Genomic DNA, 72089 nt, shown 5'->3' with positions numbered 1-72089 from the left:
AAGCTCCAAGGGAAAGCTAAAACTCCGGGCAGAACGCTGCGTGTGGTCACAGCATTTCAAAATAAAATCCCCACACTGTTCATACCTGACAGTTTGTTTAATTTGCCAACACTCAGAGCAGTCACCACATCCAACCCAGTCACACTGCAATGTTTTAGCTATAATGATGCATTTGTGTGTGTGTGTTGGAAGAGTTGAAATTGGAGTTCTTGAGTCAAGATTCAAGGATATCATGGAGTACAAGGAGTTTTCAACTTCACTGAGAACCCCTTTCATGTGCCAGTGTCACCTCTGACCCTAGTCAGTTGGTAGAGCATGGTGTTTACAACGCCAGGGTTGTGGGTTCGATTCCCACGGGGGACCAGTACGAGAAAAAAAAAGGAAAAAAAATGTATGGATGAAATGTATTCACTACTGTAAGTCGCTCTGGATAACTAGCGTCTGCAAAATTACTAAAAATGTTTTTTTTTAAATCACAGCCCTCTGCCCCGACCGTGCTGGAATAGAGAGAGTGAGATAGTGGAGCTGCAGGCAAATTACACATTTCAAGGTGTAATTTGAGCAATGAGCTGTCGCCCACTCTTAGCTATGATGTGGGCGTGCCCCAAGGGTCAATACTGGGGCCCCCTCCTGTTCAGCTTGTTACATTAATGATCTGCCTTCCGTCTGCACTGGGTCTGAAGTTCAAAATGTATGCAGATGATACAGTGATATATGTGCATGCAAAGAGCAAACAACAAGCTGCACAAGAACTCACTACTGTAATGGTCCAGGTTACAAAGTGGCTCAGTGACTCGTGTTTGCATCTCAATGTGAAAAAAAAACAGTTTGCATGTTCTTCACAAAGAGGGCAAACAGATGCTACTGAGCCAGATGTCTATGTGTCAGGGAGAAGCTCCAGGTGGTATCTGATTTTAAGTACCTTGGAATCATACTTGATTCCAACCTCTCTTTTAAAAAGCATGTGAAAAAGGTAATTCAAATAACCAAATTCAACCTAGCTAATTTCGATTTATACGAAATTGTTTGACCACAGAGTAAGCAAAACTGTATTTCAAATCGATGATACTCCCCCACTTAACATACCGCTTGACTAGTTGGACCCAAGCTTGCTATACAACATTAAAACCTATTCAGTCTGTCTACAAACAGGCTCTCAAAGTGCTCGATAGAAAGCCCAATAGCCATCATCACTGTTACATCCTCAGAAAGCATGAGCTCCCTGAGTTGGGAAAATCTTGTGCAATACACCGACGCATGTCTTGTATTCAAGATCCTAAATGGCCTGGCTCCCCCTCCACTCAGTATTTTTTGTAAAACAGAAAACCCAAACATATGGCAGCAGATCCACAAGGTCTGCCATGAGAGGCGACTGTATAGTCCCCTTAAGGAAAAGCACCTTTAGTAAATCTGCTTTCTCTGTGAGAGCTTCCCATGTCTGGAATACACTGCCATCAAACACACATAACTGCACCACATATCACACTTTCACAAAATACATGAAGACATGGCTACAGGTCAAACAGACTTGTGAACATAATCCCTAGCTGTGTATTGCCGCTTTCCATGTTGTCTGTTGTCTGTAGCTTGTGAGGTGTGGAAACACTTTGTTGTTTTTATGGATTTTGTCTTGTTGCTTTTTGTTCTATGTTGCTCTGTCTGCATGCTAGCATCTTGCTTGTCCTATGTTACTCTGCGTGTGCTCAGGGACTGCCCAGGGACTGCGGTTGAAAATTAGCTGGCTAAAACCGGCACTTTTACTGAAACATTGATTAATGTGCACTGTCCTTGTAAAAATAAAATAAACTCAAACTCAAGGTGAACTAAGATTGTGTTACCCATTTCTGAGCCTTGTGTCAGACACAGAGTATCCACCTCTGAAGCAGTGTGTGCAAAAGGTGACATCAATTTTTGTCAAGACTTATTCATATGAAGCAACTGTCACAACGTAGCGGTTTGGGTGTATATCGTACCCCCCCCCCCCCCCCTCAACACAGGTTTTATTACATCAGGTCATAAATACCATGTAGGAAACTTTGGGTTTGGCAGGTTTGAGGGAAAACAAACCTCTGGGAAAACAAAGAGCTTCTCTTGCCAAAACTCCTAATCCCCAAAATTGGAGAATTAAACAATATTTCTATTTTTGAGAACGGTCTGTGGGTATTTAAAGAAGAATCCTGTCGCAGTTGTTTTTGCTTTTGTGACATCAGGAAAGGCAGAACAAGATAACAATATCTCTCGGAAGGTACATTCCCCAGTGATTAGTTTTCTACCTGAATGTTGTGTAAAAAATATGATTGATTATTAAACTATTTGTGAGAAGACGTAATGTGGTGTTGGCCTTCTAAACGAGATACTTGTTTAGGTATAAAGTTAACTAGTCAGTGGCCACACCCACGTGAGCCAAGACATCACATTAGGCGTCATGGGAACGCCCTTGTCTCAGAAATGTATAAAACCCACTTCCTACAAAATGTACATTAAGTCAGAAAATGCCAAGACGGAGTCCCCACGTTGAAATGGCTACAACTCTATAAACTAAAGAACAATTATTCAGACTGCAGCCGTTTTAAATACTTTAGTCTGGTAAATGCATTCGATCTAATAACATTTCTGAATGGTACTCTGAAGTATCCATTCTAACAACCTACAACTTTTGATATCTGGTGGACAAACCAGAGGATCTCTGTCCACTGACTATACAGCAGACGGACCGACAATCGCAGAGAGGAACACCAAAAGCAGACACTTGTAAATATGTAAATCGCAATTTATTTTTTAAATGAGCGGTTGTTCATGTTTAAAGGATGACCAATTTCTGAGTGTAGTAATCCTCTATGAGTTTCCCCGCTCTTGAGTGGTCCCCACCCCCTTTCCTTTGTCTACCAAGCAGTTATATCAGTTTTATCCACTAGGGACTTTTCCTTGTGTCATGTTAGTACCCAATGTATAACTAATTGTGTGTGTGTGTGTGTGTGTGTGTGTGTGTGTGTGTATATGTAATTCTGTGATTTGATTAGTTAGTTAGTAAATAAACCAATTTGTATATCACTGATTCATGAAACAGGCCAGGGTTCATGCAGATATCCAGGGGTTCTGCGACGTTCAGTTTGCGACGTTCAGTAATGAGACTGATGAGGTAATAAAATTAATTAATAAGCGACTGTTTGGATAAGATATGAAAATATCTGAAGATTTATAGTCGGGAAATTGACACACTATAAACAATTTTCCGTGGTGCCCCGACTTCCTAATTAATTAAAGAAGTGACATGATTAGTTTAATGCGTAATTAAATTACACAGAGAATTGGTTTGATAATATACAGTCTACACATTTAATGATAGTCAACGACACAACACAACATTTTCAACAATGAACATGGTTTCTCTGTTTTTGTTTCAGACTGACCAATGCACACCTATATACACGCGATGTAGCCTATTTGATGTGTGTATGTATATATTTGTCGTGTGCTGTACATCAAATCAATTACATGTGCTCTATTGCTCCGAATTTGCTCTCAGTTAATAATTCATAATATAGGATGAAAAATTACAACAAATTAAAAATCTGTGCGGCCTCTCTGATTGGCTTTCTTGATGTCTATAGTATTCTCTCTGGTATGCAATCTGGTTTCCGCTCAGCTTATGGATGTGTCACTGCAACTTTAAATCTCCTCAATGATGTCACCATTGCCCTTGATTCTAAGCAATGTTGTGCTGCTATTTTTATTGACTTGGCCAAAGCTTTTGATACGGTAGACCATTCCATTCTTGTGGGCCGGCTAAGGAGTATTGGTGTCTCTGAAGGGTCTTTGGCCTGGTTTGCTCACTACTTTTCTCAACGAGTGCAGTGTATAAAGTCAGAAAATCTGCTGTCTCAGCCACTGCCTGTCACTAAGGGAGTACCCCAAGGCTCGATCCTAGGCCCCACGCTCTTCTCAATTTACATCAGCAACATAAGCTCAGGCAGTAGGAAGCTCACTCTTCCATTTATATGCAGATGATACAGTCTTCTACTCAGCTGGCCCCTCCCCGGATTTTGTGTTAAATGCTCTACAACAAAGCTTTCTTAGTGTCCAACAAGCTTCTCTACCCTTAACCTTGTTCGTAACACCTCCAAAACAAAGGGCATGTGGTTTGGGTAGAAGGACGCCCCCTCCCCACAGGTGTGATTACTACCTCTGAGGGTTTAGAGCTTGAGGTAGTCACCTCACACAAGTACTTGGGAGATATGGCTAGACGGTACACTGTCCTTCTCTCAACACATACAGTTGAAGTCGGAAGTTTACATACACTTAGGTTAGAGTCATTAAAACTCGTTTTTCAACCACTCCACAAATTTCTTGTTAACAAACTATAGTTTTGGCAAGTCGGTTAGGACATCTACTTTGTGCATGACAAGTAATTTTTCAAACAATTGTTTACAGACAGATCATTTCACTTATAATTCACTGTATCACAATTCCAGTGGGTCAGAGGTTTACATACACTAAGTTGACTGTGCCTTTAAACAACTTGGAAAATTCCAGAAAATGATGCCATGGCTTTAGAAGCTTCTGATAGGCTAATTGACATAATTTGAGTCAATTGGAGGTGTACCTGTGGATGTATTTCAAGGCCTACCTTCAAACTCTGTGCCTCTTTGCTTGACATCATGGGAAAATCTAAAGAAATCAGCCAAGACCTCAGAAAAAAAAATTGTGGACCTCCACAAGTCTGGTTCATCCTTGGGAGCAATTTTCAAACGCCTGAAGGTACCACGTTCATCTGTACAAACAATAGTACGCAAGTATAAACACCATGGGACCACGCAGCCGTCATGCCGTTCAGGAAGGAGAGACTCATTCTGTCTCCTAGAGATTAACTTACTTTGGTGCTAAAAGTGCAAATCAATCCCAGAACAGCAAAGGACCTTGTGAACCTTAAAGGCCGCTCAGCAACGAAGAAGCCACTACTACAAAACTGACATAAAAAAGCCAGACTACGGTTTGCAACTGGACATGGGGACAAAGACAGTAGTTTTTGGAGAAATGTCCTCTGGTCTGATGAAACAAAAATAGGAACTGTTTTGGTCATAATGACCATCGTTATGTTTGGAGGAAAAAGGGGAAGGCTTGCAAACCGAAGAACACCATCCCAACTGTGAAGCACGGGGGTGGCAGCATCATGTTGTGGGGGTGCTTTGCTGCAGGAGGGACTGGTGCACTACACAAAATAGATGGCACCATGAGGCAGGAAAATTATGTGGATATATTGAAGCAACATCTCAAGATATCAGTCAATAAGTTTAAGCTTGGTCGCAAATGGGTCTTCCAAATGGACAATGACCCCAAGCATACTTCAAAGCGGTGGCAAAATGGCTTAAGGACAACAAAGTCAAGGTATTGGAGTGGCCATCAAAAGCCCTGACCTCAATCCTATAGAAAATTTGTGGGCAGAACTAAAAAAGCGTGTGCGAGCAAGGAGGCCTACAAACCTGACTCAGTTACACCAGCTCTGTCAGGAGGAATGGGCCATTCACCCAACGTATTGTGGGAAGCTTGTGGAAAGCTACCCAAAACTACCAAATACTAATTGAGTGTATGTACATTTCTAACCCACTGGGAATGTGATGAAAGAAATAAAAGCTGAAATAAAAATCACACTCTACTATTATTCTGACATTTCACATTCTTAAAATAAAGTGGTGATCCTAACTGACCTAAGACAGGGAATTTTTACTAAGATTAAATGTCAGGAATGGTGAAAAACTGAGTTTAAATGTATTTGGCTAAGGTGTAAGTAAACTTCCCGACTTCAACTGTATCAAGGCTGCAGGCTAAAGTTGAAACCAAGTCTAGATTTCTCTATCGTAATCGCTCCTCTTTCACCCCAGCTGCCAAACAAACCCTGATTCAGATGACCATCCTACCCATGCTAGATTACCGAGACATAATTTATAGATTGGCAGGTAAGGATGCTCTCGAGCGGCTAGATGTTTTTTACCATTCAGCCATCAGATTTGCCACCAAGGCTCCTTATAGAATACGTCACTGCACTCTATACTCCTCTGTAAACTGGTCATCTCTGTTTACCCGTCACAAGACCCACTGGTTGATGCTTATTTATAAAAAAAACTCTCTTAGTCCTCACTCCCCCCATCTGAGATATCTACTGCAGCCCTCATCCTCCACATACAACACCCGTTCTGCCAGTCACATTCTGTTAAAGGTCCCCAAAGCGCACACCTCCCTGGGTCGCTCCTCTTTTCAGTTCGCTGCAGCTTGCGACTGGAACGAGCTGCAACAAACACTCAATCTGGACCGTTTTGTCTCCATCTCTTCATTCAAAGACTCAATCATGGACACTCTTACTGACAGTTGTGGCTGCTTTGTGTGATGTATTGTTGTCTCTACCTTCTTGACCTTTGTGCTGTTGTCTGTCCCCAATAATGTTTGTACCATGTTTTATGCTGCCATGTTGTGTTTCTACTATGTTGTGTTGTCATCTTAGGTCTGTCTTTATGTAGTGTTGTGGTGTGTTTTGTCCTATATTTTTATTTTATTTATTTTTAATCCCAGTCCCCGCAGGAGGCCTTTTGCCTTTTGGTAGGCCACCATAGTAAATAAGAATTTGTTCTTAACTGAATTACCTAGTTTAAATAAAGGTTAAATAAAAATAAAATTGTATCAATCTAAAGTCCCCCTCACAAAGAAATACTGAGGAACACTGCCATAGTGCCTTCCACACACACCACAGAGCCCTCCAACAGAGAACTAATGTCACCTAACCATGGAGAAACTAAGGAACGGAAAGACAGATGGAGAGCGCACAGGCAGACCGGAGAGCGCACAGGCAGACCGGAGAGCGCACAGGCAGACGGAAGAACGCACAGGCAGACGGGAGAGCGCACAGGCAGACGGGAGAACGCACAGGCAGACCGGAGAACGCACAGGCAGACCGGAGAACGCACAGGCAGACCGGAGAACGTTGTCTATTGTGACGCTCTTCTGTACATTCCAACGGGTTCACCTTGATTTATACCCTGGTGAAGACAGCTTGTCTGTCGAAACGTTGGATATAACAATTGTTTTTACATCTTGAGCTCCTAGAGTGTGTTTTCTACTCCGCTAGCCAGCACCTCACCTTAATAGGTGTGCATTTCTTTAACTTCTAGATCACTTTGATTTAACAACAGGTATTCCACCTGCCTATGGGCCTTGGGTCCAAAATTCATGATTTCAGACACGGAGTGGACTCACGCAGCCAGAGTATCTATGAGGAATTGTGAATGTAATAAAACTAGTTCAACTATAAATATGACTAGGGGAACTAACTTTGAACATGGCCATAGTGAGTAAACCATTAATTTTATGGTTACAAAGTGTGTGAAATAAACACGCAACTCCTACTACTGAAGGATACTGGACTAGGGAGGTGGCACCATGCCTACCTCTCCTATGGCACCTTATTCACAATATAGTGCACTACTTTAGACCAGGGACCAAAGAGGTGTAAACGTAAGTTACTTCCTGCCTAGGGCGCGTTGCATGATATGAACTTTAAATTGACACGTGTTTACTCTAGTTGAGCAGACACGTGCTTTCTGCCCCCCGCAGTCATGTTTGTATTCTTCAATATATATATTTTTTATGTTTTAAAATCGTGTAAACAAATAGTCACAGCAACAAAACCGCATGTGAAACAAAAGCAGATCACTACCGTCTTCTTGATTGATAGTACACGGTTGTTAGGAAGTGTCTGTGTGATCAAACTTAACTAATTCACTAAGTGAACAGTAGAGTATTTACTGAGTCCTGTTCTCACCCTCATCTGTGTAGTTTACTTTACCAATTAACTCCATTCAAAACGGGCCTTACTGACTAAAGCAAATCCGCGGAGTGGAATGGTACTGAAGCCCGACAGACAGACTGCACGGTTCAGCCCCAGCCTGCAGAAACTCCCCCAACCCCAAAAGCCCCAAAGTTTCACAGCACTGATATGGGAATGTCTAATGAGTTAGTTAACTACATCCAATACGTTAGCACAGTTAGTTGACAACACAAAATTCAAAAGATAGTGGCTAACTAACTACTCCATTGGTAGCTAGTGTGCTATATTCTACCAATTCAAAACTGCAAGTTAGCGTTAGCTGGCTAACATGAGCTGTAGCCCCTATCGTTAGCCCACATGCTAACCAACCCATGAAAAAAGCACCCTCATTTATTATGCATCATAAATTGTTAGCTTTTCTCAACAAATGTCTTCTGTTAAACTTGCACAGTTTGCAAGTGGCCGAATAACAAAACAAACAAACAAAAAAAACCTTAGCTTATCAGTTTGCTAGCTAGCTTTGTTTTATTACATGAAATACAAGTAACTAGCGGTTAGCTACATTGCATTGGCGCACCGGATAGCTAGCCAATTTTACTAGTTCTATATATATTTGGTCGTACTAGTCGTAAAATAACGGTAAGCTAGTGAATAATAGTTTATATGCAAATAAAAAGGTATTTGACGAGCTAGCTAACACTAAAGCAAGTTAGTTGATACACAGCTAGCTAAAACATTGGTAGTTGGCTAGCAGGGATACAACGCATTGAGGCTACTTGCTAACAGCGGCTAGTAGCCGATTGTTCGGTGCAACAACTTTCCTAAAAGCAATCGCATGCATAACCACCTCTATTGGTTGACTTAATCAAAAATACAAAAATGTAGAGTACAATAAGTTTATGCTTCACTTCTGATCACACTTGATTGCGACCGATTAATCGTTTATTGTAAGAAAAACATTTTTTTATGAAGCTAGTTAGAAGAATTACACTCACCTCACTTCCGCAAATCGTTCGCTGCACACCGTGTGTGTGTATGTGTGTGCTGCAGAGAGTTCCACGACTGGCGGCGCTCATCAAAATGCAACACTACATTTTTGTTGCTGTTACAGGGAGAACAGTAGGTAGGTCTACGGGCCAAAGATGTGTGTGGCCCGGTGCCATGTCTCACATCTGAACCAAACATTGGACCTATCGTAGTAAAATGTTTTTTTTGCCACATGCACATTTGATAATCATGAAAAAAAAATAAACGTTTGTAATTTCTTAATAATATTATTCATAACCTAGAAATAAAGGGTCCCTTATAATGAAATTAGTAGTACTGAATCTTATTTGATGAGATGCTCCTATTAGTTACTAAGACAACCAAGTTTTGGTTCACAATTGAATTAAACATACATTTCCATACAAAATGTTGTACTTTGATCATAACACCCCCTCAGGAGACTGAAAAGAGCATTCTGACTGGTTGCTTCCCTCCCACCTGGTATGGCAACTGCTTGGCCTCCGTCCGCAAGGTACTACAGAGGGTAGTGGGTACAGCCAAGCAGACCAAGACATCCTGCCATCCAGGACCTCTATACCAGGTAGCATCAGAGGAAGGCCCCAAAAATTGTCAAAGACTCCGGCCACCCTAGTCATAGACTGTTCTCTCTGCTACCGCACAGCAGCGGTACCGGAGTGCCAAGTCTAGGACCAGAGGCTTCTAAACAGCTTCTACCCCCAAGCCATAAGACTCCTGAACAGCTAATCAAATGGCTACCCAGACTATTTGCACTGTCCTCCCCCTCTTTTACACTGCTGCTACTCCCCGATGTATCTATGCAGTCACTAACACTAACTACATATTACCTCAATTACCCACACTGACTCTGTAACGCAACACCCTGTATATAACCTCCACATTGACTCTGTACCAGTACCCCCTGTATATAGCCTCCACATTGACTCTGTACCGGTACCCACTGTACATAGCCTCCACATTGACTCTGTACCGGTACCCCCTGTATATAGCCTCCACATTCACTCTGTACCGTAACACCCTGTATATAGCCTCCACATTGACTCTGTACCAGTACCCAGTATATAGCCTCCACATTGACTCTGTACCGTAACACCCTGTATATAGCCTCCACATTGACTCTGTACCGGTACCCCCTGTATATAGCCTCCACATGGACTCTGTACCGGTACCCCCTGTATATAGCCTCCACATTGACTCTGTACCGTATTGCCCTGTATATAGCCTCCACATGGACTCTGTACCGTATTACCCTGTATATAGCCTCCACATGGACTCTGTACCGTAACACCCTGTACCTTAATACCCTGTATATAGCCTCGCTATTGTTATTTTACTGCTGCTCTTATTTTTCTTAAGTAAAAAAAAATTCAAAAGTAAGTGTTAACTGCATTGTTGGTTAAGGACTTGTAACTATTTCACTGCAAGATCTACACCTGTTGTAATCGGTATGCGTGTGACAAATCAAATTTGATAGGTAAACAAACAAGTGTAGAGAAATCATGTTTGGGACAGAACGGTTTACACTATTCAACTGTTCCTTTTCATCATCAGGGTTTATTAGAATCATATCAGCCAATCAGAACAGACGTGTTCATAATATGCATTATGCCCTATAGTTCACATACCACAGCATTATCTAAATTGCTTCTTCAGCCTTCAGGGACCACATTCCATAAGCAACACCATACCCTTATACACAAATGAATGCCTTCCACTGAGAAAACTGATGAATTGGTTGTTATGTAATTCTGTACATATTCATTTCAGATAGCCACAGAAGTTTGTGATTCATTGAGTACATATTATACAATGAGTGAGCTATTTTACATGCAATTTAATGTGATATGTGGCCAGCAATTTTTTTCTCCAATCATTAGGGGCGTCAGGGTTTAGGTCAATTCCATTTCGATTCTGTTCCTCATTTTTTTCTCCATAGAGAAGCATTGAGGAAAATCAGAATTGGAATTTCAGTTGACTTCCTAAATGGAAATGGGATTGACCCCAACCCTGGCTTGTTTGAGTGACTGGGGTCCCCTCTAAAGCATGCATTGTGAACTGAGGCCTGCCTGCCACATATTTTATGCAAAAGGCTATTAACATCAAATGCCTGCACCCTCTTTCCCATGGGGCGCTGGCCCAAAGTAGTGCACTATATAGGGAATAGGGTTCCATGGGGCACTGGCCCAAAGTAGTGCACTATATAGGGAATAGGGTCCCATGGGCGCTGGCCCAAAGTAGTGCACTATATAGAATAGGGTCCCATGGGCGCTGGCCCAAAGTAGTGCACTATATATAGGGAATAGGGTCCCATGGGCGCTGGCCCAAAGTAGTGCACTATATAGGGAATAGGGTCCCATGGGCGCTGGCCCAAAGTAGTGCACTATATATATATATAGGAATAGGGTTCCATGGGCGCTGGCCCAAAGTAGTGCACTATATATAGGGAATAGGGTCCCATGGGCGCTGGCCCAAAGTAGTGCACTATATAGAGGAATAGGGTCCCATGGGGCGCTGGCCCAAAGTAGTGCACTATATATAGGGAATAGGGTCCCATGGGGCGCTGGCCCAAAGTAGTGCACTATATATAGAGAATAGGGTCCCATGGGCGCTGGCCCAAAGTAGTACTATATATAGGGAATAGGGTCCCATGGGGAGCTGGCCCAAAGTAGTGCACTATATATAGGAATAGGGTTCCATGGGCGCTGGCCCAAAGTAGTGCACTATATATAGGAATAGGGTCCCATGGGGAGCTGGCCCAAAGTAGTGCACTATATATATATATATATGGAATAGGGTTCCATGGGGCGCTGGCCCAAAGTAGTGCACTATATATAGGGAATAGGGTCCCATGGGGCGCTGGCCCAAAGTAGTGCACTATATATGGAATAGGGTCCCATGGGCGCTGGCCCAAAGTAGTGCACTATATATGGGAATAGGGTCCCATGGGCGCTGGCCCAAAGTAGTGCACTATATATAGGGAATAGGGTCCCATGGGCGCTGGCCCAAAGTAGTGCACTATATATGGGAATAGGGTCCCATGGGGAGCTGGCCCAAAGTAGTGCACTATATAGGAATAGGTTCCATGGGCGCTGGCCCAAAGTAGTGCACTATATAGGGAATAGGGTACAATAGTAAATCAGCCCCTGGTCTGGCCAATGGGGGTAAATAACAAGGAAGTGCTGGGACTCCAGACTCATGTTAGTTCTTCTAACCCTGACGCACTGGGACATTTAAATACACATCATCTTAACCCATCTACAGAGCAAAACATACCAGCCCTTCTTCAGATTATATCGTATAGTTATTTAGTATATCCCTTCTTGATCAATTTTATCTTTTAAGATCCTTCTTCACTTTAAGGAACATGTAAGAGCTAGCACTTTTCTAAGCATTCACTTCTAGGACAGTATTTTCTTTCCTAAAGGGACAGGTAAGAACTTTTTAATATCTACAGTAAAGATGCGTTGTGATTTTTCTAGCTTTTCCACTTGCACCACACAAGACATCTTAAGAGTGACATCGGCTCAATTTTGGTCAAGAGAAAACAAAATAATGAACATAGCATTCAGGAAAAAGAAATCCTTTTAGCTGCACACAAAAAGGATAAATGCTTGGTTCTGGAAACGACCGAACACCGTTTCCACGCATTATTTTACAGTGCTAATAGAAATTAGATATTTATACATCTATGTACAAAAACATGACTGTCATCATATCATTTTCAGACATGTTTATTCCTTCTGCCCAATAGTCAAGAAGAGCCATCATGTTGCGGAGGTCAAAAGTCTTTTGGAAAAAAAAGAAAAGCCAAGTGCAAAATAAAAGGCTTTAATTGTTGTCCTCAGGGCTGGCGTTGGGGTTTCCTGTTGGTGTAGTTAACTAGGTAGTTTTAAAACGGAGCGCGTCTCCACCTCCATTTTCTCCTCGGACTGGGAGGACGCCTCTGGTTCGGGGTGAGAGACGTTGGGCCGGACCGTGACGACCCGGACTCCCTCCGTGCATGGAGTGGAGAAAGTTCCAGGTCTCCTCCGAGATCTGCCCAGAGGTCAGCCCCTAGAGGGGCAGCACAGAAACATGGTTTATACATATTACAAACTCAACCTGCCCAGAGGTCAGCCCCTAGAGGGCAGCACAGAAACATGGTTTATACATATTACAAACTCAACCTGCCCGAGTCAGCCCCTAGAGGGGCAGCACAGAAAACATGGTTTATACATATTACAAACTCAACCTGCCCAGAGGTCAGCCCCTTGAGGGGCAGCACAGAAACTATGGTTTATACATATTACAAACTCAACCTGCCTCTTAATAACCTGCCCCAAGTCAGTTCCTGTAGAGACAGACACGGTTAACCTGAAGTCATTATAATAATCTCCCCCAGAGTCCAATAGCGGTTAAGAGACTCACCCTGAGGGGCATAATAATAATCTAGTCCTGGCAGGGAAACACAGCAGGGTAGGTTAATTGACAGAGAGTTAATTGACAGAGAGTTAATTGACAGAGAGTTAATTGACAGATGAGTTAATTGACAGAGAGTTAATTGACAGAGAGTTAATTGACAGAGTTTAGTTAATTGACAGAGAGTTAATTGACAGAGAGTTAATTGACAGAGAGTTAATTGACAGTCTCTTACCTTGTCTGAGTGTCAGATGACCATTCTTGTTGATCGCGATCTTAGAGTTATCGATTGGTCCTGGTGGATCTTCCAGAGAGGAGGGCATAACAAGTATCACACACAGTACATTCCTTAAATACTACATTTGTGTATTCCATTTAATATAAAGATGAGATGACTATTTGCAATTTTAGCTAAACATTAGTCTTGAAAATTTGAAGAGTCATTGTCATTCTACATGAATTTACTACCATTCACTCGCCACTACAGTGTAGTGAAACAACAACAACAACCAGACAGACCACTACAGTGTAGTGAAACAACAACAACAACCAGACAGACCACTACAGTGTAGTGAAACAACAACCAGACAGACCACTACAGTGTAGTAAACAACAACAAACACAGACCACTACAGTGTAGTGAAACAACAACCGACAGACTCGAGAAACAACAACAACCAGACAGACCACTACAGTGTAGTGAAACAACAACACCAGACAGACCACTACAGTGTGGTGAAACAACAACCAGACAGACCACTGCAGTGTAGTGAAACAACAACAACAACCAGACAGACCACTACAGTGTAGTGAAACAACAACCAGACAGACCACTACAGTGTAGTGAAACAACAACCAGACAGACCACTACAGTGTAGTGAAACAACAACAACCAGACAGACCACTACAGTGTAGTGAAACAACAACCAGACAGACCACTAGCAGTGTAGTGAAACAACAACCAGACAGACCACTACAGTGTAGTGAAACAACAACAACACAGACGACCACTACAGTGTAGTGAAACAACAACAACCAGACAGACCACTACAGTGTAGTGAAACAACAACCAGACAGACCACTACAGTGTAGTGAAACAACAACAACCACAGACAGACCACTACAGTGTAGTGAAACAACAACAACAACAACCAGACAGACCACTACAGTGTAGTGAAACAACAACAACAACAACCAGACAGACCACTACAGTGTAGTGAAACAACAACAACAACCAGACAGACCACTACAGTGTAGTGAAACAACAACAACAACAACCAGACAGACCACTACAGTGTAGTGAAACAACAACCAGACAGACCACTACAGTGTAGTGAAACAACAACAACAACCAGACAGACCACTACAGTGTAGTGAAACAACAACAAAACCGACAGACCACCAGTGTAGTGAAACAACAACCAGACAGACCACTACTGTAGTGAAACAACAACAACAACCAGACAGACCACTACAGTGTAGTGAAACAACAACCAGACAGACCACTACAGTGTAGTGGAACAACAACAACAACAACCAGACAGACCACTACAGTGTAGTGAAACAACAACAACAACACAGACAGACCACTACAGTGTAGTGAAACAACAACACAGACAGACCACTACAGTGTAGTGAAACAACAACAACAACACCAGACAGACCACTACAGAGAAGTGAAACAACAACAACAACCAGACAGACCACTACAGTGTAGTGAAACAACAACCAGACAGACCACTACAGTGTAGTGAAACAACAACCAGACAGACCACTACAGTGTAGTGAAACAACAACAACAACCAGACAGACCACTACAGTGTAGTGAAACAACAACAACAACCAGACAGACCACTACAGTGTAGTGAAACAACAACAACCAGACAGACCACTACAGTGTAGAAACAACAACCAGACAGACCACTACAGTGTAGTGAAACAACAACCAGACAGACCACTACAGTGTAGTGAAACAACAACCAGACAGACCACTACAGTGTAGTGAAACAACAACCAGACAGACCACTACAGTGTAGTGAAACAACAACAACAACCAGACAGACCACTCGTGTGTACATACAACAACAACCAGACAGACCACTACAGTGTAGTGAAACAACAACAACAACAACCAGACAGACCACTACAGAGTAGTGAAACAACACACCAACAGACACAGTGTAGTGAAGCAACAACCAGACAGACCACTACAGTGTAGTGAAACAACAACAACAACCAGACAGACCACTACAGTGTAGTCCAACAACAACAACCAGACAGACCACTACAGTGTAGTGAAACAACCAGACAGACCACTACAGAGTAGTGAAACAACCAGACAGACCACTACAGAGTAGTGAAACAACCAGACAGACCACTACAGAGTAGTGAAACAACAACAACAACCAGACAGACCACTACAGTGTAGTGAAACAACAACAACAACCAGACAGACCACTACAGTGTAGTGAAACAACAACAACAACCAGACAGACCACTACAGTGTAGTGAAACAACAACCAGACAGACCACTACAGAGTAGTGAAACAACAACAACCCAGACAGACCACTACAGTGTAGTGAAACAACAACAACAACCAGACAGACCACTACAGTGGTAGTGAAACAACAACACCCAGACAGACCACTACAGTGTAGTGAAACAACAACCAGACAGACCACTACAGTGTGGTGAAACAACAACCAGACAGACCACTACAGTGTAGTGAAACAACAACCAGACAGACCACTACAGTGTAGTGAAACAACAACCAGACAGACCACTACAGTGTAGTGAAACAACAACCAGACAGACCACTACAGTGTAGTGAAACAACAACAACAACCAGACGGACCACTACAGTGTAGTGAAACAACAACAACCCGACAGACCACTACAGTGTAGTGAAACAACAACAACCAGACAGACCACTACAGTGTAGTGAAACAACAACCCAGACAGACCACTACAGTGTAGTGAAACAACAACAACAACCAGACAGACCACTACAGTGTAGTGAAACAACAACAACCAGACAGACCACTACAGTGTAGTGAAACAACAACAACCAGACAGACCACTACAGTGTAGTGAAACAACAACAACCAGACAGACCACTACAGTGTAGTGAAACAACAACAACCAGACAGACCACTACAGTGTAGTGAAACAACAACCAGACAGACCACTACAGTGTAGTGAAACAACAACAACCAGACAGACCACTACAGTGTAGTGAAACAACAACCAGACAGACCACTACAGAGTAGTGAAACAACAACCAGACATACCACTACAGAGTAGTGAAACAACAACCACCAGACAGACCACTACAGAGTAGTGAAACAACAACCAGACAGACCACTACAGAGTAGTGAAACAACAACCAGACATACCACTACAGAGTAGTGAAACAACAACCACCAGACAGACCACTACAGAGTAGTGAAACAACAACCAGACAGACCACTACAGTGAAGTGAAACATTTACTACTAGTCCTGAGGTCACAGCTAGGGGGCAGGGACTCGCAGTGCTTCAGCCACTCACCATTGTCCTTTCCCTTGACGAAGGCCTCCCACTCTCTGAACCACTGCATGCTGATGCAGTAGATGACCACTGGAGATTCTTCCTCCTGGAATGCCTTGTTCAGCTGGTTGGGGGCGTAGGGAAAGAGAAAGAGGGAATGGTGGGGGGATGGAGGAAGACATTAGATTGAAAGTAAGAAATTCTCTCCCTCTCCCTCTCCTCTCCTCTCCTCTCCTCTCCTCTCCAGTCAGTGGCCGTGTCTCAATACCTATACATGCATCTTAAATAGTAAAACGTCTGAAAAAGACCGTTTTCTAGTATGTAACATTTTGAAAATCGAGTAGACTTTAAAATGCCCAGATGTCATATTCATTTATGCTTTGACAACAGCTCATCAGCTGTCAATTATACATTTCGGCACCGAAATGAACCAATAAGCGGTACAAAACACAAATCGCGCATGACGCATTCTCGAACTGCGAAAATATTACGTTTTATAGTATGTTATATTCATTTTCACATGCTTTGTGGACAACAGGTGTAGACTACCAGTGAAATGTTAACTTAAGGGTCCTTTTCCAACAATGCAAAGTCAAAGACAAGAATAAAAATTTAAAAAAAAACAACATGGCTACCGTAAAAATTTAATTCTGAGTCTCAAATAGCCAACTTTCCCTTTTAATAGCTGGGCAATGGCACACATTTCAGCAAATACACACCTGTTTCAAATAAACATTAGGTCTAAATGAATTGTTTAAGAAGTTACCATGAATTGTTTTACGAGGTTTAATGTGTTACATTAAATAAACTCAGTAATGACAAAAAAATGGCGGGCAACCATCAGTTTTTAAATCACCGGTATGGCTGCGAACAGCTGAGAACTGCTAGCTACCTGGCAAGCACAAAAACAGTCAACAATTGGCTGATCACCCTCTAGTGGCGAAAATAAGAACTGTCAAATGCACAGTCAGAGGAGAATAATTATTCTGTTGAACATAACTATTCCTCTACAATTATTTTATTAAATTAAGTCAACAGAAACATGTGTGTAAATGATAAATGTAGGAAATGAAGAAATTGATTAAAATGCTGAAAGTGAAAGATGCAATTAAACAATTCAATATTTGCAGTGTTGAACCTTCTTTTCAAGACCTCTGCAATCCTTCCCTGGCATGCTGTCAATTAACTTCTGGGCCACATCCGACTGATGGCAGCACATTCTTGCATAATCAATGCTTGGAGTTTGTCAGAATTTGTGGGTTTTGTTTGTCCACCACGCCTCTTGAGGATTGATCACAAGTTCTCAATGGGATTAAGGTCTGGGAGTTTCCTGGCCATGGACCCAAAATATTGATGTTTTGTTCCCCGAGCCACTTAGTTACCACTTTTGCCTTATGCGCAAGGTGCTCCATCATGCTGGAAAAGGCATTGTTCGTCACCAAACTGTTCCTGGATGGTTGGGAGAAGTTGCTCTCGGAGGATGTGTTGGTACCATTCTTTATACATGTCTGTGTTCTTAGGCAAAATTGTGAGTGAAGCCACTCCCTTGGCTGAGCAACTCCACACATGGTCTCAGGATGCTTTACTGTTGGCATGACACAGGACTGATGGTAGCGCTCACCTTGTCTTCTCCGGACATGCTTTTTTCCGGATGCCCCAAACAATCGGAAAGGGGATTCAGAGAAAATGACTTTACCCCTGTCCTCAGCAGTCCAATCCCTGTACCTTTTGCAGAATATCAGTCTGTCCCTGATGTTTTCCTGGAGAGAAAGTGGCTTCTTTGCTGCCCTTCTTGACACCAGGCCATCTCCAAAAGTCTTCGCCTCACCGGGCGTGCAGATGCACTCACACCTGCCTGCTGCCATTCCTGAGCAAGCTCTGTACTGGTGGTGCCCCGATCCCGCAGCTGAATCAACTTTAGGAGACGGTCCTGGCGCTTGTTGGACTTTTCTTGGGGGCCCTGAAGCCTTCTTCACAACAATTGAACCGCTCTCCTTGAAGTTCTTGATGATCCGATAAGTGGTTGATTTAGGTGCAATCTTACTGGCAGCAATATTCTTGCCTGTGAAGCCCTTTTTGTGCAAAGCAATGATGACGGCACGTGTTTCCTTGCAGGTAACCATGGTTTACAGAGGAAGAACAATGATTCCAAGCACCACCCTCTTTTTGAAGCTTCCAGTCTGGTATTCGAACTCAATCAGCATGACAGAGTGATCTCCAGCCTTGTCCTCGTCAACACTCACACCTGTGTTAACGAAAGAATCACTGACATGATGTCAGCTGGTCCTTTTGTGGCTGGGCTGAAATGCAGTGGAAATGTTTTTTTGGATTCAGTTCATTTGCATGGCAAAGAGGGACTTTGCAATTAATTGCAATTCATCTGATCACGCTTCATAACATTCTGGAGTATATGCAAATTGCCATCATACAAACTGAGGCAGCAGACTTTGTGAAAATTTATATTTGAGTCATTCTCAAAATCCTTGGCCATGACTGTATATACAGGGAGTAGAAAATAACATGGCTAAATACAGGGAGTACCATTACCAGGTCGATGTGCAGGGGTACAAGGTAACTGAGGTAGCTATGTACTGTACATATAGGTAAAGGATAGATAATAGACAGTAACAGCAGTACACTGTAGGTAGGGGTAAAGGATAGATAATAGACAGTAACAGCAGTATACTGTAGGTAGGGGTAAAGGATAGATAATAGACAGTAACAGCAGTATACTGTAGGTAGGGGTAAAGTGACTAGACAACAGGATAGACAGTAACAGCAGTATACTGTGTGTGTGTGTGTGTGTGTGTGTGTGTGTGTGTGTGTGTGTGTGTGTGTGTGTGTGTGTGTGTGGGGCGCGCAGAGTCAGTGCAAGAGAGTTAGTGGGGGAAAAAGGTCAATGGTAGTCCAGGAAGCCATTTGATTCGCTGTTCAGCAGCCTTGTTCAGCAGCCTTCTGGGAAGGCTTTCCACTAGATGTTGGAACATTGCTACGGGGACTTGCTTCCGTTCAGCCACAATAGCATTAGTGAGGTCGGACACTGATGTTGGGCGATTAGGGCCTGGCTCGTAGTTGGGCGTTCCAATTCATCCCAAAAGTGTTCAATGGGGTTGAGGTCAGGGCTCTGTGCAGGCCAGTCAAGTTCTTCCACACCGATCTAAAACAAACCATTTCTGTATGGACCTCGCTTTGTGCACGGGGGCATTTTCATGCCGAAACAGGTTAGGCCTTTCCGTAACTGGGGCCACAAAGTTGGAAGCATAGAATGGTCTAGAATGTCATTGTATGCCGTAGCGTTAAGTTATCCCATCACTGGAACTAAGGAGCCTACAGTTGATCGGGGCAGCTCAGCCAGCAACAGGTGTGGCTGAAATAGCAAAATCCACTAATTTGAAGGGGTATCCACATACTTTTGTAAATACAGTGTAGATGAAAATCTCTTGGTAAATAGTACGTTCTACAGCTTATCATGGAGGTATTCTACCACAGGCGAGCAGAACCTACAGACTTCTTTAATATTAGAGATGTCGCACCAGCTATTGTTGACACCCTCCCAAGTAAACAACTTGGAAGATGGCGAAGATCCTGCGATGGTGTTCAAATGTAAGTCGCTGTCTTTAAAAACGATCACGACTATTTTCGCATCGTACATCTTTGAAAACAGATTTGCAGGCAACTGCATGCCGTGCCTTAAGCAGGATTAGAAGTTATAAGTGTTCCGACAAAAATGTTAGCTTACATGGTTAATTGCTGTTGACTTCCTATTTAACGTTAGCTTAAGAATGCTAGCTAGCGTCATTACACATAAGGGTTTAATCGCTACTCCAAACAGTCACAAAATGATGTTTTGCAACGAATACCAGCGTTTTCATTTCCTGTCCAATAGAAACGCTAGTTTTCATTTGATCAAATATGTGGGAGTCTAGCTACAGAAAGTTCACAAATCTACTTTGCTCATGTTTTGGTTAATGTTGTACTTCATCTTATGTCTTTTCAGGATCTTTTTTTATTTGATTTCATTTCACCTTTATTTAACCAGGTAGGCTAGTTGAGAACAAGTCCTTTATTTAACCAGGTGGCTAGTTGAGAACAAGTCCTTTATTTAACCAGGTAGGCTAGTTGAGAACAAGTTCTCATTTGCAACTGCGACCTGGCCAAGATAAACCAAAGCAGTTCGACACAGAGTCGAAAGCCTTTGCCAGGTCGATGAATATGGCTGCACAGTAATGTCTCTTATTGATAGCGGTTATGATATCGTTTAGGACCTTGGGCGTGGCTGAAGTGCTCCCATGACCAGCTCGGAAACCAGACTGTATAGCAGAGAAGGTACGGTGGGATTCGGAAATGGTCGGTAATTTGTTTGTTAACTTGGCTTTCAAAGACCTTAGAAAGGCAGGGTAGAATAGATATAGGTCTGTAACAGTTTGGGTCTAGAGTGTCTCCCCCTTTGAAGAGGGGGGATGACCGCGGCAGCTTTCCAATCCATGGGAAATTCAGACAATACGAAAGAGAGGTTAAACAGGCTAGTAATAGGGGTTGCAATAATTTCGGCAGATAATTTTAGAAAGAGAGGGTCCAGATGATTTGTAGGGGGGGGTCCAGATTTTGCAGCTCTTTCAGAACATCAGCTATCTGGATTTGGGTGAAGGAGAAATGGGGGAGGTTTGGGCAAGTTGCTGTGGGAGGTGCAGGGCTGTTGACCAGGGTAGGGGTAGCCAGGTGGAAAGCATGGCCAGCTGTAGAGACATGCTTATTGGCAGCTGGGAGGAGGTGCTCTTATTCTCCATGGACTTTACAGTGTCCCAGAACGTGCAGTAATATCTAACAAGTAATCTACCAATTCCACAACAACTACCTTGTACACACAAGTGTAAAGGAATGAATACGAATATGTACATACAAATATTTAAATGATTGATGGCTGAACGGCATAGGCAAGATGTAATAGATGGTATGGAGTACAGTATATACATATGAGATGAGCAATGTAGGGTAGGTAAAGATTATATAAAGTGGCATTGTTTAAAGTGACGAGTGATACATTTGTTACATCAATTTGTCCATTATTAAAGTGGCTAGTGATACATTACATCAAGATGGCAAGATGCAGTAGATGGTATAGAGTACAGTATATACACATATGAGATGAGTAATGTAGGTTATGAAAACATTATATAAAGTGGCATTGTTTAAAGTGGCCAGTGATACATTACATCAGGATGGCAAGATGCAGTAGATGGTATAGAGTACAGTATATACATATGAGATGAGTAATGTGGGTTATAGAAAACATTATATAAAGTGGCATTGTTTTAGTAGGGGATGGCGATTTCAGGGTTTTTGGTGGTTTTCCTAAGCCAGGATTCAGACACGGCTAAGACATCCGGGTTGGCAGAATGTGCTAAAGCAGTGAGTAAAACAAACTTAGGGAGTAGGCTTCTAATGTTAACATGCATGAAACCAAGGCTTTACGGTTACAGAAGTCATCAAAAGAGAGCGCCTGGGGAATCGGAGTCTTTGTGTGTGTTCCCCAGTGCCGGAAGGGGGGCCAGAGTGTTCCCCAGTGCCGGAAGGGGGGGGCAGAGTGTTCCCCAGTGCCGGAAGGGGGGGGGCAGAGTGTTCCCCAGTGCCGGAAGGGGGGGGGGGGGCAGAGTGTTCCCCAGTGCCGGAAGGGGGGGGGGCCAGAGTGTTCCCCAGTGCCGGAAGGGGGGGGGCCAGAGTGTTCCCCAGTGCCGGAAGGGGGGGCAGCGTGTTCCCAGTGCCGGAAGGGGGGGCAGAGTGTTCCCCAGTGCCGGAAGGGGGGGGCCAGAGTGTTCCCCAGTGCTGGAAGGGGGGCCTGAGTGAAAAAGTTTTGGAAACCCTGACTTGAGCTCCAACTTCTCCGACCTAAAGATCACCGACGTAACAATTTTTCCCCAATCTGAGCTCGTTTTGTTTCCGAAGAAGTCTTGAACACTTCGTCCATGGCAAATTGCATACTTAACAGTACATAGTAAAATTAGTACACAGTATACAGTTTAAGTAAGTAGTAGGCAACCCAGATCTCCTGTCTATAGTACGGGTGGTTTAGCTGTAATCAGACAGTGGGTCTATAGTACGGGTGGTTTAGCTGTAATCAGTGGGTCTATAGTACGGGTGGTTTAGCTGTAATCAGTGGGTCTATAGTACGGGTGGTTTAGCTGTAGTCAGTGGGTCTATAGTACGGGTGGTTTAGCTGTAGTCAGTGGGTCTATAGTACGGGTGGTTTAGCTGTAGTCAGTGGGTCTATAGTACGGGTGGTTTAGCTGTAGTCAGTGGGTCTAGTGGTTTAGCTGTAGTCAGTGGGTCTATAGTACGGGTGATAGTTGCTGACACCCGGTCTATCTGTCTCCATACATTAATGATGACCCACTGTCTGTCTCTGTCTCAGCCCCTCGTCTCCTGCTTGGGCAGAGGGCTACTGCCAATCAAATAGAATTACGACCTCATTGACTTGAATGGGGATGCCATTCTAGCCATTCTATTTCTAGGGCTACAGCACAGTCACCATCAGTCAGCTTATCTACTGGTTAACTAACTACACCAGAGAATCTCTCTTCACACACAAGCTGCCTTCTGATTCCCCACTAGGGTTGAAAACTTCTGTTAACTTTCCCAAAATTACCAGGTTTTCCAGAAATCCTGGTTGGAATATTCCAGAAATCCTGGTTGGAATATTCCAGAATTCCTGGTTGGAATATTCCAGGAATCAGGAGGGAGGGAATAAGCAGGGAAGTTTAATCGGAATTTGTGCACCGTTCTCCATTGATTTAAAGTTATTGGATTTTTAAACTGCAAACATACAGTTGAAGTCGGAAGTTTACATACACCTTTAGCCAAATACATTTAAACTCAGTTTTTTTTCTGAGATCTTGGCTGATTTCTTTAGATTTTCCCATGACGTCAAGCAAAGAGGCACTGATTTTGAAGGTAGGCCTTGAAATACATCCACAGGTACACCTCCAATTGACTCAAATGATGTCAATTAGCCTATCAGAAGCTTCTAAAGCCATGACATTTTCTGGAATTTTCCAAGCTGTTTAAAGGCACAGTCAACTTAGTATGTAAACTTCTGACCCACTGGAATTGTGATACAGTGAATTATAAGTGAAATAATCTTGTCTGTAAACAATTGTTGTAAAAAATTACTTGTGTCATGCACAAAGTAGATGTCCTAACCGACTTTCCAAAACTATAGTTTGATAACAAGAAATTTGTGGAGTTGTTGAAAAAGTGAGTTTTAATGACTCCAAACTAAATGTATGTAAACTTCCGACTTCAACTGTAGGCTAGAGGTCATTCCCACCGTATTACTCCTTACCCGAACAAACATGTCCAACTCAGTCCTGCGTCTCTTCTCCAGCTTCTCAATCTCCGTCTGGCACGTGTGACACACATACAGGTGGTTGACAGCAGGCCCGCCTCCATACCTGAACAGACCAATCACAGCTTACTAACACACCTGACCAGTGACCACAGACTTCAGCCTCTTGGGCGTAATTATATACTGCATCTCTAATGGGTTTTTACCTGTTGTAGCGGTTAGAGCATTATCTCTTCATTAGAATATCTACCTGCTTTAAGACATTCTCTCTTCATTAGAATATCTACCTGCTTTAAGACATTATCTCTTCATGAGAATATCTACCTGCTATAGAGGTTAGGACATTATCTCTTCATTAGAATATCTACCTGCTGTAGGAGGTTAGAGCATTATCTCTTCATTAGAATATCTACCTGCTTTAAGACATTATCTCATTAGAATATCTACCTGCTGTAGAGGTTAGAGCATTATCTCTTCATTAGAATATCTACCTGCTGTAGAGGTTAGGACATTATCTCTTCATTAGAATATCTACCTGCTTTAAGACATTATCTCTTCATTAGAATATCTACCTGCTGTAGAGGTGGTCCCACACGTTCTGAGGCAGCATCACTACCAGATCATCAATAAACGCTGCTTTGGCAGGCGGCACACCTGATAACACAACATTTAAAAAACACTATAAACACGTCATTATGAGCTTCATTTAGTCAATAACACTTCCATTTCTCTCATCTTCTATTGATGAAATGACTCGGACTAGTACAAGCCATCGATCGATTGATTGATTGACAGATTGAACGATCTCCACACCTCCGTGTGAACAGAGAAAGTTGTCGTTGGAGATAGGCCCAGGCTCAGCGAAGGTCTTGAACTTGTTGAGCCACTGTCTGGAGACGTAGAACTGTAGCAGACTGGGCTCCGTCACGTTCAGTAGACCCGTCACCCTCCTCCTCTCCTTCTGCGCCTCCTCGTTGCTCTTCCTGGAACGGAACACAATCATTAACGCTAAGATTGGCACTAATCAGGGTCTGTATCACAGGATGGCAACTTCCTTTCTTACAGGAAACAATTATATTGAACAAAAATATAAACGTAACATGTAAAGTGTTTGTCTCATGTTTCATGAGCTGAAATAAAAGATCCCAGAAATGTTTCATACGCACAAAAAGCTTATTTCTCTCTAATTTTGTGCACAAATTAGTTTATATCCTCTGTTAGTGAGCATTTCTCTTTTACTAAGACAGGTGTGGCATATCAAACAGCATGATCATTACACAGGTGCACCTTGTGCTGGGGACAATAAAAGGCCACTAAAATGTGCAGTTTTGTCACGCAACACAATGCCACAGATGTGTCAAGTTGAGGGAGCGTGCAATTGGCATGTTGACTGCATAAATCTCCACCAAAGCTGTTGCCAGGGAGTTTAATGTTAATTTCTCTACCATAAGCCACCTCCTACGTCATTTTACATAATTTGGTAGTACGTCCAACTTCAGTGGGCAAATGCTCACCTTTGATGGCCACTGGCACGTTGGGAGAAGTGTGCCCTTCACAGATGAAGCCCGGTTTCAACTGTACCAGGCAGACAGTGTGTGTAGCGTGGTGTGGGCGAACGGTTTACTGACGTTAATGTTGTGAACAGAGTGCCCCACGGTGGGGGTTATGGTATGGGGCAGGAATAAGCTACAGACAAACACAATTGCATTTTATCGATGGCAATTAAAAAAATGCACAGAGAGACACCGTGACTGAGATCCTGAGGCCCCATTGTCGTGTCATTCATCCACCGCCATCAAATCAAGCTTTATTTATACAGCATATTTCAGACATGGACTGCAACGCAATGTGCTTTACAAGAAAAAATAAATAAAACAAATAAAATCTGAAATATTTACTAGACAAACTGATAAAAAAAACGAAAGAATTAATGAATTACTAAAAACACCCTGAGGAAAAGTAAAGCTAAAAATATGTGTTTGAAGATCTATTTTAAATATGTCCACAGTTTCAGTCCCCCTCAGGTTCTCTGGCAGGCTGTTCCAGAGGCTGGGGGCATAATAACTAAAGGCTGCCTCTCCATGCCTCTTGGTCCCCCTCAGGTTCTCTGGCAGGCTATTCCAGAGGCTGGGGTCATAGTAACTAAAGGCTGGGGTCATAGTAACTAAAGGCTGGGGGCATAGTAACTAAAGGCTGGGGGCATAGTAACTAAAGGCTGGGGGGCATAGTAACTAAAGGCTGGGGGCATAGTAACTAAAGGCTGGGGGCATAGTAACTAAAGGCTGGGGGCATAGTAACTAAAGGCTGGGGGCATAGTAACTAAAAGCTGGGGGCATAGTAACTAAAGGATCCTTTTCCATGCCTATTGGTCCCCCTCAGGTTCTCTGGCAGGCTATTCCAGAGGCTGGGGGCATAATAACTAAAGGCTGTCTCTCCATGCCACTTGGTCCTAGGCTTTGGGATAGTTAAAATGCCAGTGCCAGAGGACCTACCCACTAAATGACGTAAATCTACTGGGTACATAACTTAAAAACATGTCTGACATGTATTGAGGTGCACAGTCGTGGATTGATTTAAAAACCAACGGAAGAACCTTAAAATTAATTCTAAAACTGACAGGCAGCCAGTGCAGAGACCTTAAAACCGGTGTAATGTGTTCTCCGTCTGGTCTTGGTCAGTACCCTGCAGCATTCTGTATGTTTTGCAGTTGACCAATGGCTCTCTTGTGTAGACCAGACAGGAGAGCGTTACAGTAGTCAAGCCTGCTTGTAATAAAAGCATGGATGAGTCTCTCTGTATCAGCTCGAGAGAGAGAGAAACGGCCACACCTTGGCAAATGTTCCTCAGGTGGTTGAAAGCTATTTTGGTCACATTCCTAATGTGTGATTTAACATTTAGTTCAGAATCTAAAATATCACCTTTTCTAAGGTACCTGTGACCAACAGATGACTGTATTCCAAGTCATGTATAATTCATAGATTAGGGCTCGATTTCCTTATATTAACTGTAATTTAAGTAAAATCTTTTAAAATGTTGCGGTTATATTTTTGTTCAGTGTAAATTATAATCTGTAACACTGCCTCAAGGGAGGATTTAGTGTAAATTATAATCTGTAACACTGCCTCAAGGGAGGATTTAGTGTAAATTATAATATGTAACACTGCTTCAAGGGAGGATTTAGTGTAAATTATAATCTGTAACACTGCTTCAAAGGAGGATTTAGTGTAAATTATAATCTGTAACACTGCTTCAAGGGAGGGGTCAAATCTTGGCAGGTTAGAATGTTGTTGATGTCTGTAAACAGGAAGTCACCCCACAGGGCATCATTACGTCATAGATTCCCTCTTGGGTTGGTGGTTGTGCTGTGTTGCTTTGTGCACAGAGATCCTATTAAATTACTATGTAATTCTATGGTTTTGCTTATAAATGACAAATGTAATTCTATGGTTTTGCCTATAAATGACAAATGTAATTCTATGGTTTTGCCTATAAATGACAAATGTAATTATGGTTTTGCCTATAAATGACAATGTAATTCTATGTTTTTTATCTTACTTGTAGAACAGTACGTAGGCCTCAGCATTCTGGACGCAGGATTCTGACACCTCGGTGACGCTCTGGTCGTCAAACTCATACCAGAGGTTGTTCAGGTCATTCCTACAGTAGGCTATGTAGTGACCACCTGGGGGAAGGAGAACAGGTCATTCCTACAGTAGGCTATGTAGTGACCACCTGGGGGAAGGAGAACAGGTCATTCCTACAGTAGGCTATGTAGTGACCACCTGGGGGAAGGAGAACAGGTCATTCCTACAGTAGGCTATGTAGTGACCACCTGGGGTTGAAAGTTTAGTTCATTGAAGAGTAGGGAACGTACTACTACACATTAATGTTCCTGGAGTGTCCCAAAAATATCTCCTTTCATTCACTACTTCCCACAGAATCTTAAAGCATTTGGATTGGTGGAGGCATGAGCTTGTCACTAGTGGGTGTTTCCACCATATTTCTTATAACAATCATTTCCTTTCAAATCAGTGAAAGGAAAGTGAACAAGTGCACACTTAGGGAGGAAGGAGAGATAATTGGGAAGTAGCCAGAGAGTTGGTTGGGGAAGGTAAAAAGCAAATCAAATAAAAATGTGCTTTGCAACATTCTTTGTAAACAGGTAAATCACTAACAGTGATATGCTTACTTACAGACCCTTCCCAACAATGCAGAGAGTGATACATTTTTTTAATTACCTTTTTTACACATTACCCTATCTATCCTGCACATCTATCCTACACCATTACCCTATCTATCCTACACCATTACCCTATCTATCCTACACATCTATCCTACACCATTACCCTACACATCTATCCTACCCCATTACCCCATCTATCCTGCACCATTACCCCATCTATCCTGCCCATCTATCCTGCACCATTACCCCATCTATCCTGCCCATCTATCCTGCACCATTACCCTATCTATCCTGCACATCTATCCTACACATCTATCCTACCCCATTACCCCATCTATCCTGCCCCATTGCCCCATCTATCCTGCCCCATTTCCCCATTATCCCATCTATCCTGCCCCATTACCCCATCTATCCTACCCCATCTATCCTACCCCATTACCCCATCTATCCTACCCCATTACCCCATCTATCCTACCCCATCTATCCTACCCCATTACCCCATCTATCCTACCCCATTACCCCATCTATCCTACCCCATTACCCCATCTATCCTACCCCATTACCCCATCTATCCTACCCCATTACCCCATCTATCCTACCCCATTACCCCATCTATCCTACCCCATTACCCTATCCTACCCCATTACCCCATCTATCCTACCCCATTACCCCATCTATCCTACCCCATTACCCCATCTATCCTGCACATTATTATTCTACATCATTACCATATCTATCCTACATTCCTATCTGAAAGCTCTAGCATCCTCCCATCGTAGAGGGGGCTTGGCCAGTGGCCCGGATGGAACACTCACTGCTGGCGGTGCCATGGTGACAGATGACGGACAGCAGGTCGTAGGAGGTGGTGTGGGCGGAGCTATCCTTGGCCAGGAAGGGCTGCAGGTCCAGGCCCTCCAATGGGAAGGAGACGTGAGTCCCGATCTTAGTGGAGAACATCAGTTCGTGTCTAAACCGCTTCAGGTGGATGCACAGGATCTGGAGGAGATGACAAATCATTATATATTCAACTGTGCTGCCTGGTTTAGTAGTAGTTGTGACATAACTTGTTGGCTTTTTTTGACCCCGTGGAGCACTCACCTCTGGTACACTCTGAACTTTACAGAATTTCACTCCGTTCCGTAATCTAGGAGAATTTTTTAAAAAAAAGCACACACAGTCTTTATTCATGTAGAAGTTTCACTTCCGTCACCTAACATAATTTAAAATCTCCTTTTTAAAAAGTCAGAGTTGTGAGGTACTCACTTCTTGCATTTCTCACAGCTGTACATGTTGTCTCCTTTCAGCTCGTCCCGGGCAAAGAAGGCAGCCAGACAGTCCTGTAGCGTCACAACAGGACCCCAGAACCAGCTGCAACACAAGGACATAAATCACAGTTTAACCATGAACAGAATAGACTTAACACAACTCACTGACAGAACTTACTAACAATGTGTTTTAAATCGGCTTTAACCAAGGAATATCGATCGGTATTCTTCTGGTCGAGTCACGTGCTCAGGTAAAACAGTTGACCCCTATGAGCTATGACCCCTATACGTCGACCCCCATACGTCGACCCCTATACTACACACTCTGGGCTCCAGTTTCGGCTGGCGTTAAGGCGGCGCTAATGTCAAACGCTTTTCGGCAAGTTCAACTTGTAAAAGCCAGCGCTCTGCTTTTCTTCATCCCTAGCGTCAGGGCTGGTAATTTACCTGTCTTCTATCAGCTCGCTAGCGCTGAAGACAGGAGGGGTGGACAGATTTTAGGTGTCATCAAAAATGTGTGTCAATTTCAAGGAACTCTACAGGTGGTATTTAAGACTCACAAAACGCTGGTCTTAGCGGTAAACGCAAATCGGTTATGGCACCAATTATTCAGTGGAGGCGCACAGTATTTTATTAAACATTTATTTAACTAGGCAAGTCAGTTAAGAACAAATTCTTATTTACAATGACGGCCAAACCCGGACGACGCTGGGTTAATTGTGCTCCGCCCTACGGGAATCCAAATCACGGCCGGTTGTGATACAGCCTGGAATCGAACCAGGGTCTGTAGTGACGCCTCTAGCACCGAGATGCTGCGCCACTCGGGAGCCTAATCAGTAGTCTATAAACAATGTTTATTTCAAATATCACAAGCAGCAAAACAGTCAGACATTCCCCTTTTTTCTTTACATTGGACATTATTTCTGTCCTTACAGCTTTCTGTGAAAAGTGTGGACTTATTAGGCCTATGTGAGATGCCCACTGAATGAAAGGTGTCAGTGACTGTAGGAAGTCTGTTGAGGAATATCAAGTTATTACAATAGAGACTGCTTATTGTTTTTCCCTTTATCCTTGTACACTTTCATCTGTTGGACCCAACTGTCAAATAGCGGGGAATTCTGATCGCTGTCCTTGGTGCTGAACCCGTTTGTAGCCTGGACTACACAGTGGATGGAGGCTGCTGAGGGGAGAACGGCTCATCAAAATGTCTGGAACGGAGTTCGTGGAACGACATCAAACCAATGCGTTTGATGTATTTGATACCATTCCACTGATTCCGCTCCAGCCATTACCACGAGCCCGTCCACCCTAATTAAAGTGCCACCAACCTCCTGTGCTAGTCTATTAGCTTGATCCATTTGTTTACCTTTCACATGGCAAAGTCACTAACAGGCCATATCAGGCGATGGTAGGCTAATCTTATTTGAATGTTTTGGGCAATGTCCTTGGCAATGTCAATTGTCCTTGGCTTGAACATGCAGTGCATTTTCTAAATGCGAATGTGTATAAACTAATATTTCCCAAAAACATTTTGTTGGCTACATGGTTGTTATAAGCGAGGCCTATTGTAAGGTTAGTGAATACCATTTAATAAACTATATTCAGTGAACAGGACGAACATCCATGCCTCTTGCCAAAGCCCTTAGGCCAACGTGTGGACACAGCCTTATCCTCGTGGAACGAGAGATGGGATTTATGATCCTGAGATGGGATTTATGTTCCTGACCCCATCCTATTTAGAAAAAATATAATTGTTGGTTTAAAATAATTTAATGATTTTTAAATCAAATGAAACATTAAAAAAAATAATATTAAAATGTATTAATACTGGTTCACCATCTATGGTGACAACGTACACGGCTGAATTTTATCTGCTATTTCTGGACAAGTGCAAATTGGATCAGTAATAATGATTAATTATGACATTTGCGAGCAGTAGAACAGTGAGTGGACATTCCCCTCTTTCTTTATGGATCTTTATCCAGCTCCTGGGAACAGGTTGGACGTGTGTAAAACCCTCCGTAGTCAAGAGTTGCCTCGTCTGTATTATACGCCCGCGGGGAGCAATGATGGTGCCTGGAACGGTCTATTTAAAACAAACCATTTTATTTTTAGCAGTTATCCTGCTGAAAGGTGAATTCATCTCCCAGTGTCTGGTGGAATGAAAACTGAATCAGGTTTTCCTCTAGGATTGTGCCTGTGCTCAGCGCCACCCCATTTCTTATTTATCCTGAAAAACTCCCCAGTCATTAATAATTACAAGCATGCGCATACATTTTTTAAATCTTTATTAAACTAGGCAAGTCAGTTAAGGACAAATTCTTATTTTCTTATTTTCAATGACGGCCTAGGAACAGTGGGTTAACTGCCTTGTTCAGGGGCAGAACGACAGATTTTTACCTTGTCAGCTTCGGGGATTTGATCTTGCAACCTTTTTGGTTACTAGTCCAACGCTCTAACCACTAGGCTACCTGCTGGTTACTAGTCCATCGCTCTAACCACTAGGCTACCTGATGGTTACTATTCCAACGCTCTAACCACTAGGCTACCTGCTGGTTACTAGTCCAACGCTCTAACCACTAGGCTACCTGCTGGTTACTAGTCCATCGCTCTAACCACTAGGCTACCTGCTGGTTACTAGTCCATCGCTCTAACCACTAGGCTACCTGCTGGTTACTGGTCCAACGCTCTAACCACTAGGCTACCCTGCTGGTTACTAGTCCAACGCTCTAACCACTAGGCTACCTGCTGGTTACTAGTCCAACGCTCTAACCACTAGGCTACCTGCTGGTTACTAGTCCAACGCTCTAACCACTAGGCTACCTGCTGGTTACTAGTCCAACGCTCTAACCTCTAGGCTACCTGCTGGTTACTGGTCCAGCGCTCTAACCATTAGGCTACCTGCTGACCCTACACTAACCACTAGGCTACCTGCTGGTTATTAGTCCAACGCTCTAACCACTAGGCTACCCTGCAGCCCCTAATGATTCAGCAACCACTACGCTTGAGAGTCATATGCAGTAATGTGTTGTATTGGATATTGGAAACATAACACTTTCTATTCAAGACAAAAACTGAATATCTTTGCCACATTCTTTTGCAGTATTACTTTAGTACCTTGTTGCAAACAGGAAGCATGTTCTAGAATATTTTTATTCTGTACAGGCTTCCTTCTTTTCACACTGTCAATTAGTTCAGTATTGTGGAGTAACTACAATGTTGTTGATCCATCCTCAGTTTTATCCTATCACAGCCATTAAACTCTAACTGCGTCAAAGTTATCATTGGCTTCATGGTGAAATCACTGAGCTGTTTCCTTTCTCTCCGGCAACTGAGTTAGGAAGGACGCCTGTATCTTTGTAGTGACTGGGTGTATCGGATACACCATCCAAAGTGCAATTAATAACTTCACCATGCTCAAATGGATATTCAATGTCAGATTTTTTTATTTATACCCATCGACCAATGGGTGCCCTTCTTTGAGGCATTGGAGAACCTCCCTGGTCTTTGTGGTTGAATCTGTGTTTGAAATTCACTGCTGGACTGAGGGACCTTACAGATAATTGTATGTGTGGGGTACAGAGATGAGGTAGTCGTTCAGAAATCATGTTAAACACTATTATTGCACACAGTGAGTCCATGCAACTTATTATGTGACTTGTTAAACACATTTTTACTCCTGAACTTATTTAGGCGCCACATAAAAGTAGTTGAATACTTATTGACTCAAGAAATGTCAGCTTTTCATTTGGTTTGATTTGTAAAAATGTCTGAAAACATCATTTCACTTTGACATGATGGTGTATTGTGTGTAGGCCAGTGACATTTTAATGACATCCATTTTAAATTCAGTCTGTAACTAAACAACATGTGGAGAAAGTCAAGAGGTGTGAATACTTTCTGAAGGCTCTGTAGTAATGTACTATTTAACTAATAACATAACAGATGTGTTTGCATTTATTAAGGATCCCGACTACTTCCTGTCAAGGCAGCAACTACTCTTCCTGGGGGGGTACCCATTAAAGGGTATACTAGTTAGGGTCGCCAGGCTGTCCGTACCCATTAAAGGGTATAATAGTTAGGGTCGCCAGGCTGTCCGTACCCATTAAAGGGTATACTAGTTAGGGTTGCCAGGCTGTCCGTACCCATAAGGGGGTATAATAGTTAGGGCCGCCAGGCTGTCCGTACCCATAAGGGGGTATACTAGTTAGGGCCGCCAGGCTGTCCGTACCCATAAGGGGGTATAAAAGTTATGGCCGCCAGGCTGTCCGTACCTCTTGATGTATTCCATGACGGGCGACCCATCCCTGAGCAGCGTAGACCTCTCCACAGGACCCAGCCTTGACCAGAGAGGTCTGATGGGAGGAGGAGTGGAGCTTAGCCAGGTCCTCCTTACCTGGGATGGGCAGGGACAAGTCCTGGAAGTTCTCGAGGTCACTGACACCTGGAGAAGAATGAAGGGAAGTCAATTTATTAATTTAACCTTTTAAAATCAGGGGAGTCACAGATGAAGCCTAAATAATCAAAATTACACATGAAATACTTATAAGAAATGCAAGCAGAACAAACCCCTGTCATAGAAAACACATTCATCAGTAATGTAATCAGGATGTGAGATGAGGAATAGGAAGGCAAGTACAGTTGTTTTTTCACACGTTTAAATGGTAACAATAAAGGCCATAGAGAATGGTCCATCCTTTACAGGACAGGGGGACAGAGGGTCCATCCTTTACAGGACAGGGGGACAGAGGGTCCATCCTTTACAGGACAGGGGGGACAGAGGGTCCATCCTTTACAGGACAGGGGGACAGAGGGTCCATCCTTTACAGGACAGGGGGACAGAGGGTCCATCCTTTACAGGACAGGGGGACAGAGGGTCCATCCTTTACAGGACAGGGGGACAGAGGGTCCATCCTTTACAGGACAGGGGGACAGAGGGTCCATCCTTTACAGGACAGGGGGACAGAGGGTCCATCCTTTACAGGACAGGGGGAGACAGATGGTCCATCCTTTACAGGACAGGGGGACAGAGGGTCCATCCTTTACAGGACAGGGGGACAGAGGGTCCATCCTTTACAGGACAGGGGGAGACAGATGGTCCATCCTTTACAGGACAGGGGGAGACAGAGGGTTAAGGTCTATTCCATGTTAATTATGCCCCATTGCCTGGCTGGCTGTGAGTTTCTTCTCACCAATGAGCCTGCAACGGAGTACCTCCTCGACCCTTCACCGAATGACAACACATTTGGGGCCGTCTAATTGGTCCAGAAACTGATGGGCTGGGGCCAGAGTCAGGACACACGTGGGTAATGCGGCGGTGTGAAAATGTGTAATTGGCTTTGATTGGTTAGAGACGATCCAATAGCTGGTGACTATGTTTTGTACAACGCCCCTCGACGCCTACAGATTACTTGAATAATTGCAGCCTCAGACTAAAGTCTGTAGCGAAACGACAGAGCAGCGGGAGAACGTCGAGTCGTCAGGCTAGGTGCTCAACAAGACGGCTAGACAAACTACTCACCCTACTCGCAGGTCAGACACTGCACTGAGCTGACAATGGTCCCATCAAACACGTCTGATATCACACTACGGTACTTCTTCTGACGCTTGCACTTCGGTGAGGAAAACGAGGTCACTGAAGAGGCAGAGCGAGAGGCAGAGCGAGAGGCAGAGCGAGAGGCAGAGCGAGAGAGAGAGAGAGAGTCAGGCTACACAGACAACAATATTTTTTCTTTACATTGTTTGCATTACCACGGCAGTGTCTTTCTGCCTACATTACCACGGCAGTGTCTTTCTGCCTACATTGCCACTGCAGTGTCTTTCTGCCTACATTGCCACTGCAGTGTCTTTCTGCCTACATTGCCACTGCAGTGTCTTTCTGCCTACATTGCCACTGCAGTGTCTTTCTGCCTACATTGCCACTGCAGTGTCTTTCTGCCTACATTGCCACTGCAGTGTCTTTCTGCCTACATTGCCACTGCAGTGTCTTTCTGCCTACATTACTACTGAATTGTCCCCAGAGAGATATTCTATGTGCTACATAGTAAATACTTTTCAGATGGCTGGAGGAGATTCCTGGCCAGACACAGTTGTTCTTGGGTGGACTGGAGGACATCTTGGTGAAGGAGTGTCCTTCCATGGGGACTGGAGTCTGGGGTCTGGTGCTGCTGGAGACTCCCCTCGGGGAATGAGTCTGGAGCGAGGGAGAGAGGAAGAGACTAGGGATGTTAAAGGTTAAAAATCGGCTAGCCACCAAAATACATTTGACCGGTCAAGCTTATCGGACTATAGATACATTTGCATAGAAGACTAAATTGTCAAGTTGTCATCCTGGTCACAGTATCAACCCATCCTGGTCACAGTATCAGCCCATCCTGGTCACAGTATCATCCCATCCTGGTCACAGTATCAGCCCATCCTGGTCACAGTATCAGCCCATCCTGGTCACAGTATCAACCCATCCTGGTCACAGTATCAACCCATCCTGGTCATATCAACAACTAGGCTTAAGCTCAGCAGGCTAACACAATGTTGAGGTACACAGACAGGCTCAGCAGGATAACAAATGTAATTTGTTTTATTTTACCTTTATTTAACTAGGCAAGTCAGATAAAAACAAATTCTTATCTTCAATGACGGCCTAGGAACAGTGGGTTAACTGCCTTGTTCAGGGGCAGAAACAACAGATTTGTACCTTGTCAGCTCGGGGATTCAAACTTGCAACCTTTTGGTTACTAGCCCAACGCTCTAACCACTAGGCTATCCTTCCGCCCCGACAATATTGAGGCAAGCAAGACTGATATGATGGTTTGAACCTACTTGATTCATCCATCCATCCAGTCGTTCATAATTAAATAATCAAGGTTTACCTACCAGCCATGTTTCCCTGTATCTGGACCTTGACGGCCCCCTGGCTGCTGATGATGGGCACGGCCTCGGAAGTGTTCTCCACGTCTTTATATAGGTCTCCCCCTGACGACCCTGACCCCGATAGAGGTTGTTGATCAGGTTCTTCTCCTTCTGCCACTCCCTATTGGTTTGTCCCAAGGAGTTGGAGGAGTCAGGTCCATCAGAGATCAGCATCTCTGCCTCGTTAGACTCCTCGCCCGACGGCGCTGCCGACCGACCATCCCCGCTCCCGCTTTTGATGTCCGCCCGCTCGCTGCTGCTGCCGCAAGACTCGCACGACTGAAAGTCTCCGTCTGATTGGCTGCGGCTGTCGTCGTCGGGGCAGTCGTCCATGGCGATGGCGCATGCGAGTGTTGGTCGTTGTCGAGGGGGCTCGCCAGCGGCTCCTTGAGCTCCTCGTGCAGCTGGTCCATCAGACAGCGCAGGAACTCCTGAGAGTCCTAATGGAAACATTATAGTATAGTTACAATATGGTTCTAGTCCTAATGGAAACAGATATTATAGTATAGTTCTAATATGGTTCTAGTCCTAATGGAAACATTATAGTATAGTTCTAATATGGTTCTAGTCCTATTGGAAACATTATAGTATAGTTCTAATCCTAATGGAAACAGATATTATAGTATAGTTACAATATGGTTCTAGTCCTACTGGAAACATTATTATAGTATAGTTACAATATGGTTCTAGTCCTAATGGAAACATTATTATAGTATAGTTCTAATATGGTTCTAGTCCTAATGGAAACATTATTATAGTATAGTTCTAATCCTAATGGAAACATATATTATTATAGTATAGTTACAATATGGTTCTAGTCCTATTGGAAACATTAAAGTATAGTTCTAATATGGTTCTAGTCCTAATGGAAACATTATTATAGTATAGTTCTAATATGGTTCTAGTCCTAATGGAAACATTATACTATAGTTCGTATATGGTTCTAGTCCTAATGGAAACATTATTATAGTATAGTTCTAATCCTAATGGAAACATATATTATTATAGTATAGTTACAATATGGTTCTAGTCCTATTGGAAACATTCAAGTATAGTTCTAATATGGTTCTAGTCCTATTGGAAACATTATTATAGTATAGTTCTAAGATGGTTCTAGTCCTATTGGAAACATTATTATAGTATAGTTCTAAGATGGTTCTAGTCCTATTGGAAACATTATTATAGTATAGTTCTAATATGGTTCTAGTCCTATTGGAAACATTATTATAGTATAGTTCTAATATGGTTCTAGTCCTATTGGAAACATTATTATAGTATAGTTCTAATATGGTTCTAGTCCTATTGGAAACATTATAGTATAGTTTTAATATGGTTCTAGTCCTATTGGAAACATTATAGTATAGTTCTAATATGGTTCTAGTCCTATTGGAAACATAGTATAGTTCTAATATGGTTCTAGTCCTATTGGAAACATTATAGTATAGCTCTGATATGGTTCTAGTCCTAATGGAAACATATTATAGACGTCCACAATGTAAAAGTGGAAGTATGTTTTTATTTCATTTTTTCAAATGGATGAAAACTTAGTTTATTTATTTATTATTATTATTTTTTTTTTTAAATCGGACATTTCTTGAGTCAATAAGTATTCAACCCCTTTGTTATGTGGAGCCTAAATAAGTTCAGGAGTAAAAATGTGTTTAACAAGTCACATAATAAGTTGCATGGACTCACTCTGTGTTCAATAATGGTGTTTAACATGATGGTTGAATGACTACCTCATCGCTGTACCCCACACAATCAATTATCTGTAAGGTCCCTCAGTCGGGCAGTGAATTTCAAACACAGATTCAACCACAAAGACCAGGGAGGTTCTCCAATACCTCAAAGAAGGGCACCCATTGGTTGATGGGTTAAAATTTAAAAAGCAGACATTGAATATCCCTTTGAGCATGGTGAAGTTATTAATTACACGTTTGATGGTGTATCAATACACCCAGTCACTACAAAGAGACATGTGTCCTTGCTAATGAAACTACACCAAAACATGCATCCTGTTTGCAACAAGGCACTAATGTAATACTGGAGGGAAAAAGAAAGAAAAAAAGAATATGTTTGGGGCAAACCCAATACAACACATTACTGTGTGCCACTCTCCATATTTTCAATCATAGTGGTGGCTGCATCATGTTATGGGTATGCTTTGTATCGTTAAGGACTGGAGAGTTTTTCAGGATAAAAAGAAAAAGGAGCTAAGCACAAGCAAAATCCTAGAGGAAAGCCTGGTTCAGTCTGCTTTCCACCAGACACGCGCGAGATAATTCACCTTTCAGCAGGACAATAACCTACAACACAATGACAAATCAACATTGGAATTGCTTACCAAGGCGGCAGTGAATGTTCCTGTGTGGCCTAGTTACAGTTTTGATTTAAATCTACTTGAAAATGGTTTTCTAGGAACCATCATGACAGAGCTTGAAGAAAGTTGAAAATAATAAAACGGGAGACTGTGGCAGATGAATCAGAATTAGTTGGGTAACATAGATGTTTTAAGATGTTTTATTAGCGTAATATGCTTATGTGAGATACTTGTCATTAGAAAGTATATCTTTGGACTCTTGTGTCTTTCAGTTGTACTTCTTCCCTCAGCTGGGGGCTCAGTCACCTGGGGCCCAGAGAGGGGAGAGGTCAGACTTGTCTTTTACATGTCTCTGGTGCTATGCAGAATATCAGAAAGGAAGAGGACAGAATGGAACATTGTCTTCATATGTGAATGTGTCTTTACCTATTCTTAAACCATGTGAAGGGATGGTGTGATTAATGGGGAACCAATTATTTGCCTCCACAATGTCTGTGCGCAAGTCACTCCGGTTGTGAGCTTGTCCAGGAGTGGGATCAAGAGGGGGTTTACTTGAGATGGGAATATCTAGAGTTGACAATTCATATATGCCATTGGATGAGTTGGTGTTTTTGTACTATGAAGTACCAGGAACGAGATTAGAACCTCGTCATTAGGGACCAAACTGAACGATAATTAATAGCGAATGTTATCTGGCTAAGGGATACTCCTTTCTCAAATATAAAGTCCCTTTGTGAACTGTTCCTAAGATCTGTGGTTCGTCATGTACGTTGAGAGGGGTGTATCTTGGCTATAAAAGATCTTTGTACTTTTGTGTTGTCACTTTCAATGGTTCATTAGAGATAGCGCATCATTGAAAGTCAAGTGCTTTTGCAAAGCTCTTATTATTAAAGATGTAGTTTTAGTATAACTGTGACTGGTGTGTGAAGTTGATCTCTCTCCTCATTCTGTAATGCAGAAATTAGCTACCACAAGACTTACCCAGAATGACTCACAGCTGGAATCATCTTCCAAAGGTGATTCTAACATGTATTGACTCGGGGTATGAGAATTTCTGTAATTTAGACATTTCTGTATTTAAAAAAAAAAAAAATTAATTGCTAAAAACATGTTTTCACTTAGTCATTATGGGGTATTGTGTGTAGATGGTGAGAAAAAAAAACGATTTACTCCATTTCGATTTCAGGACGTAACAACAAAATGTGGAAAATTCAAGCAACATGAATATTTTCTGAAGGCACTGCATCTTATAGATATAATATGGTTATATTCCTCGCTGATTCATCAGACAGCGCAAGAACCTCAGAGTCCAAATGTAAACATCTACACTGAACAAAAATACAAATGTAACATGTAAAGTGTTGGTCTCATGTTTCATGAGCTGAAATAAAATATCCCAGAAATGTTCCATACAGACAAAAAAAACGTATTTCCCTCAAATGTTGTACAAAAATAAATTTACATTCCTCCTTTGCCAAGATAATCCATCCACCTGACATGTCAAGAAGCTGATTAAACATGATCATTACACAGGTGCACCTTGTGCTGGGGACAATAAAAGGCCTCTAAAATGTGCAGTTTTGTCACAACGCAACACAATGCCACAGATGCCTCAAGTTGAGGGAGTGTGCAATTGGCATATTTACTGCAGGAATGTCCACCAGTGCTGTTGCCAGAGTATTTAACCTGTTAGGGCTAGGGGGCTGTATTTACACGGCCGGATAAAAAAACGTACCGATTTAATCTGGTTATTACTACTGCCCAGAAACTAGAATATGCATATAATTATTGGCTTTGGATAGAAAACACCCTAAAGTTTCTAAAACTGTTTGAATGGTGTCTGTGAGTATAACAGAACTCATATGGCAGGCAAAAACCTGAGAAGATTCTGTACAGGAAGTGCCCTCTCTGACCATTCCTTGGGCTTCTTGACTCTTTTTATTGAAAACTTAGGATCTTTGCTGTAACGTGACACTTCCTACGGCTCCCATAGGCTCTCAGAACCCGGGAAAAAGCTGAATGATGTCGAGGCAGCCCCTGGCTGAAAAACATTAGCGCCTTTGGTAAAGTGGTCTATCAGAGGACAATGAGACTGAGGCGCATGTACGAGGCGACCCCATGTTTTTATTTTCTCTCTCTTTGTACTAAAACACAGATTCCCGGTCGGAATATTATCGCTTTTTTACAAGAAAAATTGCATAAAAATAGATTTTAAACAGCGGTTGACATGCTTCGAAGTACGGTAATGGAATATTTAGAATTTTTTGGTCACGAAACGCCTCGGGCGTGTCACCCTTCTTTACACTTCGGATAGTGTCTTGAACGCACTAACAAAACAGAGGATATTTGAACATAACTATGGATTATTTTGAACCAAACCAACATTTGTTATTGAAGTAGAAGTCCTGGCAGTGCATTCTGACGAAGAACAGCAAAGGTAATAACATTTTTCTTATAGTAAATCTGACTTTGGCGAGGGCTAAACTTGGTGGGTGTCTAAATAGCTAACCCTGTGATGCCTGGGCTATCTACTGAGAATATTGCAAAATGTGCTTTCACCGAAAAGCTATTTTAAAATCGGACATAGCGAGTGCATAGAGGAGTTCTGTATCTATAATTCTTAAAATAATTATGTTTTTTGTGAACGTTTATCGTGAGTAATTTAGTAAATTCACCGGAAGTTTGCGGGGGGTATGCTAGTTCTGAACGTCACATGCTAATGTAAAAAGCTGGTTTTTGATATAAATATGAACTTGATTGAACAAAACATGCATGTATTGTATAACATAATGTCCTAGGCGTGTCATCTGATGAAGATCATCAAAGGTTAGTGCTGCATTTAGCTGTGGTTTGGGTTTATGTGACATTATATGCTAGCTTGAAAAATGGGTGTCTGATTATTTCTGTCTGGGTACTCTGCTGACATAATCTAATGTTTTGCTTTCGTTGTAAAGCCTTTTTTGAAATCGGACAGTGTGGTTAGATTAACGAGAGTCTTGTCTTTAAAATGGTGTAAAATGGTCATATGTTTGAGAAATTGAAGTAATAGCATTTCTAAGGTATATGAATAACGCGCCACGGGATTCCACTGGCTGTTACGTAGGTGGGACGATTTCGTCCCACCTTCCCTAGAGAGGTTAATGTTCATTTCTCTACCATAAGCCACCTCCAACACTGTTTTAGAGAATTTGGCAGTACGCCCAACCAGCTTCACAACCGCAGACCACTTGTGTGACGTCGTGTGGGCGAGCGGTTTGCGGATGTCAATGTTGTGAACAGAGTGCCCCATGGTGGCGGTGGGGTAATGGTATGGACAGACATAAGCTACGGACAACGAACAATTGCATTTTATTTGATGGCACTTTGAATGCACAGAGATACCGTGATGAGATCCTGAGGCCCATCGTCGTGCCATTCATCCGCCGCCATCACCTCATGTTTCAGCATGATAATGCACGGCCCTGTGTCACAAGGATCTGTACACAATTACTGGAAGCTGAAAATGTCCCAGTTCTTCCGATGACCTGCATACTCACCAGACATGTCACCCATTGAGAACGTTTTGGGATTCTCTGGATCGACGTGTACGACAGCGTGTTCCAGTTCCCGGCAATATGCAGCAACTATGGCACAGCCATTGAAGAGGAGTAGGACAACATTCCACAGGCCACAATCAACAGCCTGATCAACTCTATGTCTAGGAGATGCGTCGTGCTGCGTGAGGCAAGCTGCTAACGTTAGCTATCAAGCTAACGAAGTTAATCCCAGATGAGTTCTCCCTCTCCAATGGAGTCCTCTTTGTCTGGAGAAGTAAATGAATGGTTCCAGTGCTGTAGGAGCTGTATCTACTACGCTTTGTTTGGGAGTACTAACAGCCCTAGAGAAGACACCTGCCCGTTGGGGAGTACTAACAGCCCTGGAGAAGACACCTGCCCGTTGGGGAGTACTAACAGCCCTGGAGAAGACACCTGCCCGTTGGGGAGTACTAACAGCCCTGGAGAAGACACCTGCCCGTTGGGAGTACTAACAGCCCTGGAGAAGACACCTGCCCGTTGGGGAGTACTAACAGCCCTGGAGAAGACACCTGCCCGTTGGGAGTACTAACAGCCCTGGAGAAGACACCTGCCCGTTGGGAGTACTAACAGCCCTGGAGAAGACACCTGCCCGTTGGGAGTACTAACAGCCCTGGAGAAGACACCTGCCCGTTGGGAGTACTAGATATCCTGAATATCGACCATATTACCAGACTGAATGAGAACACACCTACCTGTTGGGAGTATCCTCTGAACATGGGGTTAACAGCCTTGATCCCCTGGAACAGATTGGTAGGGATCACATAGGATGGCCTAAAGAGACAGAACAATGTTAGGACGGCCTAAAGAGACCAGAACAAGGTTAGGACGGCCTACAGAGACCACAGAACAAGGTTAGGACGGCCTACAACTCCACAGAACAGGGTTAGGAATAGAGGTCGACCGATTATGATTTTTTTTCAACGCCAATACCGATTATTGGGGGACCAAAAAAAGCCTCGGCTGATTAATCGGACAATTTTTTTTTTTTTGTAATAGTGACAATTACAACAATACTGGTTAACACTTATTTTAAATTAATATAATACAACAATAAAATCAATTTAGCCTCAAATAAATAATGAAACATGTTCAATTTGGTTTAAATAATGCAAAAACAAAGTGTTGGAGAAGAAAGTAAAAGTGGAATATGTGCCATGTAAAAAAGCTAATGTTTAAGTTCTTTGCTCAGAACATGAGAACATATGAAAGCTGGTGGTTCCTTTTAACATGAGTCTTCAATATTCCCAGGTAAGAAGTTTTAGGTTGTAGTTATTATAGGAATTATAGGACTATTTCTCTCTATACCATTTGTATTTCATATACCTTTGACTACTGGATGTTCTTATAGGCACTTTAGTATTGCCAGTGTAACAGTATAGCTTCCGTCCCTCTCCTCGCCCCTACCTGGGCTCGAACCAGGAACACATCGACAACAGCCACCCTCGAAGCATCGTTACCCATCGCTCCACAAAAGCCGCGGCCCTTGCAGAGCAAGGGGAACAACTACTCCAAGTCTCAGAGCGAGTGACGTCACCGATTGAAACGCTATTAGCGCCACCCCGCTAACTAGCTAGCCATTTCACATTGGTTACACCAGCCTAATCTCGGGAGTTGATGGGCTTGAAGTCATAAACAGCTCAATGCTTGAAGCATTGCGAAGAGCTGCTGGCAAACGCAGGAAAGTGCTGTTTGAATGAATGCTTACGAGCCTGCTGCTGCCTACCACCGCTCAGTCAGACTTCTCTATCAAATATCAAATCATAGACTTAATTATAACATAATAACACACAGAAATACAAGCCTTTGGTCATTAATATGGTCGAATCCGGAAACTATCATTTCGAGAACAAAACGTTTAGTCTTTCAGTGAAATACGGAACCGTTCCGTATTTTATCTAAGGGGTGGCATCCCTAAGTCTAAATATTCCTGTTACAACCTTCAATGTTATGTCATAATTATGTAAAATTCTGGCAAATTAATTATGGTGTTTGTTAGGAATAAATGGTCTTCACACAGTTCGCAACGAGCCAGGCAGCCCAAACTGCTGCATATACCCTGACTGTTTGCACGGAACGCAAGAGAAGTGACACAATTTCCCTAATTATAAGAAATTCATGTTAGCAGGCAATATTAACTAAATATGCAGGTTTAAAAATATATACTTCTGTATTGATTTTAAAGAAATGCATTAATGTTTATGGTTAGGTACATTGGTGCAACGACAGTGCTTTTTTGCAATGCGCAAATCATCACCCGTTTGTCGAAGTAGGCTGTGATTCGATGGTAAATTAACAGGCACCGCATCGATTATATGCAACGCAGGACACGCTAGATAAACTAGTAATATCATCAACCATGTGTAGTTAACTAGTGATTATGTTAAGATTCACAGTTTTTTATAAGATGAGTTCAATGCTAGCTAGCAACTTACCTTGGCTTCTTGCTGCCCTCGTAACAGGTAGTCAGCCTGCCATGCAGGCTCCTCGTGGAGTGCAATGTAAGGCAGGTGGTTAGAGTGTTGGACTAACAAGGTATAAATCTGTCGTTCTGCCCTGAACAAGGCAGTTAACCCACCGTTCCTAGGCTGTCGTTGAAAATAAGAACGTGTTCTTAACTGACCTGCCTAGTTAAATAAAGGTGTAAAAAGAAAACATTTTAGAAAATCGGTGTCCAAAATATACCAATTTCCAACTGTTATGAAAACTTGAAATTGGCCCTAATTAATTGGCCATTCCGATTAATCGGTCGACCTCTAGTTAGGACGGCCTACAGAGACCACAGAACAGGGTTAGTCCGGCCTACAGAGACCACAGAACAAGGTTAGTCCGGCCTACAGAGACCACAGATAAGGTTAGTCCGGCCTACAGAGACCACAGAACAAGGTTAGTCCGGCCTACAGAGACCACAGAACAAGGTTAGTCCGGCCTACAGAGACCACAGAACAAGGTTAGTCCGGCCTACAGAGACCACAGAACAAGGTTAGTCCGGCCTACAGAGACCACAGAACAAGGTTAGGACGGCCTACAGAGACCACAGACCAAGGTTAGTACGGCCTACAGAGACCAAGGTTAGGACGGCCTACAGAAACCACAGAACAAGGTTAGTACGGCCTACAGAGACACAGAACAAGGTTAGTACGGCCTACAGAGACCACAGAACACGGTTAGTCCGTCCTACAGAGACCACAGAACAAGGTTAGTCCGGCCTACAGAGACCACAGAACAAGGTTAGTCCGGCCTACAGAGACCAAACAAGGTTAGTCGGCCACAGAGACCACAGAAAGGTTAGTCCGGCCTACAGAGACCACAGACCAAGGTTAGTACGGCCTACAGAGACCAAGGTTAGGACGGCCTACAGAAACCACAGAACAAGGTTAGTACGGCCTACAGAGACACAGAACAAGGTTAGTCCGGCCTACAGAGACCACAGAACAAGGTTAGTCCGGCCTACAGAGACCACAGAACAAGGTTAGTCCGGCCTACAGAGACCACAGAACAAGGTTAGTCCGGCCTACAGAGACCACAGAACAAGGTTAGTCCGGCCTACAGAGACCACAGAACAAGGTTAGTCCGGCCTACAGAGACCACAGAACAAGGTTAGTCCGGCCTACAGAGACCACAGAACAAGGTTAGTCCGGCCTACAGAGACCACAGAACAAGGTTAGTCCGGCCTACAGAGACCACAGAACAAGGTTAGTCCGGCCTACAGAGACCACAGAACAAGGTTAGTACGGCCTACAGAGACCACAGAACAAGGTTAGTCCGGCCTACAGAGACCACAGAACAAGGTTAGTACGGCCTACAGAGACCACAGAACAAGGTTAGGACGGCCTACAGAGACCACAGACCAAGGTTAGGACGGCCTACAGAGACCACAGAACAAGGTTAGTACGGCCTACAGAGACCACAGAACAAGGTTAGGACGGCCTACAGAGACCACAGAACAAGGTTAGGACGGCCTACAGAGACCACAGAACAAGGTTAGTCCGGCCTACAGAGACCACAGAACAAGGTTAGTACGGCCTACAGAGACCAAGGTTAGGACGGCCTACAGAGACCACAGACCAAGGTTAGGACGGCCTACAGAGACCACAGAACAAGGTTAGTACGGCCTACAGAGACCACAGAACAAGGTTAGTACGGCCTACAGAGACCACAGAACAAGGTTAGTACGGCTTACAGAGACCACAGCACAAGGTTAGGACGGCCTACAGAGACCACTATAGGCTAACCCGCTCATTGATGAGCCCTGCAGAATCTGTGAAATGAACCCAAACATACTCTTCTAAACTGTCTGAATGGACGGATGGACAGCACCCAGGTGACGAGGACTGACTCAGAGGACAGCGTGAGGATAAGCAGTGTACCTGTTCTTGTGCCAGAGGTCTGCCACCAGTTTCTGGTAGCTCTTACTCAGAGCAGGCTTCTTGTCTGTCCTCACCAGACCTCCACACTCCACAAAGAATTGGGTCAGCGGAGGACTAGAGAGAGAGAGAGAGACGAACTGGGTTAGAGGAAGTCTGTAGAAAGGAGAGAGGTCATACATCTTAATACACGCACAGAAACAAACAACGTACTGCACAGGGGGAGACAGAGAGGTCAATAAACACACCTGACCGCATAGGGGGAGACAGAGAGGTCAATAAACACACCTGACCGCATAGGGGAGACAGAGAGGTCAATAAACACACCTGACCGCATAGGGGGAGACAGAGAGGTCAATAAACACACCTGACCGCATAGGGGGAGACAGAGAGGTCAATAAACACACCTGACCGCATAGGGGGAGACAGAGAGGTCAATAAACACACCTGACCGCATAGGGGGAGACAGAGAGGTCAATAAACACACCTAGCGTAGCCTAGTGGTTAGAGCGTTGGACTAGTAACTGAAAGGTTGCTAGATCGAATCCCCGAGCTGACAAGGTACAAATCTGTTCTGCCCCTGAACAAGGCAGTTAACCCACTGTTCCTAGGCCGTCATTGAAAATAAGAATTTGTTCTTAACTGACTCGGCTAGTTAAAGGTAAAATAAAATAAAATACAATTTACACAGGTAGACTCCATTCAAGCTCCAATCAATGGAAACAGGATGCACCTGAGCTCAATTTCAAGTCTCATTTGCAAAGGTTCTGAATACTTATGTAAATCAGTTCATTTTTAATACATTTGCAAAAAATATATATTTTTGCTTTGTCATTATGGGGTATTGCATGTAGATTGATGAGGGAAAAATGTATTCAATCCATTTTAGAATTAGGCTATAACATAACAAAATCAAAGGGGGTCTGAATACTTTCTGAATGCACCGTCTATGTGGTTGACAGCGGGCGACCGAGGGGGAAAAAAAAACAGCCGGCACCGAGGGGGGAAAAAAAACAGCCGGCGACCGAGGGGGGAGGGAAAACAGCCCGACCGAGGGGGGGAAAACAGCCGGCGACCGAGGGGGGAAAAAACAGCCGGCGACCGAGGGGGGAAAACAGCCGGCGACCGAGGGGGAAAACAGCCGCGACCGAGGGGGGAAAACAGCCGGCGACCGAGGGGGAAAAACAGCCGGCGACCGAGGGGGGAAAAACAGCCGGCGACCGAGGGGGAAAAAACAGCCGGCGACCGAGGGGGAAAAACAGCCGGCGACCGAGGGGGGAAAAACAGCCGGGACCGAGGGGGGAAAAACAGCGGGCGACCGAAGATGGCATGGAGAAGGAGGATTACGCTCACACTGAAATATCAATTTAGTATGAAATTATAAATCAAACAAATGTTGAATGCCAAACTTCATTTGTCGGTTGTTTTTTTATTATGACAAAATTATGCAGTTGCATAAATTATAAAGATAATCTTGATTGTGTTTCTTAAACTATTGTATAATTAATTAATAAATTTAATTAATTAATTAATATGAGGTAATCCAATCTAGCCTAACCGAGCTACGATGAGCGGGCTCATCGAAAGGCTTCCGGTAGGCAGACACTGCTTCTCCAATAGAAATCCCCCCGTCACACTAGTAGGCGATGTCATGGCAACGTTGGTAGAAACACATCGTCGGGTCAAACGGTTGTCTCGCATCGAACTGCGCATGTGCAGGCAATCAAATGAAATGCACTCCTTCGATATGAAGCAGTTTTTGACTAAAATAAAAAGGTGTCTGTCACATTCACGAGGTTGGAGTAATAAATGTTAAACTGCTTAAGACATCGGCTTGAATCTAGGTTGTACCTTTATACTTTGAGAAAATGAACAACTAAAAGGAAGATTTTTTTCACATCTCTCATTGACTTCACAAACCCCCGGCATAGTCCGTTTCGCTAAGCGTCCCCGATGTCGCGCCTCTAGGTTTAGAAAAACTCTCTGGTTGAGTTGACTATTGTCAGGCAGGACGAAAACGACTACATTGACCATGATCCTTTGCTAGTTACAGCCACTGCCGACCATGATCCTTAGCAATTTTTTTGGTGCCATTCAGCAATATGGCACACTTCAAATTCAAAATACTTCCGACTTCTTGCGCCAAAATCGGGAGTTTTCCATAGGAACACCTGGATGACTTCAGAGCTGTCTTACGGGCCTCACCAGTTGGACAGGGCCTGCAGGGCTGCATTCATATAGCAGGTGTTCCCTATGTTCTTCAGTCCCGTCAGACCTACAGAGGAGACGGACACAAAGAGTTTGATCTCGCTACAGAACAGCAGAGAGAGAGCATGGCTGATGCTAGCTTGAGCATTGGTCCAGTCAGATGAAGGCGTACCTCGGGCGCGTAGCTCGTCCTCTTCCTCCGTCTCCATGCCCAGGTCTTCACAGCCATTAGTAGGGGGCAGTCTCAGAGAAGTGGGACTGCCCTGCGCCCTGGTACACTCCTGGAACAGAAGACAACCACATCAGAACCATCCACGTCTAGAACCATCCTCGTCCAGAACCATACGAGAACCATCCTCGTCTAGAACCATCCTCGTCTAGAACCATCCTCGTCTAGAACCATCTGAGAACCATCCTCGTCGAGAACCATATGAGAACCATCCTCGCCGAGAACCATCCTCATCTAGAACCATATCAGAACCATCCTTATCTAGAAGCATCCTCGTCTAGAACCATATCAGAACCATCCTTATCTAGGCAACATTAAAAGTAACATGAGGAATTGACAACAGCAGAATGTCTCAACGCTTTGACAGCATTCCATAGTGAAAGAAAACATTGCATAACTGAATAATGATTTACTTTTCAACGTGGTCTCAAAATATGTATATCTATAGAGTGAATTGTACAATTTTCAAGTTCTGGCATGATTTTGGTTGGGGTTGTGGACGTTTGTTTAGGCCTTAGATATAGACAACTGTATTTATCCCGAGGGAACTTCATTTGTGGTTTGAGATTCAGGTATCAATCAATATTTGTCCCAGATGGTAATATTACCTGTGTGTTGTTGGTCTGAGGTGAAGTGAGGGTCTTGGTGCTGGGGACAGGGCAGTGAGGGCCCAGTTTACGCTCCAGGAACACCTCTTTCCCACAGGCATAACACCATACCCTCAGAGTGGTCAGGTTCACTGTCAGGTTGTGCCTCGTCCCCTGTTATAGAGGGGTTAGAAACATGTTACGAAGGGGTAATAAAAGGTTTATAGAGGTGTAATACAGGATATATTTCTATGTTATAAAGAAATATAACTTATTATTGTTATCATTAACCCAGAGCTGTCTGGATAGACAGCGGGGACAAACAGCGAGGACAGACAGCTGTAGACTAGTCAGACACTTGTTTCATTATTCATGTGTCTGCATTAGTGTTCAGTGTTGACAGCAGAGCTGGCAGAGACGGGAAAGACTACAGCTATGAAAGCACACTGCCTGATCCTTTCCGCCTCTACCGTCTAGCAGCTTTAGTAGTGAATCAACCCCAGCTCCCACAGGAATACATATTAATAATGGATGATCCAGAAAGACGACAGCTAAGTGTTAGATAGATGACTGGATAGATGGCTGTGCGCTATACACTGGAGAGGGTGCATCCATGGTGTTCACAGTGTACCACGTGTGCTTAATTCTTTTTTTAAAAGACAGAAAGGACTGACACATGACTGGTCTGATGAGACACAGAGAGAGAGAGAGAGACAGAGAGACAGAGATTATATTTCACTTGCTTTGGCAATGTAAACTCATGTTTCCCATGCCAATAAAGCCCTTTGAATTGAGAGGGGGAGAGAGAGAAATGCATTTCAGTTTATTCTTTTTCCCTTTTGTACTTCACTATTTGCACATTATATATATATATGCTTTATTGGCATGGGAAACATGAGAGATATATATATATATATATATATATATATATATATATATATATATTTAGACATTTGAAATGTCTATTCTTTTGGCACGTGTGAGTAATGATTACTGTTCATTTTTATCATTCATTTCACTTGTTTATTATCTACTTCACTTGCTTTGGCAAATGTAAACATACGTTTCCCATGCCAATAAAATGCCTTGAATTAAAATGAGAAAGAGGGAGTGTGAGAAAGGGAGGGAGAGAGAGAGAAGGGAGGGAGAGAGAGAGAGAAAGGGGGGGGGGGTCATACCCCATTTAGGCCCCCTCAGATCAGACCTATGCCCACCCCATGCCCCCCAGACTCCCACAAAGATGGCCTCAACATGAAGTCACTCATACGCCCAGGCCTCGAGCAGGCAAACAGGCCCAACCCCCACTCTTACACTAGCCCAAGAAAATGGCATGTACCAGATACTCAGTAAGCTCTGCTCACACTTACTGGTCTGAGGCCAAACCACACAACATTGGACACTTTATGGAACACAAAGCCTTTACTATCTCATCCTGGAATATCCAAGCCTGAGGTCATCTGCCTTTGGCCTAAAGAGCAGGAACCTGGACTTCAGAAATACAGACATTGTCATCCTACAAGAAACATGGTATAGAGGAGATGGACCCACTGGTTGCCCTCTAGGTTACAGATAGCTGGAAGTCCCATCCACCAGGTGTGATACAGGGTATAAGGGAGACGGACCCACTGGTTGTCCTGTGGGTTACAGAGAGCTGGAAGTCCCATCCACCATACTACCACGTGTGATACAGGGTAGAAGGGAGATGAACCCACTGGTTGCCCTCTAGGTTACAGAGAGCTGGTAGTCCCATCACCATACTACCAGGAGCAAAAACAGAAGAGACTCAGCAAGTAGGCTAATTTAGTAAAGAGCAGAACTAAGTCACTATTAATCAAAAACAGGAACATTTGGCTAGAAATTCACAAGGAAATTATCTCAGAGAAAAATGTCTTCCTGTGTGCTACCTATATCCCCCCACTATAATCCCCATACTTTAATGAAGACAGCTTCTCCATCCTACCTATATCTCCCCACTAGAATCCCCATACTTTAATGAAGACAGCCTATCCTGCATATTGACTCGATACGGGTACATTCTATATATAGCCTCGTTGTTATTTTATTGTTACTTCAGTTTATTTAGTAAATATTTTGTCCAAAAATTTGATTTATAGATAAACCACTTCTCCAACCTTTTATCCATTTTACAAAGAACAAAAACATATACATGATCAATTACAACAATTTCCATGATCAATTACAAATCTTAGAATCAGATATTAAAGACTACCAGAACCCACTGGATTCTCCAATTACATTGGATGAACTACAGGACAAAATACAAACCCTCCCAACACAAAAAAGACTTGTGGTGTTGATGGTATACTAAACAAAATGATAAAACATATACACCGTTGCACACCCATATTGAAACAAAACCAAAGTCTTCTCATGCTTTGTTGATTTAAAAAAAAAAAAAAAGCTTTTGAATCAATTTGACATGAGGGTCTGCTTTATAAAATGATGGAAAGTGGTGTTGGGGGAAAGCACGACATCACATAAAATTGTACACAAACAAAATGGCAATAAAACACACTGATCTCTTTCCTAAGGGCTGTGGGGTGAGACAGGGATGCAGCTTGAGCCCCATCCACTTCAACATACAGTGCATTCGGGAAAGTATTCAGACCCCTTGACTTTTCCACATTGTTACATTACAGCCTTATTCTAAAATGGATTAAATAAAAAATGTCTTCAATGTACACACAATGCCCAATAATGACAAAGTGAAAACAGGTTTAGAGACATTTTTGCAAATGTATAAAAAAATAAGTTGAATGGTCACTTAGACAAAGCTCCAGAGTTCTTCTGTGGAGATGGGAGAACCTTCCAGAAGGACAACCATCTCTGCAGCACTCCACCAATTTTTATTTTATTTATTTCACCAGGTAGGCTAGTTGAGAACAAGTTCTCATTTACAACTGCGACCTGGCCAAGAATAAAGCAAAGCAGTTCGACACATACAACAACACAGAGTTACACATGGAGTAAAACAAACATACAGTCAATAATACAGTAGAAAAATAAGTCTATATACAATGTGAGCAAATGAGGTGAGATAAGGGAGGTAAAGGCAAAAAAAGGCCATGGTGGCAAAGTAAATACAATATAGCAAGTAAAACACTTGAATGGTAGATTTGCAGTAGGTGAATGTGCAAAGTAGAAATACTGGGGTGCAAGGGAGCAAAATAAATAAATATAGTAGGGGATGAGGTAATTGTTTGGGCTATTTATAGATGGGCTATGTACAGGTGCAGTGATCTGTGAGCTGCTCTGACAGCTGGTGCTTAAAGCTAGTGAAGGAGAAAAGTGTTTCCAGTTTCAGAGATTTTTGCAGTTCGTTCCAGTCATTGGCAGCAGAGAACTGGAAGGAGAGGCTGCCAAAGGAGGAATTGGCCCTGGGGGTGACCAGAGAGATATACCTGCTGGAGCGCGTGCTACAGGTGGGTACTGCTATGGTGACCAGTGAGCTGAGATAAGGTGGGACTTTACCTAGTAGGGTCTTGTAGATGACCTGGAACCAGTGGGTTTGGCAACGAGTATGAAGTGAGGGCCAGCCAACGAGAGCGTACAGGTCACAGTGGTGGCACTGTGATCGACTGCATCCAATTTGTTGATCAGGGCTTTATGGTAGAGTGGCCTGAGGGAAGCCACTCCTCAGTAAAAGGCACAACAGCTCACTTGGAGTTTGCCAAAAGGCACCAAAAGACTCTCAGACCATGAGAAACAAGATTCTCTGGTCTGATGAAACCAAGATTGAACTCCTTTGGCCTGAATGCCAAGAGTCACATCTGGAGGAAACCTGGCAGCATCCCAACGGTGAAGCATGGTGGTGGCAGCATCATGCTGTGGGGATGTTTTTCAGTGGCAGGGACTGGGAGACTAGTCAGGATCGAGGGAAAGATGAACGGAGCAAAGTACAGAGAAATCCTTGATGAAAACCTGCTCCAGAGCACTCAGGACCTCAGACTAAGGTGAAGGTTCAATTTCCAACAGGACAACAACCCTAAGCACACAGCCAAGACAACGCAGGAGTGACTTCGGGACAAGTCTGAATGACCTTGAGTGGCCCATCCAACCTAACAGAGCTTGGATAATCTGCAGAGAAAAATGGGAGAGACTAACCAAATACAGGTGTGCCAAGGCTGTAAATCGCTGCCAAAGGTGCTTCAAAGTACTGAGTAATACATTTGCAAAATTTTCAAAAAACATCTCCAATTGACTCAATTGAAGCTTCAGAAGCTTCTAAAGCAATGACATAATTTTCTGGAATTTTCCAAGCTGTTTAAAAGGCACAGTCAACTTAGTGTATGTAAACTTCTGACCAACTGGAATTGTGATACAGTGAATTATAAGTGGAATAATCTGTCTGTAAACAATTGTTGGAAAAATGACTTGTCATGCACAAAGTAGATGTCCTAACAGACTTGCCAAAACTATAGTTTGTTAACAAGAAATTTGTGGAGTGGTTGAAAAACGAGTTTTAATGACTCCAACCTAAGTGTATGTAAACTTCCGGACTTCAACTGTATGAATGTGTGTGTGAGTGAGAGATTGATAGAGAGAAAGGAAAGAGAAGGGGGGGTGGATGATGACAATGTAATAATCGTATTCCTTTTAAATGGCAACACAAACAGGGACTCTCATCTCCTTGAACATCTCACATCCCTTTCGTCTGTTCCCTTCTCCTCCCCATCACACTCCCTCTCTCGTCACCACCTCCTTTCCCTCCACACACTTCCTTCTCCCATCCCTCACTTCAACACCTTCTCTCTCCTGCACCATCCTGAATATCAACCTAGTCCTGTAGGTACAGTGAGGGAAAAAAGTATTTGATCCCCCTGCTGATTTTGTATGTTTGCCCACTGACAAAGAAATGATCAGTCTATAATTTTAACCTCTCTAGGGCAGGCGGGACGAATTCGTCCCACCTACGTAACAGCCAGTTGAATCCTGTGGCGCGATTTTCAAATACCTTAAAAATCCTATTACTTCAATTTCTCAAACATATGACTATTTTACAGCTATTTAAAAGACAAGACTCTCGTTAATCTAACCACACTGTCCGATTTCAAAAAGGCTTTACAACGAAAGCAAAACATTAGATTATGTCAGCAGAGTACCAAGCCAGAAATAATCAGACACCCATTTTTCAAGCTAGCATATAATGTCACAAAAACCCAGAAGACAGCTAAATGCAGCACAAACCTTTGATGATCTTCATCAGATGACACACCTAGGACATTATGTTATACAATACATGCATGTTTTGTTCAGTCAAGTTCATATTTATATCAAAAAACAGCTTTTTACATTAGCATGTGACGTTCAGAACTAGCATACCCCCGCAAACTTCCGGGAATTTACTAACAATTTACTAAATTACTCACGATAAACGTTCACAAAAAGCATAACAATTATTTTAAGAATTATAGATACAGAACTCCTCTATGCACTTCGATATGTCCGATTTTAAAATAGCTTTTTGGTGAAAGCACATTTTGCAATATTCTAAGTACATAGCCCAGCCATCACGGGCTAGCTATTTAGACACCCGGCAAGTTTAGCCTTCACCAAAATCAGATTTACTATTATAAAAGTTTGATTACCTTTTGTTGTCTTCGTCAGAATGCACTCCCAGGACTGCTACTTCAATAACAAATGTTGGTTTGGTCCAAAATAATCCATCGTTATATCCGAATAGCGGCGTTTTTGTTCGTGGCGTCCCAGACACTATCCGAAATGGTAAATCAGGGTCGTGCGCATAGCGCAATTCGTGACAAAAAAATTCTAAATATTCCAATACCGTACCTCGAAGCATGTCAACCGCTGTTTAAAATCAATTTTTATGCAATTTATCTCGTAAAAAAGCGATAATATTCCGACCGGGAATCTCCTTTTCGGCAAACAGAGGAAAAATCACAAAGACGGGGGCGGCCAGTGCACGCGCCTAAGCCCACAGTCCCTTGATCGGCCACTTGAGAAAGGCGATAATGTGTTTCAGCCTGGAGCTGAAATGACGACATTCAGGTTTTTCCCGGGCTCTGAGAGCCTATTGGAGCCGTGGGAAGTGTCACGTTACCGCAGAGATCCTTTGTAATTGAATGAGATGTCAAAGAAAGACAATAAATGGTCAGACAGGCCACTTCCTGTAAAGGAATCTCTCAGGTTTTGACCTGCCATTTGAGTTCTGTTATACTCACAGACACCATTCAAACAGTTTTAGAAACTTTGGAGTGTTTTCTATCCAAAGCCAAAAATTATATGCATATTCTAGTTACTGGGCAGGAGTAGTATCCAGATTAAATCGGGTACGTTTTTTATCCAGCCGTGTCAATACTGCCCCCTAGCCCTAACAGGTTAATGGTAGGTTTATTTGAACAGTGAGAGACAGATTAACAACAAAAAAATCCAGAAAAACGCATGTCAGAAATGTTAGAAAATGATTTGCATTTTCATGAGGGAAATAAGTATTTGACCCCTCTGCAAAACATGATTTAGTACTTGGTGGCAAAACCCTTGTTGGCAATCACAGAGGTCAGACGTTTCTTGTAGTTGGCCACCAGGTTTGCACACATCTCAGGAGGGATTTTGTCCCACTCCTCTTTGCAGATCTTCTCCAAGTCATTAAGGTTTCGAGGCTGACGTTTGGCAACTCGAACCTTCAGCTCCCTCCACAGATTTTCTATGGGATTACGGTCTGGAGACTGGCTAGGCCACTCCAGGACCTTAATGTGCTTCTTCTTGAGCCACTCCTTTGTTGCCTTGGCCGTGTGTTTTGGGTCATTGTCACGCTGGAATACCCATCCACGACCCAATTTCAATGCCCTGGCTGAGGGAAGGAGGTTCTCACCCAAGATTTGACAGTACATGGCCCCGTCAAATGATGCGGTGAAGTTGTCCTGTCCCCTTAGCAGAAAAAACACCCCCAAAGCATAATGTTTCCACCTCCATGTTTGACGGTGGGGATGGTGTTCTTGGGGTCATAGGCAGCATTCCTCCTCCAAACACGGCGAGTTGAGTTGATGCCAAAGAGCTCCATTTTGGTCTCATCTGACCACAACACTTTCACCCAGTTGTCCTCTGAATCCTTCAGATGTTCATTGGCAAACTTCAGACGGGCATGTATATGTGCTTTCTTGAGCAGGGGGACCTTGCGGGCGCTGCAGGATTTCAGTCCTTCACGGTGTAGTGTGTTACCAATTGTTTTCTTGGTGACTATGGTCCCAGCTGCCTTGAAATCATTGACAAGATCCTCCCATGTAGTTCTGGGCTGATTCCTCACCGTTCTCATGATTATTGCAACTCCATGAGGTGAGATCTTGCATGGAGCCCCAGGCCGAGGGAGATAGGCAGTTTCTTCCATTTGCGAATAATCGCACCAACTGTTGTCACCTTCTCACCAAGCTGCTTGGCGATGGTCTTGTAGCCCATTCCAGCCTTGTGTAGGTCTACAATCTTGTCCCTGACATCCTTGGAGAGCTCTTTGGTCTTGGCCATGGTGGAGAGTTTGGAATCAGAAAGATTTCTGGCTCCCAGGTGTCTTTTATACAGGTAACAAGCTGAGATTAGGAGCACTCCCTTTAAGAGTGTGCTCCTAATCTCAGCTCGTTACCTGTATAAAAGACACCTGGGAGCCAGAAATCTTTCTGATTGAGAGGGGGTCAAATACTTATTTCCCTCATTAAAATGCAAATCATTTTATAACATTTTTGACATGCGTTTTTCTCAATATTTTTGTTGTTATTCTGTCTCTCACTGTTCAAATAAACCTACCATTAAAATTATAGACTGATCATTTCTTTGTCAGTGGACAAATGTACAAAATCAACAGGGGATCAAATACTTTTTCCCCTCAGTGTACTTTCTGCACCATCCTGAACATTTATCTAGTCCTGTAGGTATGTTCTGCACCCTCCTGAACATTTATCTAGTCCTGTAGGTATGTTCTGAACCATCCTGAACATTTATCTAGTCCTGTAGGTATGTTCTGAACCATCCTGAATATTGATCTAGTCCTGTAGGTATGTTCTGCACCCTCCTGAACATTTATCTAGTCCCGTAGGTAAGTTCTGAACCATCCTGAATATTTATCTAGTCCCGTAGGTATGTTCTGAACCATCCTGGATATTGATCTAGTCCTGTAGGTATGTTCTGAACATTGACCTAGTCCTGTAGGTATGTTCTGAACCATCCTGGATATCTAATCCTGTTGGTATGTTCTGAACCATCCTGGATATTGATCTAGTCCTGTAGCTGTGTGTGGGAGGTGAAGGGTCAAGGGTTGACTCACCTGTGAGTGGACAGTGCTGTGGTCAGCATGAGATTCTCCACAGCCCACATACGCACAGCTGTTCTGTACACACACAGAGAAAACAATAGATTATTACTACAGAACTGTTACGTCCATATTCATACAAGGCCAAATGGTAGTCACAACTCTCAAAATAAAAGTCCCAAACAAAGCCAGGGACCGCTCACTCACCTCCAGACACGCCCACAGATTTGGTCCTCCAACCTTGCAGTCCTGACACTGGCCCTAGAAAACACCCACACACCACAACAGCCAACCAGCTTCAGTGACCAGAGAGACAGTATAATAATCTCAGACTGCTTCAGTGACCAGAGAGACAGTATAATAATCTCAGACTGCTTCAGTGACCAGAGAGACAGTATAATAATCTCAGACTGCTTCAGTGACCAGAGAGACAGTATAATAATCTCAGACTGCTTCAGTGACCAGACCAGAGAGACAGTATAATAATCTCAGACTGCTTCAGTGAACAGACCAGAGAGACAGTATAATAATCTCAGACTGCTTCAGTGAACAGACCAGAGAGACATTAATAATAGTTTATATTCTAGCTAATGCTACTCGATGATAAAGATCACTTAGCTTCCCTAATTAGCGTCTATCAGCTAACCACTATATAAAATGTGATAGTAGCGGAGTGAACAAAGTGGATAATCAGAATTCAACATCATAAGCGGATTTACAGAGTATTCGGCGAGTATTCAGACCCCTTCCCTTTTCCCCACATTGTTCCATTAGTCTTAATCTAAAATGGATTAAATAAAAAAAACACTTCCTCAATCTACACAGAATACCCCATGACAAAGCAGGTTTTTAATAATGTTTGCACATTTCTTAAAAAAAATTAAAAAAACAGAAATATGACATTTACATTAGTATTCAGACTTTTTGCTATGAGACAATAAATTGAGCTCAGGTGCATCCTGTTTCCATTGATCATCCTTGAGATGTTTCTACAACTTGACTGGAGTCCACCTGTGGTAAATTCAATTGATTGGACATGATTTGGAAAGGCACACACCTGTCTATATAAGGTCCCACAGTTGACAGTGCATATCAGAGTAAAAACCAAGCCATGAGGTCAAAGGAATTGTCTGCAGGGCTCCGAAACAAGATTGTCTCGAAGCACAGCTCTGGGGAAAAACATTTCTGCAGCATTAAAGGTCCCCAAGAACACAGTGGCCTCCATCATTCTTAAATGGATAAAAGTTTGGAACCACCAAGACTCTTCCTAGAGCTGGCCACCCGGCCAAACTGAGCAATCGGGGAGAAGGGGCCTTGGTCAGGGAGGTGACGAAGAACCCGATGGCCACTCTGACAGAGCTCCAGAGTTCCTCTGTGGAGATGGGAGAACTTTCCAGAAGGACAACCATCTCTGCAGTACTCCACCAATCAAGCCTTTATGGTAGAGTGGCCAGACGGAAGCCAAACCTCAGTTAAAAGGCACATGACAGCCCGCTTGGAGTTTGCTGTGGGGATGTTTTTCAGCGGCAGGGACTGGGAGACTAGTCAGGATCGAGGGAAAGATGAACGGAGCAAAGTACAGAGAGATCATTGATGAAAACCTGCTCCAGAGCGCTCAGGACCTCAGACTGGGGCGAAGGTTCACCTTCCAAAAGGACAACGACCCAAAGCACACAGCCAAGACAACACAGGAGTGGCTTCGGGACAAGTCTCTGAATGTCCTTGAGTGTCCCAGCCAGAGCCCGGACTTGAACCCGATTGAACATCTCTGGAGAGACCTGAAAATAGCTGTGCAGCGACGCTCCCCATCCAACCTGACGGAGCTTGAGAGGCTGTAATTACTGCCAAAGGTGCATCAACAAAATACTGAGTAAAGGGTCTGAATACTTATGTAAATGTGATTTCAGTTTTTTATACATTTGCACAAAAAAATTAAAACCTGTTTTTTCTTTGTCAATTGTGTGTAGATTGAGAGGGAGGGATATTTTATCCATTTTAGAACAAGGCTGTAACGTAACAATGTGGACTTCTGTACTACAGTACTCTGGAGGGGGACTTCTGTACTACAGTACTCTGGAGGGGGACTTCTGTACTACAGTACTCTGGAGGGGGACTTCTGTACTACAGTACTCTGGAGGGGGACTTCTGTACTACAGTACTCCGGAGGGGGACTTGCGTACTACAGTACTCCGGAGGGGGACTTGCGTACTACAGTACTCCGGAGGGGGACTTGCGTACTACAGTACTCCGGAGGGGGACTTACATGTGACTTGTGGATCAGTTCTTCCTTGGTGATTTCTCCAACACACTCCAGATGGGGACAGTCACTGCTGGACTCCACAGGCATCACTCACCTGAACCTGTATCTCACCTGTCAGAGGGAGGGGAGAGAGAGAGAGAGGGGATAAGAAAATATTTTATTTTTTAAATACTTCTTCCACAGCACTGATAAAACATTTAATCTGCTCATGCCACAGTAAGCCCTATTAGAAACAACGCAAGTCTCACAGGCATTCAGGCAACAGGCGGCTGGAAGGAACACGAAAAAGACTACAGATGTGGACAAAGAAAAATGATCCTTCTAAACCAGTTTGTCCCACAACACGAGATCTAAAATCATGTTCTTTTTTTTTGTGAACTAAAACAAGGGTTCCCAAACCCTTCCTGTACTGGACATTGTTTTGGGGAACAGAAATTAGCAGTTAAACATTTCTACATGCCCGTTGTGTTATTCAAGTGCGTTAACTTCTGTGCATCATGATTGGGAGGCTAACAACGCAACGAGACGGCACAATTAATGAATAATTAGCCTAGAGGAGCAGCAACGTTGCGCTATAAAAGGGGATGATACAGACGTGACTCTCACAACCACCTGAGACATTTCACAAAGTACCGAGATAAACTAATTCCAGTACCAAACCGGGTTTTTTTGGGGGGGGGTGTAAAAAAAACCATTCTTTTGACGACACTGTGGGAAAAGGGAGATACCTAGTAGAGGTCGACCGATTAATCGGAATGGCCGATTAATTAGGGCCGATTTCAAGTTTTCATAACAATCGGTATTTTTGGCCACCAATTTGCAGTTTTTTTTTTTTTACACCGTTATTTAACTAGGTAAGTCAGATTAAGAACACATTCTTATTTTCAATGACGGCCTAGGAACGGGGGTTAACTGCCTTGTTCAGGGGGGATTCGTTTTTGCAACCTTCTGGTTACTAGTCCAACGCTCTAACCACCTGCCTTACATTGCACTCCATGAGGAGACTGCGTGGCAGGCTGACTACCTGTTACACGAGGGCAGCAAGAAGCAAAGGTAAGTTGCTAGCTAGCATTAAACTTATCTTATAAAAAACTACCAATCTTAACATAATCACTAGTTAACTACACATGGTTGATGATATTACTAGTTTATCTAGCGTGTCCTGCGTTGCATATAATCGATGCGGTGCCTGTTAATTTCTCATCAAATCACAGCCTACTTCGACAAACGGGTGATGATTTAACAAGCGCATTTGCAAAAAAAGCACTGTCGTTGCACCAATGTACCTAACCATAAACATTAATGCATTTCTTTAAAATCAATACACAAGTATGTATTTTTAAAACCTGCATATTTAGTTAATATTGCCTGCTAACATGAATTTGTGTCACTTCTCTTGCGTTCCGTGCAAGCAGAGTCAGGGTATATGCTGCCTGGCTCGTTGCAAACTGTGTGAAGTCCATTTATTCCTAACAAAGACCATAACTAATTTGCCAGAATTGTACATAATTATGACATAACATTGAAGGTTGTGTAATGTAACAGCAATATTTAGACTTAGGGATGCCACCCGTTAGATAAAATACGGAACGGTTCCTTATTTCTCTGAAAGTGTTCATTCAGTATTGTTGTAATTGTCATTATTACAAATAAATAAATAAAATAATAAAAAAACTTTAAAACATTGGCCAATAAATCGGTATCGGCGTTGAAAAATCATAATCGGTCGATCACTAATACCTAGTCAGTTGTACAAGTGAATGCATTCAACTGAAATGTGTCTTCCTCATTTAACCCAACCCCTCTGAATCAGAGAGGTGATGGGGGGGGGGGTCTTAGAGTCCACGTCATAGGCATCTAGAGATTGGTTGTGCTAACAGCTCAACAACAGAAGCTGAGGCGATGATGACGACCACAGCAGACTGACGCTCCACTCTCCCTACCCACCAGATTATGCAGAGAACCTCACTGAGTCAAGGTTCAACCCCTGATAACACAGCCAGCCAGATAGCAACACGGCTTTTCACTGCTTCTCTAGAACGTCAACACATAGATGTGTGTGTGTGTGTGTGCCCTAATCCCAGGTCAGTAGCTCAAGGAGCATTGGCAGAATGGTGAGTGATTGTTGAAGATTTGGTGCAGTGGGGGGAAAGAAAAGCGGGTCATTTTCAATCCAAACAACACCTACCAACATGGTCTTGATGAACCACACAAAGCCTCAACAGGAAGAATCAGCGAGAATCAGTGGAGGACCACACAGCTCCAACACGCGCCCGACCACAGCTCCGACCACACGGCTCCGACGCGCCGACCACACGGCTCCGACCACACCGCTCCGACCACACCGCTCCAAAGCGCCCGACCACACAGCTCCAACCACAGCTCCAACGCGCCGACCACACAGCTCCAACCACACAGCTCCAACGCGCCAACCACACAGCTCCAACCACACAGCTCCAACGCGCCCGACCACACAGCTCCAACGCGCCGACCACACAGCTCCAACCACACGGCTCCGACGCGCCCGACCACACGGCTCCAACCACACGGCTCCGACGCGCCGACCACACGGCTCCGAAGCGCCCGACCACACAGCCCTAACACCCTGACCACACAGATCGCGTCACGTGCGTTTCAAACTGAACGTACACATATCACGTCATTCTATCATTACACCAACACTGCTTTCGTGCGTCTGCGTAGTCAGGCGCTAAAATACAACTTGGTTCCTATTTGTGACGCTTAACACGCTGCAAGTCCTACCTCTCCCATCTCCTCATTGGTTATTAGGAGCATATACCCACATGGCATCTCCTCATTGGTTATTAGGAGCATATACCCACGTGGGTGAAAGATGAACAGAGGTCAACACTCCAGTCCAGTTGGTGGTGGTAAAGCACTTTGAAGTTGGTTGCCAACCGCCATATTAAGTCCAAAGAAGAAGACGACTGAAGGAGGTGGGATGACTAGAAAGTAACTCAGATTACCCTTTTATCTGTGGATTAATTGTTGGAGTAGAGGACCTTGTGCATTTCAGGTGAAATAACAACCCAATGATTATACCCCAGGACAAATTAGCTAGCAACAGCAAGCTAGCTGAATTGCCATGAATGTTTAATGCTTTTCGACCTGTCCCCAAATTAATATAGTTGCGTGTCCTGATCGCGTCTGGTGTGGGGGGACAAAATCAACAGGAGCGCAACAGCTTGTGTGGTCTAGTCAGCATGCAACTCAAATAGTGACTCCAGCAGGGAGCCTGGTGAGAGACACTACCTCTACAGCCAAACCCAGCCCAAGACAGGGAGCCTGGTGAGAGACACTACCTCTACAGCCAAACCCAGCCCAGCCCAGGAGCCTGGTGAGAGACACTACCTCTACAGCCAAACCCAGCCCAAGACAGGGAGCCTGGTGAGAGACACTACCTCTACAGCCAAACCCAGCCCAGCCCAGGGAGCCTGGTGAGAGACACTACCTCTACAGCCAAACCCAGCCCAGCCCAGGGAGCCTGGTGAGATGACACTACCTCTACAGCCAAACCCAGCCCAAGACAGGGAGCCTGGTGAGAGACACTACCTCTACAGCCAAACCCAGCCCAGCCCAGGGAGCCTGGTGAGAGACACTACCTCTACAGCCAAACCCAGCCCAAGACAGGGAGCCTGGTGAGAGACACTACCTCTACAGCCAAACCCAGCCCAGGACAGGGAGCCTGGTGAGAGACACTACCTCTACAGCCAAACCCAGCCCAGGGAGCCTGGTGAGAGTGAGAGATAACACTAGACAGTTGATGGTCCAGCAGGACAGGTCAGGTCCATTCCCTTACAGATCAATAGTGTTTCCTCAGGTCACAATTATCAGTCTGCATAGATCCCAGCTGCACTCTTCCCCTCACAAACATCAGTCTGCATAGATCCCAGCTGCACTCTTCCCCTCTCCACAAACATCAGTCTGAATAGATCCCAGCTGCACTCTTCCCCTCACAAACATCTCACTCTCTATCTGACTCACACACCCACCCTAATAAATGCACTTTACACAGCTGATAAACACTTCAAGGTTCTCCGAGACAAAGGAGCTGATAGTGGACTACAGGAAACCGACGCCCCAATTCACATCGACAGGGCTGTAGTGGAGCGGGTCGAGAGCTTCAAGTTCCTCTGTGTCCACATCACTAAGGATCTATCATGGTCTATAACACAGCAACACAATCATGAAGAGGGAATGACAACACCTCTTCCCCTTCAGGAGGATAAAAGATTTGCCATGGGTCCTCAGATCCTCAAAGGTCTACAGCTGCACCATCGAGAATATCTTGACTGGTTGCTTCACCGCCTGGTATGGCAACTACGTGGTCTCCGACCGCAAGGCACTATTGAGGGTAGTGTGTACAGCCCAGTACATCACTGGGGTCAAGCTTCCTGCCATCCAGGACCTCTAAACCAGGCAGCGTCAGAGGAAGGCCCCAAAAATTGTCCAAGACTCCAGCCACCCAAGTTATAGACTGATCTCTCTGCTACCGCACAGCAAGCGGTACCGGAGCACCAAGTCTAGGTCCAAGAGGCTTCTAAACAGCTTCCACCCCCAAGCCATAAGACTCCTGAAAAGCTAATCAAATGGCTACCCAGTCTATTTCCAATGCCCCCCCACACACACCGTCACTTTGGTAATCTATGCATAGTCACTTTAATAACTCTACCTACATGTACATACTACCTCAACTAACCTGTGACACCGCACATTGACTCTGTACCGTAACACCCTGTATATAGCCTCCACATTGACTCTGTACCCCCTGTATATAGCCTCCACATTGACTCTGTACCGGTACCCCCTGTATATAGCCTCCACATGGACTCTGTACCGGTACCCCCTGTATATAGCCTCCACATTGACTCTGTACCGGTACCCCCTGTATATAGCCTCCACATTGTACCGTAACACCCTGTATAAGCCTCCACATTGACTCTGTACCGGTACCCCCTGTATATAGCCTCCACATTGTACCGTAACACCCTGTATATAGCCTCCACATTGACTCTGTAGCGTAATACCCTGTATATATTGTTATTTTTTACTCCTCCTCTTTAATTACTTGTTACTTTTATCCGTATTATTGGAAACTGCACTGTCAGTTAGGTGCTCATAAGTAAGCATTTCACTGTAAGGTCTACAACTGTTGTATTCGGCGCATGTGACTAATAAAACTTGATTTAACACACACACACACACACACACACACACACACACACACACACACACACACACACACACACACACACACACACACACACACACACACACACACACAAAAGTTTGGGGTCACTTAGAAATGTCCTTGTTTTTGAAAATAAGCACATTTTTTTGTCCATTAAAATAACATCAAATTGATCCGAAATACAGTGTAGACATTGTTAATGTTGTAAATGACTATTGTAGCTGGAAACGGCAGATTTTTTATGGAATATCTACATTGGCGTACAGAGGCCCATTATCAGCAACCATCACTCCTGTGTTCCAATAGCACGTTGTGTTAGCTAATCCAAGTTTATCATTTTAAAAGGCTAATTGATCATTAGAAAACCCTTTTGCAATTATGTTAGCACAGCTGAAAACTGTTGTTCTGCTTAAAGAAGCAATAAAACTGGCCTTCTTTAGACTAGTTGAGTATCTGGAGCATCAGCATTTGTGGCTTCGATTAACGGCTCAAAATGGGCAGAAACAAAGAACTTCCTCCTGAAACGCGTCAGTCTATTCTTGTTCTGAGAAATTAAGAGAAACTCTATGGGAGAAATTGCCAAGAAACTGAAGATCTCATACAACGCTGTGTACTACCAGACAAGCTAAATGCCTTCCCTGTGGCTCAGTTGGTAGAGCATGGTGTTTGCAACGCCAGGGTTGTGGGTTGCATTCCCATGGGGGGCCAGTACAACTTTTTTTTTTTTTTTAAATGCATGAAATGAAATGTATGCATTCACTAGTGTAAGTCGCTCTGGATAAGAGCGTCTGCTAAATGACTAAAATGTAAATGTAACGCTCGCTTCGAGGCAAGCAACACTGAAGCATGCACAAGAGCACCAGCTGTTCTGGATGACTGCGTGATAACGTTCTTGGCAGCCGACGTGAACAAACCCTTCAACAGGTCAACATTCACAAAGCCGCTGGGCCAGACAGATTACTAGGACTTGTACTCAGAGCATGCGCGGACCCACTGTCAAGCGTCTTCACTGACATTTTCAACCTCTCCCGACCGAGTCCGTAATACCCACATGTTTCAAATCAGACCACCATAGTCCCTGTGCCCAAGAAGCGAAGGTAACCAGCCTAAATGATTACCGCCCGTGGCACTCACGTCAGTAGCCATGAAGTGCTTTGAAAGGCTGGTCATGGCTCACATCAACAACATTATCCCAGAAACCCTAGACTCACTCCAATTTGCATACCGCCCAAACAGATCCACAGATGACGCAATCTCAATCGCACTCCACACTGCCCTTTCCCACCTGGACACCTATGTGAGAATGCTGTTCATTGACTACAGCTCAGCGTTCAACACCATCGTGCACACAAAGCTCATCACTAAGCTAAGGACCCTGGGACTAAAACACCGCAGTCTGCAACTGGATCCTGGACTTCCTGACGGGCGGCCCCCAGGTGGTAAGGATAGGTAACAACACATCCGCCACACTGATCCTTAACACGGGGGCCCCTCAGGGGTGTGTACTTACCCCTCCTGTATTCCCTGTTCACCCACTGCGTGGCCAAACACGACTCCAACACCATCATTAAGTTTGCTAACGACACAACAGTGGTAGGCCTGATCACCGACAAATCGACGAGATGGCCTATAGGTAGGTCAGAGACCTGGCAGTGTGGTGCCAGGACAACAACCGCTCCCTCAATGTAGCAAGACAAAGGAGATGATCATGGACGACAGGAAGGACCCCATTAACATCGACAGGGGCTGTAGTGAAGCGGATCGAGAGTTTCAAGTTCTTTGGTGTCCACATCACCAACAAACTATCATGGTCCAAACATACCAAGACAGTCATGAAGAGGGCACGACAAAACCTTTTCCCCTCAGGAGACCGAAAAGATTTGGCATGGGACCTCAGATCCTCAAAAGGTTCTACAGCTGCACCATCGAGAGCATCCTGACCGGTTGCATCACCGCCTGGTATGGCAACAGCTCGGCATCTGACAGTAAGGCGCTACAGAGGGTAGTGCGTACAGCCCAGTACATCACTGGGGCCAAGCTTCCTGACATCCAGGACCTATATACCAGGCAGTATCAGAGGAAAGCCCATAAAATTGTCAGAGACTCCAGTCACCCAAGTTAGACTGTTTTCTCTGCTACTGCACGGCAAGCGGTACCGGAGCACCAAGTCTAGGACCAAAAGGCTCCTCAACAGCTTCTACCCCAAGCCATTAGACTGCTGAACAATTCATAAAATGGCCACCGGACAATTTACATTGACACAGCCTCGTTATCGTTATTCTTTTTATGTTACTTTTAATTTTAGTCTAGTTGGTAAATATTTTCTTCTTGAACTGCACTGTTGGTTAAAGGCTTGTAAGTAAGCATTTCACGGTGAAGTCTACACTTGTACTCAGCGCATGTGGCAAATAAAGTTTGATTTGATCTGCAGAGTAGAATGGGAGAAACTGCCCAAATACAGGTGTGCCACGCTGGTAGCGTCATACCCAATAAGACTCAAGGCTGTAATCGCTGCTAAAGGTGCTTCAACAAAGTGCTGAGTAACGGGTCTGAATACTTATGTAAATGTGATATTTCCATATTTTAAATTTTCTTTAATACATTTGCAACAATTGCTAAAAATCAATTTTTGTTGTCATTATGGGGTATTGCGTGTAGATTGAGAAAAAAAAACGAATCCATTTTAGAATAAGGCTAATGTAACAATGTGGAAAAAAGTCAAGGGGTCTGAATACTTTCCGAATGCAGTGTATGTATGTATGTATGTATGTATGTATGTATGTATGTATGTATGTATGTCCTTGAAACAACCACAACCAATCCGATCCTTAGAGAAGAGGTTTTTCACCCAAAACCTCATCAATTCATGAGATAATCTCCAATATTACTCGATTTTCACAATTTACTTTAAAATACATAAATTCATCCGAATGATCAAGTATAGCCAAATGTTGGGAGGGGCATTTGTTCTATACAGAGCACTGGACCTCAAGCTGATTCGTACTAGAATGTTGTTGTTTTTTTACATCCCTTTCGCTTCTAACCCCTTGCATTTCTCAGACCAGTTAATTATCAACCAGCATGTCAAAACAGATGCTAGCAACTGGATGTAATGTATTTAGTTAGCTACTGGCTATTGGCACACATTACCTGCAGTTCAGTCGGTGCGCCAGATCACTGACAGAGGCTAAGCTAAGCTAACGGTCAAAGGCAGTTGGCCCGGGGCGCTAACTAGCCAACATGCTAACCAGTCGATGTGAAATATGTTGAAGGTTCAATTCAATTCAATCCCGATGTGAATCAAGCAGAGTTATCTGAATTTTTTAACACGATTCATGCTAGCTAACAACACATGTCTTGCATGGGAACAAAATAGATTGACAACTGGATGATGCTAACATTTAGCTAGTTAAGCTAGCAAACGTCAACTGCTGCTCGCTTCTCGTTTCTGCAGCAACACACCGAACAAAAATAACCTTTTGGCTCTTACCTGCACGTTTGGAAATTACAGTTTGGAAGAAAGGCTCCGGTTATCTTTGAACGCTAACACACCGGTTCAAGATCTCTCCTTGACATTACTTCAAACGGTAAACCGACGAAATGTAACAGTTTAAAGAGAAACCGTTCATTCGTAATGCACAACTTCCAGGTTGTTGATCTGCCTTCTTCTTCTTCTACGGAGTTTAACGGCGGTTGGCACCCAATATGTTGCATTACCTGCAACTGGACTATGATATAAAATCCATTATACTTTGTGATACAAAATAAAATTAAAATAAATAAATAATAACAATAATTTTTGACCCCATCTGCACCATGCCAACGGCCTGGGAGGACGGGTCACCGCCATTCAATACACCCTGTGAACTCTTCTGAAGTCAAATCTCAGATGCCCAAATACTCTTATATTTACGTAATTTAGCAGACGCTCTTATCCAGAGCGACTTACAGTAGTGAATGCATACATTTCTTTTCATGCATTTTTTTTTTGTACTGGCCCCCCGTAGAATCAAACCCACAACCCTGACATTGCACACACCATGCTCTACCAACTGAGCCACAGGGAGGCTACTTCTCTGCAGATGCCACCACAACATCACTTTTCTCTGATTTATGTTCCATTTCTGCGTTACAGTTGATAACCATTGCTAAGACGACAACCTTACTGAAGCATATATCACTTCGTAGGCCTATCCCTCTGTGTTGGCACATATCTACTACTCACAGGGATCCTCTCTCAGGAACTCTCACCCTTGATCAATCCTCCTCTACTTTCTTCACTGCCTCAGCATACGACACCTTCTGCACTACTCTGACTCTAGCCACCTCAACCTGCCTCTTGCACCAGACACTCCCGATCCCCAGCAACATGGGCACTTCTACAGTAGACACACACAACTTTATCCACAGAAACTATACAATCCTCATCCATGCCCTCCTGCACTCTTCCCACATCTTGGAATCTCCCTCCTACAAACTGCTGCAACAGGACCATAAACGTGGCACCTAAAACACAGCAGTGGATTCGCACAAAAGCTCTAACAGGATCCTGCTATATCCTAACAATGACCTTGTTGGTAAAGACTGACTCAAAACTCAAAAGGACTGACAGTGACTCCTCTTTTTCACCACACTCACCCCCGGGGTCTGCCTGCACCAAAATGGCGAGCGTCACAAACACCAGGAATCTTCAACTTCAATTGCTCCACCTCCACATTAACGTTACCCCAGAAATCACTACTTTCAATGGTTCCCTGTTCCTAAGAGCAAAGCAAGAAACAGATCTTGACTCAAGTTGCGTGACACAGTGTCCCACTGCCCTGGTTAGAAGAAACACAAACAAATATCAGAAGTCCACTACAAGTTACCTTCACTGATTCAACTGCACCTAACTCCTTTCCCACCCACCCTGAAACCACACGGATCCGCCAAATGACAAGGAGTGGATCTGCCTTCTGACGCCCTAGGCCATCTTGTGGTTGTGTGGGAATGGGGTGTTAGCGCGCCACCTAACGACTAAGAATAAGATAACAAAATTCAGATTCTGCAAGCAATGGCCAGTCCAAACGCTGACCAGTAAACAAATTGAAATAGATTTTGACTTGGATTTTTATATAGTCTATAACCACTTGTCCATCTATAGTTTTTATGCGAGTATGTGCCATGTAACAAAAAAAATTTATGACAGCTGTGATGGAAACAGGAAGATCGGGTAAAATGTTATAAATGCTGACAGATCATTTGTTTGTTCAACATGGTGGGATCTATTTTGTCCATGTCGGTAAAATAATGACGTGAGAAGTAGCGGTGGAAACGTGCATGTCAAATATTGATATAATAACCATCGCTTATCAAAGTAAACTTGGAGTCCGATGGCGATATGTTGTGAGATCCTACCACTACGTCTTGGGGGAATCATGCTGTTTATTAGGCTACAGATTAAATAAATGATGATGAACTTCACAGGGTGAGAAAATGCATGGTGACCTTCATTCTTTTTCCAAGTAAAGCAAGGGTCTTTATGAAGGTAAAATAGGATGACTGAAGTGCTTACAAGTGGCATGGTGATCGAAAGCTTAACTGCCAGCTGTTAACTCATAATGTAGACTAGCCTACCCATTCCATATCTGCCAGCTGTTGGCTAGAAGTGGAAACCACATATCCTGGAGGCTGCATTTATTGTAGCCGGGGATTTTAACAAGGCTAATCCTGAAAACAAGACTCCTAAATTATATCAGCATATCGAATGGGCAGCCAGGTCAGCTGGTAAAACCCTGGATCATTGTTATTCTAACTTCCACGACACATAAAGCCCCTCCCGCCCCTCCTTTCGGAAAAGCTGACTACGACTCCATTTTCTTGCTCCCAACCTATAGACAGAAACTAAAACAAGCATCCCGCTCACTTCGTGTTCGAACGCTAGTCCGACCAATCTGACTTACCGCTTTCCAGTTTGCTCGATCCCGTGGACTGGGTATATTTCCGACAAGCTCGAACAACAACATTTGACGAAAACGCCTGATTCGGTGAGCCCGAGTTTATTAGCAAGTGCATCGCGTGATGTCGTACCCACAGCAACTATTATAAACATTCCCAAACCAGAAACCGTGGATTGTTAGCAGCATTACGCACCGAAACTGAAAGCGCGAACTACTGCTTAATCAGGGCAAGTTGGACGGGAAAACATGACCGAATACAAACAGTGTAGCTACTATTCCCTCCGAAGAGCAAGCAAACAAGCTGCGTCAGTATAGAGACAAAGTAGTAGTTTGGCAATTCAACGGCTGCAGACACAAGAGGTATGTGGCAGGGTCTACAGAGCCAATCCACGGATTACAAAAAGAAACCAGCCCCATCTCCGACCAGGATGTCTTTGCTCCCAGACAAACTAAACAACTTCTTTGCTCTCTTGAGGACAATACAGTCCGACACGGCCCACTACCCAAACCTACAGGACTCTCCTTCCGTGGCCAACTTTAGAGTAAAGCATTTAAACATGTCAACCCTCACAAGGCTGCCAGCCCAGGACGTCATCCATAGCCGCGTCCTCGGAGTATCGCAGACCAGCTTGGCTGGTGTGTTTACGGAC

At 43.6% G+C, this 72089-nt stretch overlaps 1 protein-coding gene and 1 pseudogene across 1 annotated transcript in view; both read right to left on the bottom strand.

Annotated features, from left to right (window-relative positions):
• The window catches only part of LOC106569749 (ZZ-type zinc finger-containing protein 3), a 62324-nt gene extending 53341 nt beyond the window's left edge, over positions 1-8983 (bottom strand). Inside the window, 1 exon segment of the mRNA XM_045693682.1 lies at positions 8812-8983. The gene's annotated coding sequence lies outside the window, so the exon portion shown is untranslated.
• Positions 8984-12717: 3734 nt separating this feature from the next.
• On the bottom strand, positions 12718-69163 carry LOC123726582 (ubiquitin carboxyl-terminal hydrolase 33-like; annotated as a pseudogene).
• Between the last annotated feature and the right edge of the window lie 2926 nt (positions 69164-72089).

The sequence above is a fragment of the Salmo salar genome, chromosome ssa14, assembly GCF_905237065.1.
Source record: "Salmo salar chromosome ssa14, Ssal_v3.1, whole genome shotgun sequence".
Taxonomy (NCBI): domain Eukaryota; kingdom Metazoa; phylum Chordata; class Actinopteri; order Salmoniformes; family Salmonidae; genus Salmo; species Salmo salar.
The sequence above is the reverse complement of the archived record's forward strand: the minus strand, read 5'-3'. Positions and strand labels throughout refer to the sequence as shown.